General features: G+C 33.4%; 1 protein-coding gene across 1 annotated transcript; it reads left to right on the top strand.

Moving 5' to 3' along the window:
* Nucleotides 1-14,683: 14,683 nt before the first annotated feature.
* LOC129231199 (tyrosine decarboxylase-like) lies at nt 14,684-71,714 on the top strand. Its single transcript, XM_054865447.1, has 15 exons — nt 14,684-14,884; nt 25,754-25,867; nt 27,431-27,482; nt 33,889-33,959; nt 45,480-45,614; nt 48,339-48,449; nt 48,554-48,586; nt 51,088-51,249; nt 54,130-54,197; nt 54,273-54,343; nt 55,722-55,741; nt 59,176-59,274; nt 66,060-66,161; nt 68,482-68,686; nt 71,461-71,714. The coding sequence occupies exons 1-15, from the start codon at nt 14,684-14,686 to the stop codon at nt 71,712-71,714; spliced, it is 1,698 nt and encodes a 565-aa protein (XP_054721422.1).
* Nucleotides 71,715-72,089: the final 375 nt, after the last annotated feature.

The following is a 72,089-nucleotide window of genomic DNA, read 5'->3' as shown; positions in this document are numbered from 1 at the left end:
CATTACTTAAACAAAAACAAACCCAAGTTTATAAAAAGTCATATTCTCTTTATTTATGATAATATCTTTAATATTAATCCCTTAAATATTTAGAAATAGTTGAATTTAATTATATTTAAAACTTATTTATAATATATAGAATCAGTCACAGTAACATCAGTTACATTTCTCTTTTCGTTAATAAACCTTAAACAAATTGCACAAATAGCATTGACTGCTGCAGAAAGGCAAAAAAGGAGGCGATACAAATTAATAAATAACGGAGAACATGAAAATTACAAAAAGTAAAACAAAGTAGAAGATGAAAAGAACGGATGATAAAAAAATAAATAAAATAATTTTTAAAAAACCTAGTATAATTACCAAAGTTAGTATGGAATAAAATTAAAAAGAGAGATTAAGTGAAAAAGTAGAATAAGTAAAAATTCAGAAGCTGTAGCAGGTGTTAAGCAACAACCCTTTTTTTACAGTAAAGGAGGGAATCACTTCCAGCAGAACATGTTCCAAAAATTTTGACTATAACTGGAGAACGGGTTCTTGAAGAATATGACAAAAAATTGTATCACGAGAAGTTAGATGCATTGAAATTAAAACTAGGAGTATTTAGTAACTGTCAAGATTCAAGCAGTAAAACATTGGAAATACCCTGTCAATGTGGCCGAAATTTATTATTCACGTTAAAAAGGAATAAAATATTAACGCACTTCATCTAGTGTCTACATCTATGTAGTGTTTAGTAGTCTAGTAAAGGCAAGACGACTTTTTATTTTATGAAATACATCAGAAATATAATTTTTAAAACTTTATAAATGAACTTTTCTAGTAGTTTAAATACAATTTTACAATTTTAAATGCTAATTTTATTTTCAAGGAGAAATAATTAATAATTGCAGCAACTTATTGTAAATATATCATCAGTCACAAAATCTTTGTATCATTAGTCACGGGTGTTAAATAATTTTTATACTTTTAGTTTTTAAGTTATTTCAATAAAAACAAAGTGTTTTCAACAAGGCTAAAACTCTATTTTAAGGGGAAGAAATCTGTTTAGATTTTACGTTATTAGTTTGAAGAGAATTTCAAATTATGTGTAAGTCATTTTTCTCAATGTGTCTCTTCTGCGTAACATCAGTCACGTTTTTTTATTCCCCTTAATTTCATGCGAATTTTTTTTCCTCAAGTCTGAAAACAAGTGTGGGGCAGTGATGTACCATATCATGATATTTTAGATCAATTACAGAAAAAACAAAATTTAATTTCAAGACAGTGCTGAATTTATAAGTTAAAAATAGAGTCAAATTGTAACGTCAGTCACCGTGGACTACACAATCATGGGAAAATAAAAGCGTTTCATTAACGTTCAAAATTTTAATCGAAGGTAACATATCAATTTATATTTTACGATTCGACTTTTGAGTATCCTTATACAAGATAAATAATCTAAAAGCCCTTCTTTTCAATGAAAAGTTTTTCGTTCTTTGCTCTTCTGTTCGTTTCGTCTACGTAGTTACTTCATTGAGAAGAAATAGACATTTGGTGTATCCGCTCACGTCGTAGTGCTCATTCCGGAATTAGCTATTCAAATATCAGCTGATTTAAACATTTATATTTTTAATGTTGTTTATCCAGTATTCAAAAATTCAAGATAATACTGAATGGTAACAGTTTTCTGGGCAGAAATAGCAAGACATTAAATGTTTAATAGGTAAACGGAACAATAAGCAGTAGTGTTCAAACACTTTTAAATATGTAAAAAGCGCTAAGAGCTACAATATGATCAAATGCCTGTACTTACGCGATATTTCGAAGATTTATCCACGAAACTTTCAGTTTTAAACCAGTTTTCTACTTCATTCTATGTGAAAGTAAATTTCGTTGCAACTTTCTTCGTCCGCCATTGAAGTTGAAGTTGTCGCTGAACGGTGTCAGAGCGCATGCTCAAGCCAGTCGCCCTTCTATTGAGTGGTTTTTGGCACTTTTGTTAATGTCGTTCACCCACTGAGGAACCAAAAGCACCTTAACGACACTTCCTAACCTCCTTTGCACCTTGAGGCAACGTTTTTTCACCCTAGGGTGAAATTCACTACCCCTGAGGCATTTCTGGTTTTAACCTTGCAAGACGACCTTGAAAACCAGGAAGGCAAATTATTTTTTACGGCATGCTCGGTGGAACTGGAAAAACAATGAATTTAAAGCTGGTCAATAATAGATCAATAGACTAGCTTCTGCGATGGTTTGTTTACGAATTTTTGCGACTTTACTTAGTGGTAGAAAAACCGACCATTCCACATTTAAAGTACTTTGAACGCCTCCCTCCAGAAAGATTCGGTATGTTCTAAAGAAAAAATGGTGTTATTTGGAAAGCGTGTTCAAAACTTCTGCCTCAGAATGTGGGATGAATGTACACAATAAGCCACCGCTCTGGCATTAGAAATCTAAAAGGCCTAAAAAGTTCAGAAACAGTTGTGAGAGGTGTCATCTACGTATTTGCCGGTGACTTTCGTCAAATTCTTGTTGTAGTAGCCTAGATGAACATGCTTTGAACCTGGCTCAAAACTATCCTGAGTATCTGGCTTACTTTGAGGTTATAATAATTATTATTTCTTAGTTTTGGATTATTACACTACATTTTTGAAGTTTTTCTTTCGTTTTATGACAATAGATGCGACAACCCTATTAAAATACTCATAGTGTAATTAAAAGTGGAGAAAATGTGGCGCAAAGTTACTCAGAATGAATGCTCGTGTTGTTAATTGTGCATTATTAAGTGCGCCATAATTTGTTTATTAGATTTCACTCTATTTTACGCACATTCATTTGTTTTTATACAAGTAAAAGACATTATTCATTTAGTGTTTGGTTAAAATAAATATTAAAGTTCAAGATATGAAAAAAACTCTTAGATGGTTACAAAGGAGTGAAAAAAGTTTAGGAATCTGTCGGCAAAATCGTTTTTTTTTTTTGGAAAGAACTTTTTGAATCTCAGATGAAACTAAACCTTCAAAAGCAGTTATCTGTTCTCTATTTTATATGTGGGACGTTTTTTGAGAGCTTAGGGTAAAGCCAGTGGTTGAAAGTAGCACGTTACAAGTACCGACTTTACTGAAGTAGCTACATTTTTTAGTAGTTTGTAGTGTAGCGCACTACTTCAAAAAAAAAAAAGTAGAGTAGCGAGTAGTTCGATACAAAGCAAAGTAGTTTGTAGTGATTTCTAAAAACTACTTTTAAATGAAGTTCCCCCCCCCCCCCAAAAAAAAAAAAAAAAAAAAAAAACAAGATTCAAACGAATCTGACTGGTGTAAGTCTTACGCGAGTCAAACTGGCACCAATCAGATTCATAAGATCTAGTATTTTGACGCCATACGTTTTATGTGTTTGACGCCATTACTTGTCTGGCACCGAAAGTTTCACGTTTCCCCAATATTCACCTTGAATAATAGAGCTAATATTCACCTTGAATAATAGCTAAGAAAGAAAAGAATAAGCGATAACTGCCAATTTAGTACCGCGTTTGTGTTTTCTGGCAGCAGAGAATATCCCGTGGATGAACATTATAGATGTCAGTGAGATTATTGTGCCAATATCCACCTAGTATGAAAGTTACTGTAAATGTTACAGAAGACGATGATATTGAACTACCCTGACCGGCTAACAATAAATATTACAACGTTACAGAAATGTATGAGAACGGAAATTATTTTCCATTTCATGCAAACTCTGCCCGGTAAGCAAAAAGCTTTCGGTGTCAATGTCATCCACTTACACAGTCGAATCTCAACTTGCGCGAGGGATGCGTATTTTGAAATTTCGTGTCGTGGAAAAGGGTATCAAAACCACCTTTTTTTAATGAACTGATCAATTATTTTAGACATTTGAAAACAACCCTCAAACTGTTTTAACTCATTTCTTTACTTCATATTTCTGAATTTAAATAGAAAGATCTGAAATTTTACTTACTGTATTTTAAAAAAAATGCTGTGTTATTAAATAAAAATACTGTTAGGATGCACAAAATCAATGGGAAAGAATGGCATTAAATAAAACAGTAAGGTCTACACACTATGTTGCAATAATAAAAGTCAGCACTACAATAGTACAGTACAGTAGATACAGTAATTATATTCTATGCAATTTTTAGCTGTTCAAGCATATCGAAAATAGTTAAATTTCTTTAGTAGTCAGAAACTTTCTATTTCTCCTTCCATTTTCGAACTGTAGATAAACAGCCCGCTTACATGAAATTATGTTTCATCAACTTCATATTTAGGATGAAAAAGATGCGGGGCAGCTATTTGTACACTAACAAAGCAATGTCTAGACTAGTACGGTGTGGCTGTTTTCGGCCTTCAGTGATGCTAAAGGGAAAGTTCAATCACGAAACTAACATTGAGAACCCAATAAAGAAGGTGATACTCAAGCCCCTCGATCCCTTTCCGAAAATTTTCGTGTTGCGGGTGAGGAATTCGCGTTAGTTCCAAAATTTGTTACTCGAGAAAAACTCGTTTATAGCCATTTCTCGTAAATCGAATCACGTTGCAGCGTAAGTTCACTGTAGTTTAAAATTGCGCATTGAAGTAAAGTAAGCATTCTTTGTTTTGTTTCATATTTCGGATATTTATTAATATTTGATTATAAATACTAGTACCGTTAGGAATCGTTTTCCTATTTCTTATTATTTTTTCTTTTTTTACTGATTTAATGTTGATATATTTATATAATAAAATTCAAGTATTAAATATTGTAAGTTTTTGAGGTTTTATTCGGTAAAATTAAAAAATGCTTTTATTTCATTCTGTCAGTGACATAAGAAAGGAGATGGTGTCCAAGTCCGAACACGTAGCTTGAAGCTCAAAATCAATTAATCAGTTCCACCAAAATATAAGTTCCTATAAAATTAGCTCCTGTAATGAAAATTCAAAATTTTTTGTTTATAAAATGGTTTTCATCATCTGAATCCATTTTATTTATATGTATGGCTATGTAAAATTTAAATCAAATTATGACTGCATCTATTTTTATTTTCAAGTAGCCCAGTTGCACTTCTTGAATTGAATATTCATTGTCGGGGATGGATTAAAAATTCGAAGGTTGAATTCTTTCAACTTTTAAATCCTTTCTTGAAGTGAATATTCATAAAAAGCGTAAAAAATGTTTGGAATGACAAATTGGCTCAGTGAAGGAAGAAAGAATAAATAATTCTTAGTAGTATTCCATGTTCAAATGAGCCAATTTATTAATCTAAACCACATTTTGAATTTTTTTCGTTCAAACCTTAAACGATATGTATGTGTATGGCTTTTTTAAGTTTATTTTTTAAAAGTAGCGTAGTAGCGACTACATTTCAAAAGTAGTTTGTAGTTGCTATATTTTTAAAAAAGTAGTTGTAGTTGTAGTTAAGTACATTTCTAATAAAGTAGCTGTTGTTGTAGTTTGCTACAAAAAGAAAAAAAAAAAGTAGTCTTTCCGACCACTGGTTCCAGCGAAAGATCACTAAAACTAGCTACAGTATGATGTAAGTGTAGTTCCAAACAAAGCCAATCTAAGGTTCAGGGCCTAATATTTCGCTCATTTAAGATTAAATTGACTCTAATCTTTGCACATTCATCAAATGACTCGTGAAAAATAAGAAAAGTCATCAAATGTAAACATTTATATTCATGTTATGTTTGGCAGCAGTTAAAAAAAAAAAAAAATCAAATAAGCCTTAATAGGAACATGTGGCTTTAATAAGATCAACTCTGAAAAAAATGCCAAAAAGGACTATAAAACTAAAAAGATTGAAAATGTCATTATTTTGAATATAAAAACACTTTAAACCACATTTGATAAACTCAAAAGCATTACCAAAAGAATTTATATTGACGTCAATGGAAAGGAGAAAATCAATCGTCACATTCGGAGCACTGGTAAGTCATTATGATAGCAATTCGATTTTTAAATAAAGTTAATTTGATCTACTCAAGTATTCATGTATGTATGATTTTTTTTAAAAAAATCTAACAAAATTTGCGTATGTGATGAAAAACAAATTTCTATTTAACCAATGGAAATATAACTGACATTAAATTTAATGGCAAAATGCGTGGAATAATGTATCAAAGATTTAGCTCTTTCTAACTACCTGTTGATTTTAAAAAGGAAGAAAATTTTCAAATCACTCGTTTAAATCTTGACTTTTTAAAAAATATGCAGGGTGTTAACTTTATTTCATCTTTAGTGAATTAAGAAAGGCAACAAACACTACCGTTAACAATAGCCAAACATTATTTTCAAATCCAACTCAAATCCAATATATGCTTCAATATTTCCCTCTCGAATCAATCGCCAGGGCAGAACGGTAGAATAAATAATAGTGGTCATATAGAATCTGGAAGTGGGGGGAAAAAAAAGTTCCAAATAGGGTGGGCGTCGTAAATTTGCATCCGAAGAAGGAACTATGTGGGTCAGACGCATTCCTAACTGCCGGCGCGAACATTTCCCCCGAAATGGAAAGGACGCGGAAAATGGGACGAGTACGAGGACAGCATTCCTTGACTTTATAAAAGAGAGAGCCTTCAATGCTTTTGACGAACATGACAGGCGGTTCCATCCATTCTTGCCTGGCTTAATTGAAAAGGATCGTTCGCGCTGGGCCTGGAGATTTTAATTACGCGCCGAAGTTGTCCAGGCAACGCCACTGCTGACGTCATCTGGAGCTGTTAGGGCCTACGCAATTTTATTCTTTACGAAAGACCCGTTATTTTTCATTTACCACTCGATTTTTCCTTCCCTCTTTTCTTTTCTTTTAACTTGCCGCAAGTACACAAGTTTTTATTTCACCTGTCGAGTTCACCGTTTTACGCTATTGTGTTAAAAGGTTTTGTGTTTTTACCTCCTGATAATGAAAGGAATTTCTTTAATTCAACTCTCGTAATTCGGGTGAGGTTTAAAAAAGCGTATTTCCAACACTGGTTTCTATGAAGCTCCTTTCGTGTGTATGAGTACTTGTAAAAATCAAATCGTAATATTCTTATTGTTTTTAAAGCTCTGTCTGAAGTACAGTAAAACTCTAACTATCAGAATCAATTGAGACCAAACCCTATTCGGAAAATGGATGGATTTTAAGTAATTAATCTATTTTAATTAATTCCTGTAGTTGTTAAAAGAGGGGACTACTAAAAAAAGAGCCTTTAGTCAGTTCAATAAAAACTCAACACTTTTACAGGTTGAATGTCAAGAGCTGTTCGTTAGAAGCCAATAATAGAATTATACAGTCAAACCCCTCTATAGCGAACCCGGGATATAGCGATCTCCCGGTTGTAGCGAACCTTTTAATTGGTCCGAACTGAAGCCCTATGTCATTAATACAATTCCATATGCTTATAACGATCCAGAAACACGAAAAAATCGGCTATAACGATCCTAAAATGTCTGATTTTTCAAGTTCTTCTTTGCACATGCCCCAATGAAATTCATTAGCAATTGCTCTCTTAGCAAACTCCATCTTCTACAATTCTCAACCCTTTTTCTAGGAAATCTCTAGTCCAAACCACATTCCTCATTTATTGTTCCTTGCAAGAGCAGCTGCTTCTTCAGGAGGGGGGGGGGGGCGAGCCGATTTTCAAGCTCCCTCAATTTTCTCAACTGGTTTTAGTCAGAGGACGAGATTATTGGTCACTCGTGCGTTTGCTCTGATTTTTAGTTTAATTTCCACTGCGGATAATCGTGTGAACTAGGTAGAAATCATCATGGCCAGGCGAAATAAAGGCAAAGCATTTTCTGTTGAAGAAAATGTGCAATTATTTCGCAAATTAGAAAGTGGCGAAACCTAATCCTCACTTTGCAAAAAATTTTCGCTCTCAAAATCTACTGTAGCCACTATTTGGCAGAACCGTGATGCAATTGTTTCTGCCTATGAAACAAACATAAACGGCTGTAAAAAAATGCGAAAAGCAGTAAGGGAAAATGTAGACGAAGCGTTATTTAAGTGGTTCACTCTGCAGAGGAACAGAAATGTACCGATAATGGGAGCCATTCTGCAGACAAGGGCAAATGAATTTGCCGAACATTTTAATGAAAAAGAGTTTGTCTGTTCTAACGGGTGGTTGGATAGATTCAAGAAACGGCACAACATAACGAGTGGAAAAGTTGTGGGTGAAGCTGCAAGTGTGTGCTCTTCTGATGTGAAGGATTGGATGCAAAATGTGTGGCCGGACATCATTCGAGATTACGACGAAAAGGATATTTTTAACGCCGACGAAGCGGGCTTATTTTATAAGCTGACTCCAAATCAAACATTGAAGTTCAAAGGTGAAAAATGTGTCGGCGGAAAACACTCCAACACACGGATAACCACTTATTTGTGCTAACATGACTGGCTCTGAAAAACGAAAGTTGATGGTTATTGGAAAATCGAATAAACCCAGGTGCTTTAAGAACGTGAAGAAACTCTCTCTAGTTTATAAATCAAACAAAATATCTTGGGTCCATTTCTGCTGCAAAAGCAGCTGTAAATATTTTGAACAATTGTTTTGCGACTGAAAACAGTGACAAACATATTGTGAATTCTTTTGCAGTAGTTGAGAAAAAAATTGATATGTATATAAAATCCAAAAGTTTTCAACCGAAAATAACGTCTTTCTTCCATGCTACTGATAAATAAAAAAAAGTAAAATTTTAATTTGCTTATTATTGAGTAAAATATAGTTACTAGTTATTTCTAAAACTTAATTTTATTACCCTAACTACTAATTAAGTCATTGTGCAATTATGATGATTATTATTGTAAAATATTACTGAATTTTGACTATTTTTTGGAAAATCGGATGTAGCGAACCCCTGGTTATAGCGATCTCTCAAGTCGGTCCGTTGAGGGTTCGTTATAGCGGGGTTTGACTGTACTATGAAACGGTGATTCATCATCCCAATAATGTTCGCGGGTCGCCTCACTAGCTTCGTAGTCTGATCAATTTTAAAATCTGCCCTTTTTTCTGAATTCTGAAAGCAGTTCGTACGAGGGGGGACCCAAAAGAAACCAGACTAATGGTGCGATGCCAATCCTAGATGTATTATAGAGTGTTCTCCAGCTAGATGGCTTAAGTAGAGAACTTCACAAACCAGCTGTGCAAGTGGCGTCAGTTTAATTAATAACGTTTGATCGTAGGGTTGGTTTTCTCAGGTGCTGTTTCTTTCCGCCTGCGAAATCATTATGGCAGATTTGAAAGAACTAACTGTAAACTTGAAGTTTTGCTTCTCCTGCTTGAAAAGTCGGCAATGGAATAGCTTACCAAATGTTTCAACAAGCTTTCAAGACCGATGCTATGAGCCGTACACAAGTTTTCGAATGGTTTGGGCGCTTTAAACGGGGGGGGGTAGCATGAATGTTGAAGATCATGCTCGTTCTGAGTGCCCTTCAACGTCTCGAAATGATGAAAACGTTGAAAAAAATCTGCCAAAAAGTCAACGAGAGTCTTCGTTTTACGATTGACGAAACTTAAGAAGAAACAAGAGTGAATTAGAGCTAGCTAGGGCGATGGGAATTATGGTTCCTTCACCCCATGATAACGCTCTCGTACACACAACCTTCACTATTAACAGCTAATTAGCCTCTCAGGGGTGCCCAGTCGTTCTTCGACCCCCGTATTCGCCAGACCTAGCTCCCTGTGATCATTTTTTGTTCCCGAGGATGAAAAAAAATCTGAAAGTGAAGCGTTTTGATGATGTAGAGGCTGTAAAAACAGTTTCGCAACGGGCACTGGACATGGTCAAAGTTTAAGAGTTCCAGGGGAGTTTCTAATAGTGGAAAAAAAGAATTAACAAGTGTATTGCATCTAAGAGTGAACACTTTGAAGGAGACAAAAAAAATTTGTGAATAAACTAATATATAAATATTTTAGACAAAAAAACCGGTTATTTTTGGGTCCCCCCCTCGTATAATCAGCAATTCGGTTAGTTGGAGTTCTACTGTAGCTGCGATTCGGCACAACAAACTTAATTAGATACATCAATTAGTAGCATCTCAGTATTCCAGAATTCGTTGTAGCGGATGCCTAGCTAATCCAAAAAAAAAAAAAGAGAGTTAATAATTGAGGAAATGGAAAATAATTTAGCAGTCTTTTATTAATAATGTTAATCGTTCGTTATATCGTCGCCTCAGAGCAACAGTAAGACATCTAATCCTAGAAACAATACTAAGCTATCGAGCTACTGTTGCTGTGAGGCGACGATATGTGACGCACGATTTAAGTTGAATTGACTTACTTGAAAGCTTTTCCTCGAAAATGCATAGTTGTTGCCCATCGTTTTTACTACTATATCTTTTCAATTTCTAGGATCAAAGCGGTCCTATATTTCCTATAAATCCTACATTTTTATAAAACGGTAAATACCGTCCTATATTTCCTATAAATCCTATATTTGCCAAAATAACCTATATTTTTGGTACCCCAGGAACTACTTTTCAAATTTCCCAATTATGGGACACTCTCATCATCCATTAGTCGCTATTATGACGTGTGATGCATTGTTTTGACTGACCACTTGATGGGAACAATTTCCGTGTAATTGCATAAATATATGAATGAGGTAGATGTTCATGAGAATGTAATAGAAAAGCTCCATTTATACCTGTTGGGGTTTTCTGTAAAGCTGCGTATCTTCATTTGACGAAATTTCTAAAGGTTCATCTTGCTTTTATTCGTGGCCAAGCATCGGTGGATAGAAACAATTCCGTAAAGAAGAGAGTTATAACAAAAATGATATACCAAGCAAGAGTTAGGACACTATTGTTGAAAAATAAAAGACTCAGTAAAGAACTAAGCAGAAAATGTAGATCTAAATAAAGAAATGATTCATTATTACAAAACAGCACCTTCTGGAGAGTAAAAAGAAAGAAAAATTAAAAGAAATAAAAAAAAAATCATTTGAAGACATGCTGGAAGGCTTTAAGGAAAACATTTCACCGACTCTGGCCATGATAGATAAAATTAAAATTAGGACTTAAATGTTAATGCGTGACTGATATTGAGACAGGTTAATAGACGATGGAAATAAAAGGATGAAAGTTTATTCAGAAAGAGATAAACGGTTTTATTTCATTTGTTTCTGTATAAGTTTCAAATTTTGAACTGAAATCAAGGCTTTTTTCCAATACAGAAGACCGAATCGCAAACGATCTCAATTTGTTGAAACATGTCATTTATGCAATGCGAAATAACCAAATAAGCTTTAGCACTTTTTTTATTTTTTAAAAATCCCTATAATTGGAACCGGGTTTTTTAGTCCTCTGTACTTTGCGATACAAGTAACACTTTTTCAAAAGTAGGGGAGTGTGGGGCAAAGTGAAATGGTTAAGATGACTAAGTTATTTCAAAATGTACAAATCGGAAATTTGTTTTGAAAATTACTATACATAAAGAAAGAACATTGTATTTTATAATAAACCTTGCGTTGAAACAACATTTTTTATTTTTGGCAGTAAATTTGAGTCTTCAAAAAAAAAGAAAAAAAAATTGAACAAATTTCACTTTTTTTCCATGGGACAAAGTGAAAAACAAAATATTTTTCTAATGAAATATTTCCTATTTGACTACAAAACATCTTTTGATAAAAAGAATCAGTAAATAAAAGGTTGACTGAATAAATGAAAAGATAATGAAACAATAAACAAATAATTAAATTAATAAATCAATTGTCATATGAAGAAAAATAAATGAGCGAGTAAAAGAATGAATGAATAAGAAAATAAGTGAATGAATGAATAAATAAGTGAATTTCTAAATGAAGGAATGTAAATGAATTTATTAAAAAATGAAAACATAAGTTATTTATATTAAATGATTGAGTGAGTAAATGAAACGAGTTATTTCACTTTGCCCCGTATGTACTTGACCAATTGCACAATTTATTTAAAATACAAATAAGCTCAATATTAACTAAATATTTGCTGCATTGAATGTTAGGAAGTCTGAATTAATATTTCAAATGATAATAACAAGAATTTTTATAGTAACAAAAATAATTTTTGACTTACAACAAAATATTACAATATGAGTATCAGTTTTTTAAAACTGCCTGTATTACCAAATTTTTCAATCTTCGGCGGCATTTTTTTCCTGACTGGAATAGACGAAATAAGGTACTATATAGGTAAAATAATACCAGACAAGTAGAGCTAAAAGCAGAGTAAATATTTCACTATTTCACTTTTCCCCATGTTCCCCTAAGTAAAATTAATTAGCTTTCTATTTCGTCCGTTTAATCCATATTTCCACGAATCCGGATGGATGTGGATCTATTGCACGTACATTTTTTTTTTTGTTTTGTTTCTAGATCGTTGGTTTTTCTTAATGCTTACCTTTCTCATCTGATCATAAAAGTTTGAAGTAGTGTTTTCTTATTGCAAATTGGTTTTCTATTAACCCGAGATTGCTCGCGCAGGGTATGACATACCCACCTCTTCGCTTTCAATCAAATTTCTCCCCACCTTCTTTTTGGAAGTAGACGATTCCTTGAGTAGATGACCCATAGGTCATAACCTTGAAGGGGTAGAAACGGTGGGTACATTCGAAAATTAGTTTTTTTGGAATTGACTTCTACGGGTGTATAATACCCTGCGCGATTATTTCTGCTTCAGTTCTGAACTAAAGCATACACAATGCTTCCAAAAGACTTAAAATTAAAACTAGGATCTAGTGAAGACATTGCATCCCCTGCTAAAAAAGCAAAGTCAGCGTACAAAAGCTGTACTGAAAGTCTCAATATACAAGACAAAAACCAAATTTGTGTGTGTAAAATGTGACAAAAACGTTGCATGGACCATATGGCATGCATTTGCAAAAAAAATGTAGAAATTGAATGCAAGTTTTTCAAGAAAGTATTTTATAATTATACTCTTTTCTCTTGTTTGCATTTTCAACTTTTTTGAAAAAAAATTGAACTCGAAAATACTAGAAAACCTCCTCGGTTATGAGATACCTTGCGCAAGCACTCCCTTTCGTTTTGGCCGCGCGAGCAATCTCGGGTTAATTAGTTCATATTACGCTTTCGCATGCAGAAACATGCTCCATTACTTGGAAAAAACTTCAAACGTTTTTTGAAGCCAAGATCGTGAATGATGAAATTTTTCGGGCTATGAGTAATTCTAGAAAAACAATAACTCAAGAATGAGACAAAAACACAGCTCAATACACGTTAACTAACTTTTTAGGTGCTCTACAAAAATAAAAACCAAACAATGCAAAGTGGTATGATTTTTTCAACGAACCCGTTTTTTACGAGCACTTGGTAATAACGAGCGAATATTGCGAGCTCTTCACGTTTATCATAAACAATTTCGGTAGAGATGGAAATTAATGCACTGCTGATTAGTTAATTTACCGACGCAGGCATAGAGAAGGGGCGAAACCCTCGAAGTACACCTTCGAAGGCAGTGTAAGTGACAACGGGCTACTTTGTCACACAGGTACTTTGTCGCAAGTTAAATTTTCAAAAATTTGGACGGCGAAGGGAGAATTTACAACTAACCTTAGCTGCCCAAGGTTTCTGCCACGTTGCAGAGACAGTCTCAGACACGTCGTGTGCCTGTGAGCTTGACTACGAATGTTTTATTGTTATTAAGTGCTCAAAGTAACTTTTTTAGTTTGTATTTGGCATTTTGTTACTCTGCCACTATCGATTGAAGTTATACGAATATTATTTTATCTTAATCCTTAGTTACTTAGCTATATATTTATGCATTTGCGTAAAAGTTCTGTTACATTTTAGTTACTGAAACCGTTACAAAAACAAAACAAATTCACGCGGAGCACTTTTTTGCAAGTATGAATACAATGTACGAGAAACTCACGAGAAATATGGACATGGCTTCGTCTTCTACGTTTGTGAAAATTGTGCCGGAGATGAGGATGATTCAAATTTTAAGTGGCTTAGCCTGTGTTACTGGGCTACTGAGTAACATGTCACTTAATTGTATGATTGCAGCATAATAAGCAATTTTCGATTATGTAATTAATTATAAATATAACATTTTATTTGAATAATGTAAGAAACATAATTTAGAAAGATGTTAACGGTATAACTAAGTGTTTCTTTAAACTAACATGTGACAAAGTATCCATACCCTGTGACCAAGTACCCTGCAATGAGGTCCTTTGTCATACTTGAAGTGCTTAAGGAAAAGCAAATTAACTCATACTAAGACATTTACTAGAAAGCTGATTATTTTACTTAACTTGTACAAAGGTATGCACCACTTATTTACACATTTCTTTTGACTCAAATACTAACCGAAATTTGGTAAAATCATCACAAGTGAAAATTGTGATAAAGTACCCCTCTCTCCCCTGCACCAATCCGCTATAGAAGGACTGGACGAGCCGCCGTAAGCGGAGAGAGGCGGAAGGCGACAAGGGGCGAAGCCCCCAAAGTACAACGCCAAAGGCGATGTACACCAACCAGCCGCAGGCGTGTTGTACGAGCCGCCGTAAGCGACTAACTTGATGTCCTTAACGGCTAGTATAATTATAATATTGGTTTGTTTCTCTGCACCAGAAGTTGAAATCTAAAGGTACATTAGTGTGTTGTTAAGAATCTTTTTGCAATTATATTTCCTTGTTTTCTTCATAGCCCTGCCTGTCCCCGAGCGGAACAGGAAAAGGCTGAACGTCGAACCGAGTCCCCAAAACATCAGCCGAAAGGATGTGCGATGGACACTGCCGAGTTTCGGAAGAGAGGTCGAGAGATGGTCGATTATATCGCCGATTATCTCGAATCGATATCACAGCGAAGGGTCACTCCAAATGTCGAGCCAGGATATCTGAGAAATCTGATTCCTAGCGCTGCACCCAAGCAAGGGGAAGACTGGGGTGACATCATAAAAGATGTCGAAAGGTACATCATGCCTGGGGTGAGTGTCCATGCAAGTTTTGCATGGCTTTTCATCCTGATGAAAAAAATTCAGTGAAGCTTTTTCTTTCTTTTTTTCTTGGTCATCTTCACTGAAAATTGAGGTTTGAAAATAGTTTTTTTCAAATGTTCTTGCTTTTCTGAAATTGTCATAAAATGTCTCCATGCAAATAAAATTAATGCATGTGATATAAATCTATATAGTTTTGGTTATGTATTTGTATTTTTATGTGAAACTTTCAATGATGATTTATTTTGCAATACTCTCTTGGTAGATGGCTGTGTATTATTGGAGACAATTTTTTCTATTTAGCTTCATTTTGTATATGCTAGTACAGCAATAATTCCTTTTTTATGCTTAATCATTAAGTCAAAAATACTCTTGTGTGTGTAAAATATGTATATATATATTTTAATAGATGTAATACAATCAATCATATATCTACATTTATTTAAGCATGTTTTTTATACTCATTATTATTAATATTTAAACATATTTGATCTCTGGGTATGAAATTGTACATCACCTTAGATCTTCTAAGAGCATTGATATAATAGGGAAAACTAGGGTACTGTAAACGTGGGCTACTTTGACCCTAGGGTCCTTCTTTGACCCAAATTGAGAAAAATATATAACATTCTCTGTCAATCTTTAGGAAGCAATTTTTAGACATATTTTGACATAATCCGATACAGAGCATCCCCAAGCACTCAATAATTCATACCAAGCAGTTCGATAGCTCTACTCAAGAAACAACACTTGTGGTTCCACGTTCCTTGTGGTCATTTGTGTCTTCATAACTTCTCAAATCTTTTCATGTAGAAGTAGTTCTACATCAACTAAGAGTTAGTTACGTACCGATTTATGAACACTGTTTAATACTTTATGTAGTAGTATTGTCGAACTTTTCATTTCTGTTAAGGATTTTATTTAAAAATTTCACAACAGCACATCTCCTAACATCAAAATTACAACCTACTTTGGCACAACATAAAAACTTTAAAAAATTCGTCAGAGGTATTTTGAAAAGAAAAGAAAAGCCAAAAGTAAAGCTTCAAACAGGGAAAACACAAGAAAAAACCTTAAATTCTCAGCAATGAATAAAGAAAGCAATTACAGACTACATAGCCTTCATTACGGATGATGAAGAGGAACTAAAAGTTTTAGCAGGTTTAGAAAAAGTTGACCCAGTTACGTCTACTTCTTACAAATTTTGTAAAATTTGTGGGAAAGTTGACGAAATTTTGTTGTTGTAGAATGGAATGGGCTCAGGTTTCTAAGGATAGCTGTTAATGTGAGAAAAGAAGCAACAAATGTTGAGAGTATGGAATGCACCACCAAGTTTTGGAAGTGGTCTACAATTTAGGATCCTTTGTTTTTCGAATGTGTTCTGTTAATAAAATTATTCAACCTCCAGAACTAATGAAAAGATGACTGTTATCCTAAGTATCCAAACACATTAAAAAATAATAATAATAATTTTGTTTAAAACAAATATGTATGACTCAAACTTATTTCAAAAAAAGTGTTTCTTTCAAATAAATAGTTTTTCGTATGAACACATGCCTTTCGTTAACTTAATTCTACAATGATTTTAAATAGGGAAAACCACTTTGGGCAAAAGTAACCCAAACGCAAGGGTAACATTGGCCCAAATAAAAAACAATCATAAAAAGTAATAATATTTGAGAACAAAATGATCATTATTCAAAAATTAAATTAAGAGAAGTGTAGGTGTGTAAAAAGTTTCCACAGCTTGGAAATACGAATAGTTACAAAATTATTGAGCGAAAAGTTCCAAAATGTGGACCAAAGTAGTCCGTGTTTACGGTACTTTCCTTTCGTTTTTTATTAATAAGGAGCTTGCGTTAACTTAAACGATTATATTTTCTGCGAATAATTTCAAATACAGTGAAGCACTGTTTATACGTTTCTGAAGGGACTGCATGAAAAAATCGTACAAATGAAAAAACGTATAATAGGCATAGGTTAATGTGTATTAGACTCTGCAGGGACCAAATTAAAAAACGTATATTTGATTTAAAAAACGTATAAAAGAGAAACGTATTAACGGTGCTTCACTGTATCTTTAAAAATATCCTTTTTATAGCGAAACAGGAAAAAGAAAAACATTTTATTTTCTTGTCATGCTTACTAGTTTTGACGTTGCTTCAGCAGAAAAGATCAAGATTCGTGGTAAAATTAAAATTGTCGTTATCAAAAATCTTTTTACAAAACCCTTTTGATTTGTTGATATTGAATGTTTTTAAATATTATGTTTTAAACTTCGATTATGTCGTTTTCTCTTATATGTAACAAGTATTGATTATAGTCATATAGAGAAGCATTTTATGTTTTATATGAGACTATGATAGATCTCATATTTTTTGGTGAATTTGTGGCAGTAGTTTTCTGAGTAAAGGGTGATTTTGAAAAGGAATGAGCCACTGATTGCTTGCTATGCATATATAAATTAAAACAAAAAAATTTCTTTATGGTATTTTAGTTTCTTATCATTCAAATTGATTCTGGACAAATGATAAAATAAGGAACCATATGTAAATGAAATATGTATTTTTTGAAAGTACAGTGAAAGTACTTAGTACAGTATGTTCCTAATTTTGAGAAGTAAAGTTCAAGTGCTAAAGGTAAGATACATGGCTTATTGCTGAATTTCTATTAGCAATAATCCCTTTCCTGGTGCTCCTTTGATTGATATCATAAAAATATCAGTAATATTATAAAGGTGAGTTTTGCCTACTATTTTTTAGCTTTTTTTACGTAGTCAAAGAAAACAGCAGAGTCTCCTCTTTGGTTTGTATGGTTTTTAAATGGACTCTGGTTGTAAGTTGTTATTAATTGCAGTATTGTGAATTAGTGTTTGAATATCGTTCTTTCTATATCCATATATTTATAAGAATAAAAAACAATACATCTGAGAACATTTTGCCTTTTATATATATATATATATATATATATATATATATATATGAAGGGCATCAAGAATGTAATATGCCACATGATGTGAATTTTCAGTAGGCCAATTTCCAACTTTTGTAGTTTTTTATATTTAAATATTTAAATATTTGTAGAATTTTTCAAAGATATTATACATTCTATGTTCCGCAAAACTAACACCAGATATGTTTTTCTCCGAATGACATAATCCATTGTCACGTATATTTCAGGTTTAATTATGAGAAACAAAAATTTTGATCGAAAAGTCACTCCTTGTGGCTTGTCACATTTCTGCCCCGAGCTCTTCATATGTTTAAGGTTGTTCGTATGAGAGTTTCAACTTCTTAAGGTTAAATGATGAATAACTAGTTAATATTTTAAAATTTAATCATTTGTTTTTCCAGAAAATATTTATTCGCGTATTAGTATCACATAGTGAAAACTTGGTTTGACTTGAAAGCATCATAAATCATATAAATAAAGTAAAAAAGTACAAAACATACACACACACATACAAATATTATATATATTTATATTAAAGATAGTAGGGGATTCTTAAAGTTTTAGAGAATGATCCATAATCGCTAATCTCCATCATTTTTCTTCCTCTGTATTTGACAAGGTGCCATAGTGCCAAATACAGATGGATTCGTTCATTTGAAAAAAGTAACGAGTAAACACGAACGAGAAAAAGTAACATCTGCGAGAGTTACTCCCGTAAATTGGGAAAGTTTCATACCATCAATAACCCTTTTGATGAAAATCAGCTAAAATTAGCTAATGGTGAATTAGCTGAAAATGTTTTGGTTCAAGTTTAATCAAAAAATATTTCATTTAGGTTTAGGCGTATAAAGCAATTATGCTTCGTTTTGTAAGATATTACTCGATGGCTAAATGGTAAAATATCGCTTTTTCCTTTTTATACACCGTAGATTGATTCCTGCTTGGCACAAGTTTAAATAAATACATTTTATCTCATAAAAAGGAAACAAATAAATAAAACTTAAGTGGTGTCAGAAAATTATCAAAATTGATTTTAAAAAAAGGTTACCGAACACCGTTCTCAAAAACAGCGTTTCTCAACCTTTTTTGACCCCCGGACTGGCAAAAACTTTTGAAGTAGTCCGCGAACCGGTGAGGTTTTTTTTTCTTTTTTACCTTTAAAAAAATGATAAAAACATTCCACTTGCTCACCATTTAAATTTTAATAAAAAAAATTCGGAACGGAAAGGACGTTCCTTTTTTTCGTTTCTTACAAAATGAAAAAAAAAAAAAAAACTCTCATGCCATTCAAAGCACGTCAAAAAGGGTTTTGGACCGGTGAAGTTTTTTTTAGAAAAAATAAATGAATAAATAAATAAAACTTTACGTGGTGTTAAGGAACTGCCACAAAAAACACGTGTTTAGATAAGTAATCTTTGCAACAACTAGGGGGCGCTGCCCCCTGCTCGCTGCCGCTCATAAACCCCCGAAGATTGCTTCGCATTCTTCTTTGGTTCGCGGAGATTAAAAGCGCCTATTAAGAAGAATCATATTCAAAAATTTAAATTCACGTTAGTTATCTGAAAGATATAATTGGCTTGAAAGAATAAAAGCATTTATATAATTTTTTAAATATTTTTTTGATACTCAATAGTATTAGAATTCACTAATATTTAAATTTCATAATTTCGCTTATTTAGTCACTCCCCTTACTAACTGTGGAGAAATTATTTTATAAATTAGTTCATATCAATATAATCGGAGGGAGAGTTGAATATAGAATTTAAGGAGATGCACTTCTTTCCTAATCCCCCCCCCCTCCTTGCAATGGTCGTGAAAGTAAGATCACAGCATGCTACTATGTTTTAAGGTGACGAACTATAAAATTATAAATACTAATTTCAGTGAAAAAATAGTCTTCTTTTTCTGCATTAAATGAATAGAAAACTGTAAGGATTTTTTTCCTCGCACCATTCTTACGAATGAGCTTTTGCTGCAGCATGCGGGTATTTATTTCTTTAGTATTAATTTAACAAAGTTAAGTCAAAAATCGGGAAAATATCGAGATTTTTGATTTTTTTTCGGGAAGAAAAAATTTCGGAAATTTTATCCCACGACATTGGTTTATTCCCCAAATTAGAACCTCGTTTTTGTACAAAATTGCTCGGCTAACACGATAATATACTCGTATACGGTAATTATTTCCATTTAAGAGCGTAAAATTCTGAACAAAGTAATTGTTTGATATGTGTTTGACATGATGGGAAAATATCCGTAGTGACCCGAAATTCGGCATGTTTTGAAATCCAAAATAATTGTTGGTCTCGTTGATACCCGATTTCGGGACCTATGCTCTTACTTACTTTTAATTACGCAATAAAAAGTCTCCTTTTTTCTGAAAAACATCGGCCATACACCGGCATTTAGATGTTTTTCATGGCCGATGGGCCGATGTTTTCACCAAGTTTGCATCGGATGCCAATGCCGATGGCTAAAGTTTTGAACCATCGGTGCCGATACATCGGCGCGACTGATGCATCTGTCGAGTTCTACTCTCAAATAGGTGAGTTTCAAAAATTACGGAACGCGTGGTTGTAGAGTTTGTTTCCATCAACCCCATGTTTCTTTTTATAGCTACAAATAATTGGTTAGGATGTACCCTAACTGGCCCTACATCATTTGGTTCGTGCAATTGGGAAAATGAATAATTGTCCCCCTCCCCTTTTTTTACCGTAAAACAGACACTTTTGCTATTAAGAATGCTCAAGTATGGCATTACCGAGCAGCTTTGAGATAGTTAAGAGAAGAAATATCATCATGAGGTCGACATTTTTTTTCCATTTGAAGTAGATGGTCTTCAATTAAATAGCTGCCCATCTGAGGTTTATCTTTCCTGATTTAAGCGAGTAAAATGATCTTCTTTGATACAAAATATTTTACATTGTCTATGTAGACCATGTTATTATACACTTTCCAGAATTATTTACTTTCCAGTTCAACAAAGCAAATAATTTTTACCCAAATGAAGCATCATCACCATAATTGGCTTGATAGCCCGTTGTGGGTCTTGGCCTTCTTTAGTAGATCCCGCCAGGCAGGGCCGCGCCGTCCCTATGTGCAAGGTCGTGCGGCGCACAACGGCGCCAGAGCCAAAAAGGCACTGAGCGCTACCGATCCAAATGCTCCAAATGAATTGGAAAAAAAACCTCAAACCAAAGAAATTAAAATTGAATTCTTCATTACATCTAAAGGTGGCGGTGAAATTATACTGTTCATTGAAACAATTAATCGGTCTCGCTGAGAATCTAAAAGGAAAAATTATTGCCTTGTTGTATCTCAACATGTTGTTCAAAAGCGCAAACGTTCGCACTGAAAATACTTGATGCTAACTAATGCACACATTAGCATTTTTCTTTCTAATGTGGAGCTCCGCATGTTATTTCGGTATGTGTATAGTACACAAGGTTGAGCATACGAGACTCAAGAAGTTTGCTATGCCCCATTTTGCTTCTTGCGGTGAATATCTTGTGTTAAAATTTGTGCAATTGTAATCTTTTTTGTAATTTTGAATTCATGGTAATTCCACTGCTTCGTGTTATCGTATTTTATATATATATATATATATAAAAAAAGAAAATATACGGTAAGAACATTTGCCTATTATTTAGATGTGTGTAATATTTATATATTATATTGTAGACAATAATTTAGGTTAACTTTTAGTCTAGAAAAGTGACGACTTGAACATAATTACACAATTTTCCTCCCCCTTCTTTTATTTAATTATTCGTGTATTAAATTTAAAAAAACAAAACTTTGGAGAGACTCTGTATTTGTTTTAGATATTAAATTCAATGCTTTTTGTAACGGTACCGTGTTTTAGAATTTTTGATTTTACCGGAAATGTGGTGACTTCAGTTTCAGATTTTAAGGGGGAATATCCTCTACTTCAATTTAGAAATTTATTCACTACTCTGTTGTCATTTTTGACAGGCACAAAACGTTGAATAATAATTTATCAATTTGAGATTATAGAGATATTTAGAGCGGCATTAACTTTAATATTTAAAATATTTTCTTTTTCCAAAAACGCATTAGCATATCAATGGCAGAGTTCGTCAAACCGGGCCTAGCCCGAAAAAACCTGCCCTTTTTTTTTTTTTCAGGCAGGCATACTTGAAAAAATCCACTATCTGCGTAAAGTGAGTTTCACAATTTTCTACATTTTGAAACATTTACTTCAGAAACAAACTAAACATTGATCAATACGAAGCCCAGAAATAGACATCTTGCTTTTTCTGGACAATATATCAAATATTAGAAATTTAAGTCGCATAACAGCCGCTTCCCATTTTTTAAAAAAAAAATTTGAAGTACTTATTAGACTAAGAAAGCAATAATTATTTCAATAAAATTCCAAGATTATTATTTTTTTTTAATTGTGGGGCAAAATGCTTTGGACTAACTGATACTGGCTATCTCTTTTTTTAATAGCAGCTCAATGCGAGGTTTCCAAGAGAAAAAGTTAATGTTCAAAAGTCAATTTCGATCGCCAATCCCTTATATCTGCTCTCTCTCGAAATAATTTTGAGATATGAAATAAAAACGTACAATGTGGTCCAAAATTAAAAATTTACAAGTTGTTTTTCTTTTGATAAATTATGTGCCAAACGTATTTTTTCCCATATTACATTTGTCTACAAAACCTCACCCCACGTGTTAACTATATTTTGTTCGAATATTTTATATCAAAAAAGATCATTTTACTCGCTTGAATCAGGAAAGATAGCTGCCTCATATGGGCAGCTATTTGATCGAAGATCATCTACTTCTTCAAATGGAAGAAAAAATGTCGACCTCGTGAAGATATTTCTTCTCTTAACTATCTCAAAGCTGCTCGGTAATGCCATATTTGAGCATTCTTAATAGCAAAAGTGTACTGCTTTACGGTAAAAAAGGGAGAGGGACAATTATTCCTTTTCCCACTTGCACTGCTCTACAACCACGCGTTCTGTAAAGGCGCTCAAAAGACATTTACACGACGCCGCCGATCAGGCTGGGCGTTGGCCTGCCGCCAGGCTGTCCTCCTCTTTACCGTTGACCCTCAGTTTTTGAATTTAACGATATCAAAATCAGTATCCACACAGTCCACCCATCTCTCTTCTTGGTTCTGAATTGCATCTTCGCCGCCAATTTCCACTGTTATTAATACCACCAAAAATAGTTCGTAGCACTTTCCTTTTTAAGATTGTCAACATTACCCAAATGAAGCATTTAGGTGATATTTTAAAAAATGCATCAAGTAAATTATTTTATTTTTAACTATATATTTTTATAGTTTAAATTCAGTATTTTTGAACTTAACGCGATGAAAGTCGTCATGAAAGTTTGTGACGTCATGAAAGTTTCATGACGTGAGTGACGTCATGAAAATTTCGTCACTCACATGAATAAGCATTGCGTGCATATTGAGGTTCTAATTTTATTCTTTTTGTCAATAATTAGTAGTAATTCCTACTATGGTAACAAAAACAGTGACAACAATCCTATCGAAACAAAAAAGCACTTACATATCAGAAATCACTCTAAGATTCAAGAAGAAGAAAAGAAGAAAGAAAGATAAAGGAAATGAATGAAACATTTTAAATTAAAAGAGAATGTTTAAGACGTTCTTATAACAACAAAGATGAATGTTTGAAAGATTCAAGCTTCCAAACAAATCACTCTAGGATAAAAGTTAGAGATGATAAGTTTTTATTTATATTACTGGCATTTGAATGATCACTGGTATACGTTAGGATTGAGAAACTGAAATATTTTATTGGAGGAACAATCATTGTTATGAACAAGCAAGCAAGATTTTAAAATAAATTTTAAGCCTACGTATAATTTTTTTTCTACTGATAAAAGTCATTTAAGTGCATGTAAGTTTATTAATTGCTTTTTCAAAATCCTTATTCAGCCGTTCCATGGAAAACGATAATTTCGTCCAGCACGTGACGCTTCATATATTTCATTTGAAATAATAATTTAAAAGGGAAATGTGTTAAAAATTGTATTGCTTAACAAGTTACAAACGAATGTGTGATTCCTTAAGTGGAAGATTTCGTCATTACTTTTTTAAGTAATTTTTTAAATAAAATATATCAACCGTCACTTTGCGGGAAAAAATGACTATTTTTTGTGGCCCGTGACGCGTGAATTAAAATTTAAACAACAAAATTGTGCAAAAAAATTTGTAACTATGTCAGGAATTTCTTGTATCTAATGTAAAAACTAAAAAAAAAATTGCTTACCCTTGTTTAATTAAGATATTAAGATATCACAAAATGGTAATAAAATTTAAGCGTCTTTTTGTCCCGCACGTGACGGTGGAATGACCCTATTGTTCAAGTTATACAAATACAAATACAAATGTGACGACCAGCAACAGGCTCTTGGCCCAGCTAGGCTGGTCCTAGTCAATTTATTTGTCTCAATGAAGATCAATGGCCCTCTTAAAGCTGTCCACCCCCTTGCTCATTACCACCTCTTCCGGTAAGCTGCTCCAAGTGCCAACACAAACCTACTAAAGTAGTAGTTTTTCCTTATTTCCAGTTGAACCACTACGAGAATACTTAAAATACACCGCCAGCTCAGTTATTCCATCCGAGGACTGCAGTTTCGTGCTTTTTAGCACTCATCAGCCCGGAATAGGAATCACATGAGCTGGAGGTGAAAAACCTCTTAATGGAGCCAAGAGAGCCAAACAAACTGGTAGCTAATGCAGAATTAGCAAACCAGATGAGCGACCGCAGCAATGGTGCGGTTCAACTCAAAGATTGATGGCAAAGCTAAGGTATTTTGTAGTAAGTTACCCTTTTAAGTATTTCTGCCTTAGTCCTGGCTTTAGGGCGGTAACTTACTACAAAATACACTACGAAGAATGCTAAAAGTGGAAAAGGATAAGGATTCATTTGACATTGATCCCAGAAAATATTTAACCTGTCTATTTTGGACGATTTGCTTCCCTGAAAAACTTCATCTGTACTGACGTTTCCCTAGCATTCGGATACGAAGAAACATAATTATCTTCAGAGCAACTTGGTGTGCCCTAAACATGTGTCACATTCGCTCTTCAAATGAACTTCTACGACGAAAGATTAAACCCCAGAACCTTTCAATTCCAAATGGCTAAACACAACGTTCTCATGGGGGAGTATGAGGACTTCGATGTTTGCATCAGTTAATTTCTAAGAATTATCATCATCTTCCCTTTATCATGTTTTCCCTTCTCAAGCCATAAGTGGCAATAAGCATTCGCGATAGTTTTCCATATTTCATGAGAACTGATAATAGGGTTTAAAAAACGTGGCGTTTAGTGATACAGTAATCTGCTTGTTTCTAAGATTGAAAAGAGAACCATTTTGAAAGAAAATATTTGGAGTTATGTAATAACTATCCTGACTTTTATGAATTCTTTCTAAAATCACTTAAAACTCCATATTAATAAAACTTGACGTCATCTGAAAGAAGAGTGAGTTTTTCAGTGTAAATTTTATGTATGCTTTAGCTTTTAGTGAAAAGTAAAGGAATCTAAAGGGAAAAAAATCTCGGAAAATTGACCCTCAGTAAATATGTTGAAAATCGAAAGAAATCAGCAAAAGTGTCATAAAATTGACAAATGGTGGCTGGAAAACAGCAACCCGGTTCGTTCACTGCAAGTATAAGTTCCCGTAAAATAAGGTTGAGATGTTCGATTGTTGAAATGTGGCAACAATTCATAAAAGTTTTGTTATATCTACTGCGGATGTATAACTCATGTGTTCATCACTATCCTCGTAAATAATAAGCATTTTATTTATCATATTATGTCCTACTTTTGAATTCAGAAATTTTACAAGACATGTAAACAGATGAAATAATTAAATTTTCATTTTCTTTTTTCAGGTAACACATTGGCAGCATCCCAGATTCCACGCCTACTTTCCAGCTGGCAATGCATATCCTTCAATACTTGCAGACATGCTGTCAGATGCAATTGGTTGCGTAGGTTTCTCATGGGTATGATATTCTTTCAGAAAGTGCAATTTTGTGTTTACGAGAAAAGGTCACCCACATGTGTAATTCATGATTTTAAAAGAAACTGCATGTTGTTTACAGTTGTAAACATATGCAATTATTTAAAACAATACGAACATTCTATATCATTGTTACAACATAATTTTTTTTAGTCACATATATTTTTTGTAAAGAACTTGTTTTAGAAAATTTTTCGATAATATTAGTATTGACTAACTGTATCTCTCATGTTTCTCCAAATAAAACCATTTTTTGAAGCAAAGTTTGAAATAACAATAATTTCTACTTCAAAAGAGTATTACCATTAAACATGGTTATAAAGCTTTAAAAAAAAAAAAAAAAAAAAAAAAAAAAAACAGTCCTTCAATTTATCAAGTTGATTATTTTCGGAAGTTAACAACTTTTTTCATAAAAATGCTGTTTTTTGCATTGAAATTTATGGAACATTACTAACTTTGATATTACAGCGTTTTAATGGAGTTTTCTTCATTTCTTAAGTTCTTTTTTTGGTTGACGATTACTAGTTCCTAGGTTTCTCTCGTACACTACGTTTAAAGATTACATGATGTTTCATTTTCTAAAATACTGCAATGTTTATAGACAAAAACTTAATAAAGAATTTTTTTGAGGTATAAAATCAGGTCGATGTTTTTTGCAAATTGCACTTAAATCTTAAAAAACTCCATTTTATCTTTTTTATTCAGCAATATGTAATTTAACGTACTTTAAGCAAGTTGAGCAACAAATTAAAGTAACTTTTTATCGTAAAATAAGAAATAACAAAGTCAAAAAGTACAAATTGCAGATTACTGCAGACACGTGTTTCGGCGTTACAAGGAACGCATTTTTCAATGAAAAAGAAATGAGCTTATGGATGAGAAGACGTCGATGTCGAAGCCCATTTCTTTTGCATTGAAAAAGTCTTTCCTTGTAACACCGAAACACGTGTCTTCAGTAATCTGCAGTTTGTCGTTGTTATTTCTAATTTTACTTTTTAGCACAAAGGTGTTTATTTATCTTATTTATCTTAACGTTTTATCGTTTTTAACCAACAACATGTTCATTTACTTATTTTAAGTATGTTATATAATTAGAAATTAAGCAAGGCAATTTTTATAGTTTTCATTCAACGTCCGACTTTTTTTTTTCCTGTTTTACGAATGTAAACGTTAGTGTTAAGTGTTAAGAATTTAAAAATATGTCTATATTTTTTATTCAACAACACGTAATTCAACTAATTCTGAGCAACGTAATGGAAGGGGGAAAAAATTCCCGTGATGCTGTTATGTTTCAAATCATAACAAAATGTTAAATTTATCTGCAAAAAAAATTGTATTTAGAGTTTTAAATATTTTTAATTTGAGTGCAAATTTTTTTTAGTTTTTATGTTTATGCGAAATTGTAAAGGAATTAAAGTTGAAATTTTATTATTCTATGCTTGAAGTCATTAAAACTTTTGCAATAATATCATTTATAATTTTTTAATAACTGACTGTGCTTATAATATTTTATCCTATGAGGAGCATACCTTTTATTATTTTCCAGGCTGCAAGTCCAGCATGTACAGAATTAGAAACAATTATGCTAGATTGGTTAGGTAAGTAGTTTTTAGTGGCGTAGCGTGAGTCAAGGAGCAGAAACCGCTGTGATGTAATTCAAGCAAAGCATTAATAACATAATGTAATGTATAATGTAATGTAATAATTACTCATTCATAGATATGCAGCTTTGGCTGTAAAAAAATTTTAGTAATTCAAAGTGTTAAGTATTATTTTTTTCATCACATTAAAGTGAGATGCATGCAACGAATATAATCTCAAACAAATATTCACAACGAAAATACTCTGAAAATTTTTAAAGGACGCAAAAAGAAAAAAAAAAAAAAAAAAAATTGAAACCCAGCAGACTTCTCCCATTCTAAAATTATGCAACGAATTTGTGCGGCAGTGTATGAGCAGAAATGTCAGTTATGCATGACGAGTTGCGCAAAGCTGTTTATTCCGATTTAGATTTGCGGAAGGTGTAAGTAATTACTGTTGTTTCTCTCTTTCTGTATATCTATATATATAGGTATACTCCAGCTGACATTTTACAGTAAAAGTTTAGTCTACTATTCATTTTAAAAGCTAGCAACAGATTGAGGAAACAAAAAAGGTTTTTGATCATCTTTCATTGTAAACAGCTGGGAATAAATATAAATTACAGAAATAAGTTAACGAGCTATGTAGAATTTATTTTTATATTTTCGTGAATGTATCTCTTATACCCATGGAGATAGAAGCATTTCTTTCAAAAATACAATTTATTTTAAAGGGTTTCGGCTTTTAACGAGTAGAGGTTTCCATCAAACGTTACTAAACTTTTGGAATATTTAGAGGCATATAAGAGAAATGTAATAATTAAATTTGAAGTTAAAATATTGAAAATTTGACGAAATATGAACGTGTAAAACAATTAGTTTTCACTGTGCATGCGCGAAAGCTAGCAATATATACCCTTCATAATCCAAAGCCCAGATGCCAGATCCAAGCCCCAGCTGCAACTTATAAAAAATTCCACCTTGATATCTTTAAAATTTGAAAAGTTATTAGCGATCTAATGAGCCGAATTGCAATAATTCTTGAATAGACGACGAATGGTAAGGGGTTGTTAGCAAACCGGCAACTTTTTCCTGTTATCGGGCAGAAAGATTTATAATAAAAACGGATTATTTGCGAACGATCCCTCACGACTCGTCGTCTATCCAAGAATTATTGAAATTTAGTTTATTAGATCGCTGAAAACATTTTAAATTTTAAAGATATCGAAGTGGAATTTTTTAATGAGTTGCAGTTTTTATCTGGACTTTGAATTATGAAGGTTATAAATTGCTATCTTTCGCATATGCGTAAAGAAAAATTAATTGCTTTAAACGTTCATATTTCATTAAATTTTTAATCTTTAAGTTTCAAATTCCATTATTATGTTTCTCTTGTATGCTGTTAAATTTTCTGAAAGTTTAATAACGGTAGACGGAAAACTTTGCGTAATAGGAGCCGAAAACCCTCAAATTAAATATGTATTGTTGAAAGAAGTGTTTATATCTTCGTGAGTATAACAAATACTTTCACGAAATTATGAAAATAAATTCTGAATAGTTAGTTAACTTATTTCTAAAATTTAATGCCTATTCTCAGCTATTTACAATGTAGGATGATCAAAAACCTATTTTTGTTTCCCCAATTTGTTGCTGATCCCCTAAATAAATAGTAGATCCAATTTTCATTGGAAAACGACAACTGGAGTATACTTTTTATGTGAAAAGAAATGCAGGATAATGAAAAAATGCAATTGGTATCTCATTTCTCGAGAAATCCGTCCTCGAGTGGTCCAATACTCGTTGTCATGGGTGTTGGGTTTAACCTGCAAGACCTCTATTTTTGCAACCGTTAGTCCTAGATGTATACTTTCAATTGCAAAAATGTTCAAAATCACACGCGGAGTTAAGATATTGAAAGTTTGAAGCGAAAATAAAAATAAGTCAAAAAATACAAAATTTAATTTTTTATACGGGCCCTAGGTCCCCTAACTTTCCCTAGGGAAATAATCTCCATTGAAAAATATTGCTAATACAAAAAACTTGACATTTGTGCTACCAAACCTCAAGGAGATATTAGAGCTCAAAGTTTATAGGGCCATACTTTAGATAAGATTGGAACTTATCGCCTTTTGAGAAGAATGACAGGATGTCTTAGTAAAAAAACAATGTATTTTTTCATTGCTATTCCGAAGTAAATGCAAATGTTAGGCCATGATGCGCAAAAGCACATTACAAAACCTCAAAAAATTTGAAAAAACACTCTATGCACACATATAGTTTTCAACTCTTGTTAACTGCTATATTTCCCCCAAAAGGTGTTATTGACGGCGAGTGAAAAGTGGTGTAAGTCACAAAATGCTGCGTTTCATATCTCGCAGAATATTGGTCGTACTGATGTCAAACTTTTTCAGTTGGAATTATTTTTCAATGGAGATCATTTCCCTAAGCATAAGTTAGGGGATCTAAGACCCGTATAAAAAGTTACACTTTTTTTGTCTCATTTTTATTTTCGCTTCAAACATTCAACATCTTAGCTCTGCATCTGATTCTGTAAATTTTTACAATTAGAAGTATGTATCTAGGACTAACGGTTGCGAAAATAGAGTTCTTGTAGGTTAAAACGGAACACCATGTATATATAGGGGAGACCGGGGATAGTTGGCGAACTTTTTAAAGTTTATTTTTTTAAAGATTGTAAATCAAGTAGAAAATGTTCTTTTTTTTTTAATTTTTTTTTATTGCTTGGATAATGTGTATGGTATCAGCAATAAAGTCGTATTTTTGTTTTGACATTACTATGCGTTGTCTATTTTTTACATAATTTTTTGTGAACCTTCGCAGAGTTCGCACACTTGCCCCGTCACGGGGTAAATTGGCGAGCCGTATGGGGTAAGTTAGCGAATTGAGAAAAATTCATAATAGACACAGAAAATTTTACATAAAACCTCATTAATGCTTTAAATAAGCAAGAAAAACTTACCAATGAATGAAAAAAAAGCGAAATTAGTATTATAATTGCTTTAAAATTAGGTATGTTACACCATATGAAAGGTTTAACTGATTTTAGAAGTAAATGCTGAAAAATGTAAACATTACTTGGAATGAATTATTATATTTGCCTCCGTTCTTCTTTTTCAATGTTTCTTTTGGGTTTACATTTCGTTTTTCTTGGATTCAGAGATTTCTTGCATGTTTTGGGGACTTTTTGTGATGATTTGCGTTTTTCTGCAAAGATTCTTTCTTCCTCGAGCCTTTTTGACTGGAGTATTAAAGAGTATTGCTGTACACTTCTTTCGTTTCCATCCTATTTTGACCTGACCCTCTCCAGCTTTAGGATAAAGTCATATATGATCTGGAGTAATGTTCAGAGACATATGTGGGTTTAGCTGAGACAAAGCGCTATCTTCAGTAAGAAACTCTAAATCTGAATTATTGAATGAAGTAGCAATTGAATCTGCTCTAGGACAGGTACATTCAGTTTTAGTACTTTCTTCCAACAAGGTTGCTGCTGGGTCAAACAGATTCACTCATAGATCCAGGAGATAGGGAGTCTGGCCGATCAGTGATATAACTTGGCATGAAGTCACAGTCCTGAAAAATGTTTGAATTGCAGGGAAACACACCAGTTCTTTTGAAACCACTAATAATATTTATGGGGCTTGCTTCTTATGGAAAAGCAACTGTTACCACCGTTGCACAATGCTGCGCTGTTACGATCGAAGTGGACAAAAGTTGTGCTTGACAATATTTTCCCAAAGATATTAATGAAAAAATGGATCTTATTCACCTTCTATGATGCCTTACCTACTAAATGGAATATAAAAAGTTAATAAAAATTGTCGATGTGTCCTCAACACAAAAGACGAACCAACTAAATTAAACTTGCTTCACTGATAGAGAAATGTGATCTGCCAGTTGTTCAAACATGATTTCTATCTTTTGTTTTTATGATATCGGATTAAAAGCTCCAATTCCATTTCACTAAGATCACTGTGAAAGCATTAATAAAATAAAACCATTTGAAAAAAAAGTTGCATTTTCCACTTTTGTCCATAGGCTGCCGCACTGTGCGTTGGTACGTCGTAAATCGTCCATTAGCTTTCCTGAAATATTCACCATCCAAGAATCACAGGCGGAACTAACATAATTTTTTCAATTGGCCATGTAGATTCTTATTAAGAGGCAGCAACTTATGGATACAATGTGGCGGGAAAGTGTGTAGTGTTATTATTATTTTTAGTAGTGTAGTAGTTTCCTTACTTTAATCAAGCCCTTCTATTGACGTGGGAGTCGTAAATGTCTAGTAAGAGAATCAGAAGTTTTTCTTTAAACATCTAGTGTTTTTAGCAAAATCTTTTAAGAAACCTGGAAACATATCAGCTGTCATCTACCCACTAGGAAATGCACTTAACATGCAGCATTACATCTGGTGCGGTTTTTCCGTCGTTGTTTTCGCTCTTGTATTTTCTCACTTCCGGAAAGAAGAGCACGTATGTTGGCAGTTGTATAAGCATTTCTATAAGAAATGATAAGCTCAAGAATAGTGTAATTAATGCAATTTTTTCATTAAATTTACAGTTCACAGAATGTGAATTTTAATTGTTAAATGTTTTGACTCTAAAAACTTAACTTGGGGCAAGTATGCAAATTCGCACAGTTACCCTCAATCTTCCCAAAAAAGTTCGCCTACTAGCACCAACTCGCCGTAATGAAATCCAGTTATACTTGCTTAAAAATGGCTGCATAAAATAATCCGAATAAGACGTCATTAGTTGCGTAGAAACATGGGCTATTCAATATTAATGAGTTTTTGTAAATTACTCTACTATTATATGTTTTGAAAGAAAATAACTAGGGATGAAAAAAATTACTTAACACTGCGAAAAAACAACTTTCTCTCGTGCAACCCGTTTGGTTTGGCAGATTTCACTGAAAATACACTGACAGTAGCAAAGCATCTATGTGGTTACGTGACAGTTCACTCAGAGCTGTCAAACCAAAAATAAGAAATTTATTTAACATTCGCACACTTACCCCTTCGCATACTAGCCGCGGTCTCCCTTACACTATATGACCAAATGTATTGGGACACTTTCAAAAAGTCACATTTTTAATTTCTCGAGAAATAAAAAACCAATTGCTCTGTAACTTTTGCCACGTAAAAAGTACGTTCTAGCTGTCATTTTCTAATAAAAGTTATATCACCCATGCGTTTAGGGGACCAGCAACGAATTGAGGAAAACAAAAGTTTTTTTTGATCATCTATCATTGTAAATAGTTGAGAGTAAGCTGTAAATTTTAGAAGTTATTTATCTTACTATGCTTACTTTATTTACGTACTTTCGAGAAAATATCACCGATATTCATGAATATATATAAGCATTTCTTTCAGAACTACGAATTTTATATTGAAGGCTTATAACACGCAAAGTTTTCCATCAAATCTTACTAAACTTTCAGAAAATCTGATAGCATACAAGAGAAGTATAATACTAAAACTTGAAATTAAAATGATGAAAATTTCATGAAATATGAACGTTTAAAGCAATTAATTTTTCTCTGCGCGTGCGCCAAAGATAGCAATTTATAAATTTCGTAATCTAAACCTTAACTAGATTCTCCAACTCATATTGAAATTCCAGTTCAATATCTTAAAATTTCAGAATGTTATCAGCGATATCATAAGCCGAATTTGAATAGGTCTTGGAAGGCGACGATTGATTAGGGGTCGTTCGCAAGTTCCGAACGTTTGCTTGCAATCGCTCAGTGTGATTCATGATACAAACGGATTGTTTGCGAACGCTCCCTCACGATTTGTCGTCTGCCCAAGAACTATTCAAATTACGCTTATTAGATCACTGATATCTTTCTGAATTTTTAAGATATTGAACTGAAATTTTATTATGAGCTGGAAAATGTAGTTGGGGCTCAGATTATAAAAGTTATAAATTGCTATCTTATTATACTTCGCTTATATGCTGTCCGCTTTTCTGAAAGTTTGGTATGTTTTTATGTTAAACTTCGCATGTTATGAGTCAAGAGCTTCAAATAAAGTTCGTATTTCTGAAAGAAATGCTTATATCTTCATGAATATCAGTAATATTGTCTCGAAAGTAAGTAAAATAATTGAACATAGTAAGGTCACTAATTTCTTATATTTACAGCCGATTTTCAGCTATTTACAACGAATGATGATCAAAAAACATGTTTGTTTCCCTCAATTTGTTGCTGGTCCCCTAAATGCATGTGTGATATAACTTTCAATGGAAAATGACAGCTGAAACGTATCTTTTATGTGACAAAAGTTACAAAACAATTGGTCTAATATTTCTTGAGAAATCCTTTAAAATGTGAATTTCTGAAAGTGTCCTAATACTTTTGGTCAAATAGTGTATATATGTATATATGGATTTTTTTCTTTTAGGGAAAATGATTGGACTTCCGGAAGATTTCCTGTGTCTTTCAGATAAAAGTAAAGGAGGAGGTGTAATACAGGTACCAGTTATATTTTTGGAGAAAAGTTGTCTCAATAAGTTTTTGAAAAATGTTAAAAAATTATAAGTTCCAAATCTTTTTTAGCATCAAAAGTACTTAAAAGGTGGAAGAAAATGTTTTCAAAAACATTAACCATTGCTGATTATTTTAATCTCGATATTTTGAGCTCACACAGTCAGGAAAACTAAATTGCTGTTAATAGAAAATTCCGAAAAACGAATTTTCTGTTCCTGGTTATTCTAGGTGAATAAATAAAGATAAACGAGAGCAAATGTGTTTAAAAAATATTTCCAAATGCGTCCCACATTGATTTAATTTTTCTTTGTTGTAAACATTTTCCTGAAACTAAATTCACAAATCTGAATAGAGCACAATGTAGTTTTTACGTTTGAGTATCAGAACGCATTTATGAACTTGGAACAGCATTAGAATAAGATTTCATGTGTTTTTTTTTTTTAAATTCGTTATATTCTTTTTTACATTTTTCATTGCATTTCCCGAATTTATTTATAACAAGCTCTAATAGAAACAATAATCGCCTGCTACCCTACGTTTTCGTTAAATTTGTGTTCAGTAGTGTCGAAACTAGTTTTCTGACCTCTATTATTTCGAAAAAAAATTGACATTTCGCAAGGAGCCTCAAATACCTAGTTACCTATTAATCAGAAAAGTTCAAAGAGACGCTTTAAGTTAAGGGAGTCTACAGAAATTTTGCAAGATTTTGGATACCTGATCATTATAAAGCCGTTTCTGTGTCTTTCTGTTTGAAAAACTTAGTTTTTCATCTTTCTAATATTGAGATGTAACTGCAAACCAAATTTTCATTGTATTCTTACTAGCATTGACTATAGTTTCGTTCATTCATTTTAAGAGTGAATATGATTAAGTGTTTTAAATATGAAGTAGTTCATATTGCCACTCGGACAAGTGTTACCCGTTGTCGTCTTATTGTTAGTTAGAGTTCAATGTAAAACACTGTCATCACAACAACAAAATAGAATAATATATTAGTATTAAAGAGGAATTTTAAATTCCCAACAAAATTAGAAAACATTTTATTATACTTAAATGAAATGTTTCTTTTGTCATTTTATTTAATTTGAAAAAGCCTATCAAAAGAAGCATTGGTAAAATCCCCACTGTAGCCGGTTTTCACAGTAGACAGAGTGTCCGTGCGAAAGAAAAATTTTAGTGTTCAAAGCCTCTTGTCTCGGATAGTTCACGATGAACAAGGCGAAGCCTAATTAATGTTCATGCGTAATATTTTAAATGTATCAATTTACCAATTCTTTTGCTACGTTGATGTCATTTTTTTTTCTTTATAGATTAGTAAAAGAAAAGTGCATTCAGTAATAACTGGGTGAGATGTTGTGACAATATTTTTAGGCTAAATTTATTGGATTATGACGATTTCTTCCTCTTTCTTCTTTCAAAAGATAATTAAATACATAAATGAAAAAGCTTATTTTTCGGACTGTTTTTTTAAATACACCGCAACTAACAAGTTATAGGTAAATGGTTAGTTATGGACATGCTTAAGATTTTTTTTTAATTTTAATTTTGCTAAAAAAGTTGTAATTCTAGTTTGTTTAAAAAAACTAATTTTTATGGTATTAGAAATTACGAATTGCACTTTTATAAAAGTGATATTTTAATTATTTTTCAATTATGCTTTATATATATTTTGTGAACAAAATGGGAATAAACAAGTTTGACCAGTTGTGGTCCCACTCGTTTAGTCATGGTTACACTAAAAACTATAGTTAAGGCAGAAGCGTCGTAATGCTGTAATTAGGGTCTGCGTAGTTTTAACAATGCTGCCACATCAGATTTGTCAAAATTATCATGCTCGCTGAGTTCAGTTATTTTTGGGGAAATATACGCAAACAAAAAAAAGTATTCAACACTATTAAAGACTTATTCTTCTTAAAATATACTTAAATAAAAATTACTTTGATTTACTTATTAGAGCAACCTTAAGAAAAAAAAAAGATACTGACAAATCACTTTTGAAAGGTATGTTTGAACTACAACATAAATAAATAAATAAATAGAGATATTCTACAGCTGCATTTTTTTGTTAACCGTTTGGCGAAATTTAGCTTATGTTCTATCATCAATCCTAAATAATAGTCTGAGTAAGAATGGCCAATAAAACGTAACTAAGGTCATATATGCTCATAACTCAAATGTGTACTTTTAATTGACTAGTTATGGGCACATCAACTTGCAAGGATATTAAATACCTTTATTAATGGCAGAATTGCCTATATGATTATTGTGCGCACTAATAAAACTGCAATCTGTTTAAAAAAAAAACAGCAATATCAGGTCCTTATGAAAGAATCTTTTAAAAACTTTAAATATCAAGAAAATTCACTTTTAGTAACTGAAAAGCAATAATCACACTTTATATAAAAACTTATGTTTGAAAAAATGTGTTAGGGGTGCTCTTGAAAGGTGTCATTTTGAGAATCTATAGATGGTGATCCTAGAATAACGATTAAAAACTTGATATTGACAAACCTGCCCATGGCTGGTTGGGTGCCCACAACTAGTGCTTTATCCTATGTAAAACCTTACTAATTCAGTGTCTTCCAAAAGTCACTTACGAAATTCTTTCGCAAAAAGCTTTGCATACAATTGAAACCGGTCAGTTACAAACCATCAAAATATTGAAGAACAAAACATTTTTCAAGAACTTCGGGGGACATTTTGAACAGAGTGTATGTACATATTCTACCATGCTAGGATTGGTAGTGCTCCGAAAAATGAATGGTTGTGGTGGGAAAATTTGACCCTGAAAGCTGTGCATATCTTCACCACTGTTTTGAATTAGTTTCAAGCAAGAGATAGAATGTCACGCATATTATTTAAAGTTAAGAGTTACTTGCCTTGTAAAGATAATAGTGAAGAAAAGACTTCTAGAGCAATTTTCTGAATTTTTTTTAAATAAAAATGTAATATAAAATGTAATAATTTCAAGTTTTCATGTCATCTTCTTGTACATAGATCGAAGCTTCTTACCTTGCAGCAGACCCTATAATGACTGCATGATTTTTTTTTTTTTTTTTTTTTTTGAGAATTAGAAATTTAAATGTTATTCTAAATATCTTCTCTCAGCTGATCTTTTTTCTATAGCTCAGAAAAATTATCATGCTAATCCAATCATTTAATTTCAAATAAGATGATTTTTACAAAATATAAGGCTGATATTTCGATCAATAACCACCTACGCGATCGATCCATACACTAAGTATGAACATTATTTAATTTTATTTTTAACACTTGCTGAATATTTGCTATCCAATTGCTTTAAATAGACATTCCATATAGCCACAAGAATATCTCCGTTGGAAGATAGCCTTCCTACGATCGATGATGTGACTGCTATTCCAAGAATTTCTAATCGAAGTTTATTAAATTCCTCTCAAGAGCGACGGCAATTGTGATGCGCAAATAACGTATTAAACTTCCATCTCATAAGGGGAATGAAGCTTTTTCAAATCCAATTTATTTCTTATGCGTTGCTGCGTGCAACATGTGGATAAGGTTGTGCCACCTGTTAACCGATAACACTTGCAATTATGTGGCTCATTTGTTTTATTCGTGCTTGAAACAAAATGATTGTATTTTTCAAATTAAATAAAAGACCAGAAAACAAAAAGCTCTTCTGGCAGTTTTAAGCGGGATTTTGGCTGGAATTGCGCATTTTTGTGTTACATAATATTCAATAAATATGCTGGTCTTTAGCGCAGCTTAATATGGGATTCAACTGCTACTTGAAAAATAGTGTTTTAAAATTTATTTATTTTAAAATAGTATTCTCTCTCTCTCTCTCTCTCTCTCTCAAATATATATATATATATATATATATATATATATATATATATATATATATATATATATATATATATATGCAATTGACTAAATTAGTAGGCTGGAAGACAATTATTTTTCATTTGAAAATTATCATATATATAATAGCCAAAACCACCGATCGTGTGACGCGCTGACGTCATCCGCAATGATACTCGCGCCAATGCACGCGGGATGTGGGAGAACATTATTTCATTGTTTTAGCACCTAAAATTCGGTAATTTAGCTCAAAAGGGTAGCTGTCTCATGACTTTTCTTCAAACTAAAAAGCTGTAAATTAGTAAAACAAAATTTGTTATGATTCATATAAAATTTATCTTGCTGTGACGAGTATTTCCTAAGAAATTTCAAATATAATTGAACGTATATATTTTAAAATTATTTCTGGTTTTAACAAAAAAAAAAACAGCAGATTGAATCAGTTGTATATTATGCACGAGACAAAAAGTGGTTGCTACAATACATCTGATAACTCAGCGCGGAACTAGATCCAGTAACTTTCCTGTTACTTGAACAGAAACGGTTTAGATAAAGTTTAGCCTTGGATTATTTATTACAATCGTGATGATACACTTTAACAAAATTTTTTTGGCACCGCTGAGGAGCTGACAACTGCTCGTTGTTGATGATAATTTCGAAAAGCTAATCCTTAGAAATATCAAACAACTGATGAACTGCTTGATTCATGGTTTTGTGAATAGAATGGTTATTTAACATTGAATTCTGCATATATTTTTCACGGTGATTTCATTCATATTTTACTTTTCCTGCATGAAATAGATTACAGTTTACAATATTGTCTAACAACCAACAAATATTATGCCTCAAAAGACGACGAATAACGAAAGAAAAGAAATTAAGATGATTAGTGAGGCAAAGCCTGGAGTCGATCGACCGAATTCGTGCCAAAAAAGCAGCCGCTGATAGAAAATAATTCGAAAACGAAATCTTTACAAATTTAAAGCGTTTGATGAGACGCTTCTTTCATAGTTTTATAAATGGATTCGTATTCCCTATTAAGTCATAACAACGTAATTTTGTCAAAAAAAAAAAAAAAAAAACTTTTATTTTTATAACCAGTGTTATAAGAGCGCGTGTCCCAACCTTCATATGCAGTAAAAAAGAAAAAAAAGTTTTCACGCTCTGCTGAAAAGTAGTGAAAATGTGACATACGTTAGTCTGGCTTTGAAGTACATAGTATATTTATTGGAACATGTCAAATTTAAGGGCCAATCCCTCTGATGAAAAGGCAATTTGCCCCCGCTACACCGTGACGGGTTATTTTTTAGTGTACTAATATTAAGTTAAACAAAAACCTTTGCACATAAAATGCAAAATAAGAAATAACAACGTCAAATAGCACAAATTGCATATAACTGCGGACACGTGTTTTGGCGTTATAAGGAACGCATTTTTCAATGCCAAAAAAAAAAAACATATGGATGAAAAGACACCCGACAAAAGCCAACAACCAGATAAACAAACAGCTTAAAAGGTAAAAATAACGGATTACCCAAACACCAATGATAAAACTATACACCAATGAAGAACTAACAGGAATGCAAACAATGAGCAAGAGCTTTCTCAGAGGTGCGAAATCAAAGAAGGAAAGAATTCGATTGGATGAAGATTAAGTCACAAAGCTAAAACAAAAAAGGCAATGTCAATAACTGTGAATCGCAAGAAAAGAAAAAGTTGAATGAAGGAATAAAACACCAGGAAATAAAACAAACCAAAAACAAAAATTTTTGGAAAAAGAAAAATGAAGATAAATAGAAAAGGGGGAAATGTTAGCTGCATCACAAGAACAAAGCAAGATAGATAAAAATAAATGGAAAAAATAAAAATAGAAATATGCAAAATAGAAAAATAATGGATGAAAAAAGTGACAATATTTTAAAGATGGAAGCCGGACTGTAAAAATACGAACTGCTTTAAGATCATTACCTGCGTTAGAACTGTTTCTCAAAATATAGAAAGATTCCCAAAAGTTAAGATCTGACGAATTGGGGCATTTTTGGATATTTTGATAAGAATTAAAATCGAAAGTGTGATTCGAATCCCGACAATGTTGGGCAGTACTAGACCTGACTTATGTCAAGTATAACACTTATTTTCTTTTCATCCGTGAGCTTATTTCTTTTGCATTAAAAAAGGCGTTCCTTGCAAAGCCGAAACACGTGTCTGCAGTACTCTGCAACTTGTGCTATTTGACGTTGCTATTTTTTATTTTACATATTAATATTAGTTCGAATGAGGCAGTGAGAAGCAAAGGGATGTAAGTGTCCAAGTGGAAAATTTGAAGATATCTAGTGCAAATGGTAAGAGACCCTCTCCTCTGTTTTGGGGCAAGAGATAGTACTAGCAGCCAGGGAACTTTTCAACGAAAGTGTAGCTAGAACTTTAATCGCGTTTTGCTCAAAACTTGAAAACGCTCTCATCCCTTAGCTTCTCACTGTCTCAAATGATTATGAAAGAAAAGTGAATGATATAGTATGTTTTAGGTAGCACTTTGTTAAGGGATGTTACAGAGCCCGCCTAACTAAAAGTGAGGCCTAAGGCCCACAATAATTTTGAGGCCCCCCGAAGGCTATTATTTTAAAAATGTGTGTATTTTTTGTATAGTTATAATGCTATGCATAATTCTTTAAGTAATTTGGGGCCCCATAGGAAGAGGGGGCCCCAGGCCCAGGCCTAGTAGGCCTGTGTGGTAATCAGGCCCTGGGGATGTAAAATGGCAATGAGCTACCTGCACTTTTATAGCCATTATTGCTGTTTCTAGCTATTTTTGCCAAATTTATGGTAGTCTTGCTGAATGGGTTATTCTGCTTGCATCGACAAAGGTAAGCGGGCAGAGTACTTTTTTTTCATTAAAAAAATTAAGCTGTAAAAATAATATTTATACGAAAAAAAGCGAATTCTTTCTTTTTTATTTAGAAGATACCAATTGTTTATTAAATATATAGATTTTCAGTATGAGTTAACAAAGAAATCGTAAAAATTAAAAAATAAACAAATAAAATTAACTAAAAGTTTTCATTTTAAACGACACCGTTTTCAATCTTTCCAGCGACGAATAGGTAACGGTGTCTTCAAGTCTCACGTCATTTTTCCTCTGTTATTAGCTCTGGCGAAGTGGAGTATTAAGTGGTTACTACAGAGCCCACTGATCAACAAGCCGGTTAATAACAGATACTTAAATTTCACGAGATAAAAATTCACCTGAAACGGGAAAAGAAGCGGGTCATAGCAGGTAGAATGCGGGCCTACTTCTTACCAAAAGTAAAGCGGAATATTTCAGAGATGGTATTCATCAAAAGCAGTTTGTCATGTAAACAGATGCTGTCGAAAACACCATATCCCAGCAATGGGTCGGTACATAGATTTAATGATAAACGCACCAATAGATTGCAGAAGGTTTCGAGTTAAAGATAAAAGTCTTGAAAAATTGGTAAAACATATTTATTCTGGCATCTTTGCAACAGCGCAATTGACGAATAAGATCGTCCACACTCTAGTTAATAAAATCATCTTAAAAATATTATTATTTTTATTTGGGTTTAGCATCTTGGTCGCCTAATTGTTTGAATTATTTTCTGAAATAATTTTGTCTAAGAAAGTATAAAAATACAATAAATTGTCCTTGAAAAAGGAAATATTCCTCAATTATTTACTAACAAAACCTAATTAAGGTACTACATGCCTATCGTGTTTTGTTTCACACTTGATGGAATTTAAGCTCATAAAACGAGTAAAATTGTTTTCTTGTAAAGTCGATAAATGAAATAAACGAGAAATATTGGTTGAAGCTTTCTTTATCAGCATTTATTGACGTTCATGAGAGTTTATAATTTTCATAAAGTTCTCACTTGCACTCCGTTCAACATTTTGCAAGTGTTTGAACAGTTATTCTATAATAGCTTATTATTAAACATAGACAACGGTTTTGACGAAACTTTTACATGCAAGCTAAAAAACAATTTCTTACAATTCTATCCTGCTAATTTATAAAATAACAGATATGAGAGCAATCAGAACGACAGGAAATTGTCTGCATGAAAGCTGTGTATATATATATATATATATATATATATATATATATATATATATATATATATATATATATATATATATATATATATATATATATATATATATATATATATATATATATATATATATATATAGGGAGTTGGAAACCGCTTTCGATATTTGTCTTATTTTTAGCGGTATTCAGAAGGCTCTGAAGCATGTTTCTCTAAGACGTAAATCAGTATTAGAGTGGACATCTGACAGTTTTTTATAATGAGCAATTTGTACTGCAATGTTTAATGTATTATTAGGTAAAACGTAACAAGGAGAATCAGTACTTCGTTATAAGTATTTCAAACGTAGAGAAACATTGTTTTATCGTTATTCGTCCAGAGCCACCACGAGAGTGATGGACATTTTGTAAAAGGGCACACAATGGGTGTGACCATCATCGCCCTCAGCACAAAATGTCTTTAACTGACTTAACCACGGACAGATGGTGCCACCCCTCTTCCCAACCTTTTTATTTGGTCACAAGTCTGATGGAGAGGGAAACAAAAACTTCGTTAGTAACTCTCATGAAAGCTTTAAAGTTGAGGTTGACGAGAGTGAATTCAATGCCATTACCTTGTTCAAAATTTTCTACAAGCGCAAAGGTTGTGGAAATGTTTTAATTGAATACAAAAATATGGCGGGAAACTGTAGACTGCTTTAGTCAGTAAAAAAATTCCGAAACGTCACTGATTATTTCCGTGGAATGTTTCAGAATTTCATCTATTTCCCCGTAAAATCAAGTAACATTGCAAGAAAAAAAAAAAAAAAGAATTGCTACAAGTTGCACGAATGCAGACTTTTCACTTTGCGAAAAATATTTTTAGTTACCGGTTTAAAGACTGACTGAGCGTGTTAAATAAGCTTTAGTTCAATTACGGCCCGTCCAGGTTGACTAGGCTCCCAATGAGAGCGAATAAGTCTCTGGACAGCTGCAGTCTTAGCAAGGCAAGAATTGCAGGCAAGGAAAATGCTTGGTCCTTACTTGAAATTCTGCCTTAGCTTTGGCCATGGTTGCATTGATGCTTCTGGAGCTTTCTTAGTAACTCAAGACGATTCTTATCAATTACATTAAATCTACTGAATTTTCTTTGAAGGTTCGAGACTGACTTCAACCTGGGAGATTTCCAAATTTTTCAGAAAGATATGATAATTTCAGGAAGGTTACTGACTTTTAAAGAAAAACGTTTCTGGCTTTTGCAAGATATGTTACTGGCAAGAATTGGGCTTATTAGCTGCCCATTATTTTCCAGGGACGTTTCTGAATCGTTTTTACAGTGTAACGAATAACAATAAGGGTGCATGAAGGAAATGGAAAAATTATTTTGCGCTAAAAATAATTAACTGATTTTTTTTTATTTTACACTCATGTTTGTGAAAATTGCAACACCAAAAGGAATTATCAAATGAACTGAAATTCGGAGGAAAAGTATAGCAGGATAAGATATGCAAATGATTAGAATTACAGATACGTCGCGCATGCAATGACCGAGAAACGTCCTCTGAACTGCGGCGTAGACTGTGTATATAAAGGGCTGTAAAGGTTTTTAGAAATCAGTGTATGATTGCCTGCCGATGATAGATTTTTCTTTAGTGTTCAATATGCCTCGTCCAACATACAGAGCGTCATACGAACGAGTAACGGAGTTCGAATGGGGCTGCATGATCGGCATGCGTGAGGGGGAAGTTACGTATAGAGAAATCAGTGCCCGCACGGGTTGTAATGCCTCCACTGTGATGCGTATTTGTAAAAGATGGACAGAGGACAAAGGAATTAGCCGAGGGGCTCGCATTAGCCCACGCAACCGAACGACACCACGAGATTATCGACATCTCACCCGCCCAGCTGCGATGGATCGTAAAGCGTCCTCTCGTACGCTAACACAACGTTGGAGTATGGCTACCAGTGTCACACTCGCTGCATCTACAGTTCGTCGAAGTCTGCTGCGCCGGGACCTGCATGCAAGGATTCCCTTATACAGCAATTCCTTCATCCTCAACCATCGTTGCTTCCGGCTTCAATGGGCCCACCAACACGCCCGTGGCGTGCGGACTAGCAATAGGTAATCTTCTCGAACAAGTCCAGATTTAACCTGCACTAAAACGATGGACGTGTACGTGTCAGACGTTACACATGGGAACGTCACCTCCCAGAGTGTGCAATCCGACGTCATACCGGTGTAATGCCAGGCGTCATGGTCTGGAACGCGATTGAATATCAATGGCAGTCCCATCTACTCCGAATTACGGATAACCTCAATAGCGAGCACTACTTCAGGGACGCTGTGACGCTGGAGGAACTACCCTTTCTTCAAGGCATTTCTGTTGCAGTGTTTCAGCAGGACAATGCACATCCACATGTACACGTGTTCTTCAGAGCACGACAGGTTATGCTACTTCTTTGGAAAGCCCGTTCTTTGGATATGACGTATATCGAGCATGTTTCGGATTGCGTTGGTCGGATCCGCGCCCATGTGTCTCGTCCAGCACAGTGGATACGGATGCACTTTGGCTTCATATTGAAGCCATATGGGATGCTATTCCCAATCGTGATATTCAGCACCTCTATTATTCGACGCCAAAACGTGTACAGGCTCCTATAGCTACGCACGGTAGCTATATTCGATATTAATTTATGCCTGTTATTTTCATTTCATTGATCTGTAGTTTTGATCGTTTATTTTTAGCACTATGAGTAATGTATGCAATAAATTTTATTCATTTCCAATGAGTGCTTCATGTTGTTGTTATTTTCACGAACATGAGTGTATTTTCCAACAGAACAGCTTATGTTCAATCACTCAACACAATTTCTTCAATGAAATTTATTTCAACAAAAAAAAAACTTTTTAAATCATAAATAAACTGAATGAAAAATGATTTTCTGGGACCTTATGCATAAAAACGTAGCAGTAAAAATGAAGTATAACAGCTGTTAACATTTCGTCAAACAATTTGATAAGCGTGACGAAGTGAAGATGCCCCGCTTTCGGTTGCTATATTTTTGAAGGGCATTACTCAGCGTCAGAGTCATAAATGCAAAAAGGTTTTGAGCGCTTCTGAATTTTATCCTGTTTTATGGTTAAGTTCAATGTTTTGCTCTTGTGTGCTCCGAAATTCTCAATTTTATTGCTGAACTTTGTATATTATGCTGCCATAAGAAAATAGAAGATGTCAGTATAATCAATAATCATGTGATTGAAAATATTGATAGTATATCATGTCACATGTGTCTTGATCAAAAATATCATACGGACTTTTTTTACAGATCGTTTCTTTTAAGTGTACTTTTACTACTTTTATTTATTTATTTTTTTCATTTGTACCTACATTTTCCCAGATCTCGTTGGTATTCTTTAAACTCATAAGGCGTTCAGACTATACTAGGGCCAAAGCTTACTAAGCAGTGTACATAACGGTGTACCATAAAGCAGCCAAGTTACCTTTGCTCCAACGATAGTGTTTTCCTACTGTTAATTTGATTAAGTTCTTGCTTGACGTATGTTACATAAATTTGCCGCTTTATTTAACTGAATTCTAAAAGAACAATTTTTCCAGGGTTCTGCCAGTGACTGCATTTTAGTTAATCTCTTAGCTGCACGCCATCAAGCAATTAAAGCATTAAAACAAGAGAAACCCTTTGTTGAAGAAGGAACATTGCTTTCATCGCTCATGGCATACTGCTCCAAAGAAGTAAGATATTTGGCGGGAAAAGAATCATATGGATATTATGCAGTTGTACTGAATACGTAAAAATATAATAAACAACATTTTTACGTACATAAGTTAACATCTTTATGTTTGTGCAATACGAAAATCCTTGTAACCTGGAAACACAAGTATACAGTTTTTTACAAATTTTGTGCTTTTTTATATTTCTACACTACTGGCCATTAAAATTGCTTCACCAAGAAGGTGACGTGCTACACTCTTGAAATTTATACGACATGGTTGAAATACTGTGATATGCAAAGGACTAGATTTTCAGCTCATTCGTGTAAGATTTGCGATGGGGGCTGCAACTACAATGCGTTTAATTAAATACTGGGTTGTTTGGAGTGTAATTTCGTTTTCCCGACAGTACTTTTAACCTAGGCCATTCAAATGGTCATAAATAGTTCAATTTGAAAAATTTAATCTTTAAACGATAACTGGTACTGTTATTCACTGTTTTTCAACAATTATTTTCTTCATTGCGTCTTTATTAGCTGCAACTGGCCTTCCAGAACGAAATGTCTTTTCAACATCAAAATTGCCGAATCAAAATTTTACAAACAAGCTTTGGTACAGATGTACTGTCAATACATCTTCTGCTTGTATATCTCGGCTGTTTTTTTTTAATTATTATTAATATTTAAACAGAAATTTTACCTTTTCAAAAGCAAAAAGTAAAATACGCTGAAAATTCTGCTCTCACTCTTCATATTTGAAAAATCACCAACCAAAAAAAGTACTGCGTAGATTCAAATGGACTTTTTTACAAGTAAGCATTGCTATATATGCTTGGAGAATATTTAACAAATATGCGTCGTAAGTGTGAAGTTTGGTGGGAAAAATTACACAGAAGTTCTGTCGAAAAGAAAACGAATTTACTTTAACATATTAATTAATTAATAACCTAACAAACTAAGTAGCAGGTTTCTCACACAAACTACTTTTAAGCATTGTTTTCGAGAAGAAAAGTTGTTCAAATACCTCGTGTATGAAGAACAATTACTCACCAGTACATTTTTGACTTTAATAGGCTGAATCGTAGTCCACTGGGATTGCGGTTTACTGCATCTCAGTATTGCTGTGTCTTCGGACGAGATATTATGAGTGTCTGCCAAATATGGAATCGCTAGGTTCTGGAGGGTCCTAAAAACAATGCGGTCCTCACAAGCAAACAAACGGTAAAGTGGCCTAATTCAAGCAGAAGCATGGATGAAAGTTGCTGTCTTGACAACCCTTCATTGGTTGTTGCCATGACTACCTTTCATCAACCGGCAGTAAAACTGCAATACAATAAACCTCTACTACAGTGGACTACTTTCTTCAACCTCTATCGAAGTCAAAGATGTACTGGTAAACACTTTTCCTTCATACACAAGGTATTACAACGACTTTTCAACTCGAAAACAGCACTCAACTGCAATTTCTGTGTGAGAAACCTCCTACTCAGTTTATTTAATTAAACGCATTGAAGCTGACCTCTATTTTACATGAATGCGTTGAAAATCTAATAATGCATATCACAGCATCTTTTTCCTGTCGTGTATATTTCAACTGCGTAATACGTCGCCTTCTTGGTTTAGCAGTTTTGTTGGACAGTGGTGTGCTCTTCAGCTGAGAAGTATTAATTAATTTATTATTGCCATGCGATTTGAAGTATCTAAAACATTGCATAAATTGTTCGGAAAACTTATTAGAAAAGCGTGTTTTGACGTGTTAGAATTTGATTGATTGCTGGCAATACTATTTTGTTGTACAGTTGCACTCACTGGCCAATGAATTAGAAACCTTTGAGAGAAACGTGTTGCCTTATTAGCACTATGCAAGGGTCTGGATGGAGTGGCATGGAAGAGGTGTCCTGGTGTTCCTCGAGGGTAAACAAACAGTCATGCGATACCTAGATATACTGGCAGATCAAGTGCACCCTGCAATGTTTCACTTATATCCTGATGGAAACGGACGATAATGCAACTATACATCGAGCCAGAAGTGTTGAAAATTGGTTCGCTGAACATCAGTCTGACTTCAAACACCTGCCCTGACCTCCGCACAGCCCGGATCTTAACCCTATAGAAAATGTTTGGGATATGGTGGAAAGACGCATCTGACAGATCTCTCCTCTTCCATCTAATTTACAAGATCTAAAAAGCAGCACAGCCAGTGCATGGTATTCTTCGGACGTAAATACTCTAGAAGATTGTAGACACGAGGCCCAAAGGGAGCAGTTATCTGTGCAGTTAAACCAGATTAGTTATTCATGCGAAAGGTGGTCCAATAAAATAGTGATCTTGGGACTCTAATTCATTGATCAGCGAGTGTATTTAAAAACCAGATAAATAAGTTCGTTTTAACGGAAGTTATAACTTAAACCTAAACTTTTTATTCAATGAAAAATCATAAATATACAGACCAAAAACTATAAAAAGATGTCTACATTACTTTCTTATATATTTTTCGGAAGGAAGAGTTGTTTGAAGAAGAAAAAGAAAAAAAAAACTAAAAATGTTGGTTCCTATTGGACACTTAACTTGAGGATAAAGGATTGCTATGTCTGCTCTTAAGTGCGCTGTGAAAAAAAAAATAAAGAAATTACGGCATTAAATGAAATTACTGATGCAAGGCAAATGAATGCTTTCACAATTAAAGAGGTTTTTTTTTAGCCAAGTCTAAATATTACATGATTTAAATTCTTTGGTTGAATTTTAGGCTCATTCAAGTGTTGAAAAAGCTGCTATGATAGGGTTTGTAAAGCTACGAATCCTAGACACTGATGAAAAGTTTCAACTGCGAGGAGCAACCTTAGCAAAAGCAATGGAGGTAAATCAACTAATGTCTTTCAGCAGTCCTTTTTCTAGTATGTTTTTTTTCTTATATAGTGGAATATGCGTTGAAATGTTTCATTTTCTTTAATTTTGTTATAGGAAGATAGAAATATGGGATTAATACCATTTTTCGTAAGTTTCAAATTTTTTCAACATCTTACTTTTCCTACCGTCGAATGAGGTGATATTAGTGCCAGCATGGTGAGAGATAGTGCCATATAACATGTACTAATTCCAAAACAACGAAGTTACATTGAGTTACGCGAAAGATAAAGCAGGGTACAGCACATTTCAAACCTTTCCTTGGTTATAAAAACAGCACCCAATCTCTTATATTTATGTCACTATCTTTCTGGCACAGTCTAACCCCTGCTGTTACAAAGTCACCCGATTCGACGGTATCAATTCATTTCTAACTATATTTCAAGCTTTGTTAACACCATCGTGACACTAAGAAGATACCAGAATTTAAAATAAAGGAATTATTATTATTTATTAACTTCAAGTCGACGGTCAAGTAAAAGTCATTAAACCCACTCAGTTAGATTGACGAACTCCTGCTGTCAACTTGAGTTTCTAGTTGCTGTTGATTTATGATCATACCCCAATTGGACAATTTACAAAATGCAATAATACGTCTACTGTAGGGGAGGGGTTGATGATCTGAAAACAATTTTTACCGTTTTTCATAATAGTGCAAGCGTTTAGTTTGAAGCGTTAGTAGCAAAACTAGCTAAATCTTTAAATTTTTGAAAGTGTTTTACAGTAATTTAATATTTTTTTGTCGAGACTGTCCAACTATAAACCGATTTTGAACGAATTATCTCAGTCAGATCAAAAACCACTGCCAAAAACCCATTTTACTTCAAAATTAGCTCAATCCATATGTTTTATCATATAGTCACAGTAAAACTGTATGGGTAATAAGAGAAACAATCCTTATCCGTACTATTATTATAAATGCGAAAGTGAGTTTTTTTTGTATGTAATTCCTTAACGCCTTAACTACTCTACCAAATATCAGGAAAATTTGTTTACACATTGTCAGGGGGTGTAGAATAGAACATAGGCTACCGTTTATCTAGAAAAAAGTATTCTGAGATTTTTATTCCAATTTTTATGGAAAATCATTAATTTGCGAGTATCTCTTCGAAAAAAAGTCACTTTGTTTGATTTTGCAGTATTTTAAAGCCCTTAAAAAGCTGTACCCGAAGTTTGAGGGATAACTAAAACACCCCATAATTCTTCATTTTAAGTTGATTTCAGAATTTGAAACGAAGCTAATCTTCATTTTTAAAGTATCGTCTGCGGTTTCTGGTCACGGAATTGAAATTTGCAATTCCAGCGCTCGAATACGCTATACCTTGCGGTGATTTACAAAATTTAAGAAAAAGGTAAAACAATGCGTTCCACGTGTGTCTGTTGGTAAACATAGGCAGTTTGTTATGAGTATTTAGTAACGCAATCGATTACAACTAGCCAGTTGATGCAACCAACAGTAAAATAAGTTCGAAACCTGCACCAACAAAATAAGGATGCTTAAATGGAATTATGACTTTTCTTGCTATATAATATCGCAAAATTATTTCTATTCCGTACTTATTCTCTTTTATTTATTTATTTATTTATTTTTGTTTCATTGCAATATTCTGAATAATATAGTATTCATTCACATTTCAAAATTTCGACATGCTTAGTGAAAGGGAAGTCAGATTAGCTATTTTGTAGATTTTCTGAAGCAGACAGGAAAAAAGCTCTTGTTTTAGTAATAGACAAAACCTACAGTGAAAGCATTCCACCCTTGTGAAATGCTACATCTCAAGATGATACTTTAGGTCAATTAACTAATACAGAATCATCAAAGTCCTTTTATGTCAGTCCCAAACAAATACGTGGTAGATGTCACTACTGTTTATCGAGACGACATGAATCTTCCCTTGCCAAAGGCAATAGCTCATACCAAAAGCAAACAACAATCGATCATATTTTTCCAGGTGAGTTTAGATTCTTTCATTGTTTGCCAATTCAAATAATAGGTGTAACAGTGAGACAAAATTGCATTTCAATTTTATTTTTTATCGTTTGTGTGAATTCTAAGTTTTTTTTAGATCCAATTTTATAATACCTGTTACAATAACAAATATTGTACTATTTGAAAGAAATTGATTTTTATGATTTTAATAGTAAAAAATGCCATTGAATTTTCGTGTCTCACTGTACCCACTCTTCCCCTAACCGGTGTTGATTATAGTCAATTGTAGTTGACGAATTCAGCGTATTTCTGAAAATGGTTTTTTGCTTGAAAACGAAACAGAAAAAACATTAACAATGAGTAGATAAAGTATAGTTTGCTTTCGTTTACTTGCTGCGACTGTGCAGACTGTTTTTCTTTTACATGTGTAAGTGAAGAATGGTGATTTAAGATATAAACTTTCGTGTCTAGTTCTATATGTTTATGTAGTTTATCTAAGAAGACAATTAAGTTTGCAGCCGTGTTTATAAATATCATCCTTGTTTAGTGAGTTTTATCAGTTTGATTTCTTTGTGACAAACACTGAATATTCGAATATTTCTACATGTTAGATGACATACCATTTCTTCGTGTTAGATGACATGCCATTTCTTTGTGACAGGTTGCTGCGACGCTTGGGACGACATCTTGTTGTTCGTTTGATCCAGTTCACGAAATCGGGCCAGTATGTGAAAAGTACGGAGTTTGGTTGCATGTTGATGCAGCTTACGCGGGTAGTGCCTTAATTTGTCCCGAATTTCAACATTTATTAAAGGGCATTGAAGTAAGTATGCTGATTAATAAAGCTAAAATTGCATTTTTGGTGTAGAAGCAAAATTTTTGCTGATCAGCAATTGAAGAGTCAAGGGATGGTTAACACATTTCAGATTTGAAAAAAAGAAAATAAAAACGCCTATTTATTTTTCAATTTTTACATCTGTGATAAAAACTAATTACGTTTTCACATTTTTGGCAACAACATTTAAAAACCAGGTGTTTATGCATCACATAAAAAGCATAGCAAGATTTCTTCAAGAGGCAGTAAAGACACTAAGGATTGAAAAGTAACTTCGAAGCAAAGTAAATTAGTGTCCACATATTATAGTCACACTCTGGTAAAAATACCTCTGATAGGATGAGGCTCAAACGGTTCAATTGGTAAAATAGGGAGTTTGAGTTACCGATGTGTGTGTGTGACGATTGTTGGCGTTGTCCCAACCTAAGAATTTCTCTTTTTTCAACCTAAACAAAAATGAGCTCGTCCAAGGCCAAACCGTAGGAAGGTTTTCATTGGAAAACTTTAGAAGCACCTACCAGTGATGAATTTTGATGTGGTGGTAAACAATGCGGACGGTGCACCCCCTGAATTACTGATATCATTAATAACTTATTATAAGTACATTTAATCTCATTTTTACCCTTAATTATATTTTTTAATATAACTTGAATAAATATAAATAATACGGACCGTTTTTTTACTGAAGAACTAAAATGCGGCTCATATACAACATGCGCTGCTTCCACAAGATTTTATTTTATTTATTGATTCATTGTTTTAAATTGTACAACGAGAACACAGTTTTGGACATGGGGATCATGTAAGTGAGGCCGATACTCTGGTTTGACGCCGAGAACTAAGTGGGAAAAAAATCCAGAATTTTTTTTTTGTTTTTGATAATCTTTTTGATAATTTTTTTGAGGGGGGAGGTACCGCCATGAATCTTCCGCCTTGCTACAAAGGTTTATGCTTTTGAATCTTTCACCTCTCTAGCCCCATAGAATAATATTAACGCAGAATATACGTTCACCTTCACATTTAAAAAAAAAATGACTGAAAGTATCGAAAATTGGGGGTCGCACTCCCTAGAAGGGGCAGACGATGGGGGAGGGGGGAGACGGTAGTCATAGTCGGATTCAAGGGATGTTTTTACATGATAATGAGAATTTTCTAGAATAGGGTTTGCGAGCTTTTTTTTTTTTTTTTTTTTGCCGCGCAGTACTATGTTTGAAATAGAATTAGTAAAATATAATAGCGCGTATTTAGTGTTAATGCAAAAGAAATAATCAATACTAATAATATAAAGCTGAAGAGTTTGTTCGTTTGTTTGAACACGCTAATCTCAATAATAGTTCGAATTGAAAAATTATTTCTGTGTCGAATAGTGCATTTATTGAGGAAGGCTATAGGCTATTTTTTTTTTAATCAGATTGACCGAAATGTTTGTATTTGCATATTAAATGAATTTCTAATAGATTGCGGGGTAAGTTAACTCTTCGAGAGGGCGCTTGTCGACAGTATCGATAGCTGCGAGGAACTTTGCTGGTTGCCGCGCGGCTCAGCCGCTACGCTAATGTGGGGCTGTTGTGGTCAGCTTACTGATTTTTGAATGCTTTTTTTTTCGATATTCATGTACATAATTTGATTTTGTAGCATTTTTCTATTGGGTTTCGTTCTCCTTATTTCTCCAACGTTTGTTTTTGTTCTTATAGTTGAATAGCTACTTAGAGGTAAATTGATATTAAGTATATAATTTGATTTGTCGTATTATTCAATTGTAATTGTTCTTTATAATGTTTTTATTATAGTATTGTTTGTTTGGTGAAACATTAAAATTACAGGAAAAACAGCATCACTTGCTAAAGGGCGGGGTTACGGTAGCGTGGTTACTGGGCGCGTTAAATGATGTAATCAAAATAATTGTTAAATACATTTGAAGAATTATTTTGAGTTTTAAATCTATTGTTTATCTTTATGTGAATATTTTTAAATTTCAAAGAGACTTTTTCATATTTTTTGAAATGGTGTGTACGCATTTTACTTGAGGAAAAATGATCATTTCACATCAAGAGGAGAGATGGGGGCGTAGATTTTCTTTTTCAACGGGTTTCCTTTAAAATTTTGGCACGGGCATCGCCGTGCGGGTACTGCTAGTGAATGAATAAAATAGTGAATTAATGAGAAAATAAATGAATTATTGAATAAATAAGGGAATTATTAAATGACGGAATGTAAATGAAATGATTAATAAATGAATACGTAAGTGATTTAATAAAGGATTGAATGGATAAATGAAACGAACGATTTCACCTTGCCTCCGCATGCACTTGACTAACTGTTCAAAGCATTTAAAATACAAATAAGCTTAATATTAGACAAATAAATGATGCACCGAATATTAGTAGGTCTCAATGAATAATCAAAAAATTAATAACAAGAAGTTTATCATTTAATAATGACAAAAATAAGTTTTGACTTAGAGCAAAATATTACAATATGAGTATCAATTTTTGAAAATTGCTTATATTGTCATATTCTTTCATTTTCAGAGGTATTTTTTTCTTGACTGGAATAGACTACATGCGTTACTACATAGTTAAAATATTACTAGGTAGGTGGCGCTAAAGGCAGATTAAATAGTTCACCGTTTCACATTGCCTCGAAATTTCACTTTGCCCCAAATTCCCCTACAAATATTTACTTTTTAGCAGAAAGATATTAGTCGATTTTTTTTTCTTAAGTTTAAATCTCATAATTTTTCCTCGGATTTTTTTTAAGTGTTTTTCTTTACAATTTAATAATTTAAGCTATAAATTGTTCATTATGAGTGCAGAAAAATGTGTCAGTTCTTAAATTCTAAGGCTAAAATTTGTCTTTTTCCCGTAGTATGCGATGTCATTTAATATGAATCCTAATAAATGGATGTTGGTGAATTTTGACTGTTCAACAATGTGGTAGGTAAAGGCTTTTACACATCAAGCGCTATGCTTTGATTCACTAAACCACTAATTATATTTTTCTATTTCTAGGGTCAAAGACCGTTTCAAATTAACACAAGCACTAGTTGTTGATCCATTATATTTACAACACAGTTTTTCAGGTAATTTTTAAATGTCTTCTTGAGTACTCTCTAAACCTTGCTTTAATTACTGAATAGACATTGAATTTTGTTATTGCTAGTTTTTATTAAATAGTGTTAGAACTATTTTACTCCATTTGTGTAGAGTAATTGGAAACACACTGTTGTAAAAATTATAAACTCAACTGTTTTTTTCCTTCTTTTTTTTTTTAATCGTAACTTAGCTTATTGTAATTTGTTCTAATTAAAGTAACTCTGAGTACTTGAAAAATTTGTCCTGCTTTTGGCATAACTCATTAGTTATATAATCAAATTAACATCGCAAAAAATGTGCAGCTTTAATATTTTATCTTTATGTCAAACCTGGACGAATATTCAAACTGAAAGGATTAGCCATAATGTTGTAAGGATTAACCGTCCTTTATGAAAGACGAAAAGCATAAGACTACCAGTTAATGCTAGACGATTATCGTTTGCCTTACGCACCTGAAAATATTGGAGTAAACTGGTATACTATAGTTAGAAAACAATACAAAGCTATGGTACATCAAACTGAAATGGCTAACTGAAATGGATAGTTTATTATAACATGTTTTTTATTCCGATTCTCAATGAAGCTCATTTATGGGAAGAGAGATCCCAAAATTTAGAGTTACCCAAAACACACGCAGACAAGTTTTCATTTTTAATTCATATTTTATTATTGGTAATTAATGTTGAAATATATGGGGCTGCTAATGATCCCTAATGAAAACTTAGGTTTTTTTTTTATCTCTTTTTAAACGAAATAAGATGGTCATTATTCATGTTGTTCTGAAACAGAACATATTTGCACAAAAACGAGACGTTCTAGGAAATTTAAGAATAAGTGGAGCAGTTACCAATTATGTACGAGTGCAAGTCTTATTTTTGCCCAAACATATTTTAGGTTCGAGTGTGAAATTTTGTATCTCACAGTCATAAAAGTTTATTCCTGTTTTTGAAAACACATTTCGACTTCAGTTTATATCTGAGCACCGTGTAGAAGATTAACTCTGTAAAAAAATTTTTTAAGTGCGAGAAAAAGAAATGAACGATAGTCGCTAAATGTTTGTATCACAGCGTTTAAAGCCAAAGCACTACTTAACTGCTTTAAGCGCAAAGTGCTTACAACTCGTACCTTACATCCTCTGACTTTCATTTATTCATTAACCTGAAAGAGTGTAGATCTAAGATAAAGCTTTCATAGCGATAGCTGAGATGAAAACAGAAGATGAGAAACGGTTTCAATCACTGGTGAAATATTAATGCATGGTTATAAGCGATTATATATTTACTTTTTAAACATGATTTATATATGTATGGCTAATGTGTATGCATATATAATCTAAAAGGTTGATTGCTGTTATATTTCTTACAGATAAATCAATTGATTATCGAGTGAGTATAGTTCCATTATATTGTTTAATAAATTCACTGTTCATTTTTTTAAGCTTCTGAAGTTTAATAATGTTTTCATAATTCCTAACTTGGTAGTAACTTATATCTTTGATTTAGTTAAAATTTTATTTTAAACTAGTGGCACCCGCACGGCTTCGCCCGTAATAGAAAAATTAAAGGTCTTTTGGTTCGCTTGTATATTTACAAATAATGTATGGTGAATTTTCTCGTCAATTGGCTTGTACCGACGTTACGGTTCCACGCTATGATAATTTCGTATCTCGCCAATTGGCTTGTGCCCATGTTACTGTTCCACGTTATGATGATTTCGTAATTTATGATAGTTTTTTTCTTAAAATTGGAATAAAAAAAGAACCACATCGAATTTTCGAAAAATCGCTTCGAGGTGCACACCCCCATGCTACATACTAACTTTGTGCCAAATTTCATGAAAATCGGCCGAACGGTTTAGGCGCTATGCGCGTCACAGACATCCTACAGATATCCTACAGACATCCAGACATCCAGACATCCTCCGGACAGAGAGACTTTCTGCTTTATTATTAGTAAAGAAGATGATAATTTCGTATCTCACCAATTGGCTTGTGCCCATGTTACGGTTCCACGTTATGATGATTTCGTAATTTATGATAGTTTTTTTTCTTAAAATTGGAATAAAAAAAGAACCACATCGAATTTTCGAAAAATCGCTTCGAGGTGCACACCCCCATGCTACATACTAACTTTGTGCCAAATTTCATGAAAATCGGCCGAACGGTTTAGGCGCTATGCGCGTCACAGACATCCTACAGATATCCTACAGACATCCTACAGACATCCTACAGACATCCAGACATCTGGACATCCTCCGGACAGAGAGACTTTCTGCTTTATTATTAGTAAAGAAGTGTTGATTTTTTTTAAACACTCTAACCTTGAAATGTTTACCCAGTTTTATTTGACTTGTTTTTTTCCCTTTCACTTGCAGGTGATCCTTCAAAATCCTAACAATATCATGTCCCAGAAGCATAACACAAGAATTGTGTGACCTAGAAAGCTTTTTTCTTTTTCTTTTTCTTTTTTTTTTTTTAATAATTAGAATTAATTTTCCCGATGTTATTCTATTCTTATTAAAACAATAACTTTTTTTTCCCTACAAACATTTTTGAGCAACCAGAAAGCAACTCTCCTGGCTTATCTCAATCTGTTTCTCGAAATTCCAGTCATATTAGGGGTTACACCTCAGAATGCGATATAGGAAGCCGTAAATTCGTATATACCTTTATTTTGACATTCCAAATGCTGTTTCAAAAGTTTCATAAAATCTCGTGTCCGCGTCTTTAGATATTCAAGGTCAAAGGTCACAAAAATCAATTTTTTGCAAATATCTCGTTTCCTATAGGTTAAATGTTATAAACATATATTTTAAATATTGTAGAGCATAAAATTTTCTACAATTTTTGTATGAAACTTTTTTTTGTACCATTAACCGATTTTGAGATCGAATCCGAAGAGCGCGCAGCACTTACGCATTGTCAGCATAATTCAAGGTCAACCGTTAGTTCCCATAAACAATCCGCCGTTTAAAGTCTGTATATCTTCAAAATTTTTATAATTATGGATGATTTACATTTTTTATTACTTATTACATCATATTTATTATTTTTCATTAATCAAATACATATTTGTTTATGAAATTCAAATATATATTTGTTATATATTTCATTATGAACTAAGCCCGTATCCAACACCTTTATTTGACAATGTTGGAATCTTAAAAACAACGAAACCGAAATTATATGATAGTAAGACACCTGTCATCGCGTCGTTTGATGCAAGGAGGATACATTTTCGATTATTTTAGATAAATACCTAAGATATTTGCAATCACATTGTGGTTCAAGAATTGTTGTTGTATTTGACGGTTACTGGGACTATAATAAAAACATAAAAGCAATGGAACAGCTAAGAAGATCTGCTGCTCTTTAAAATTCATATGAAGTTTCTTTCGACGAAAAAATGATCGTACCAACTAATCAAGAGAATTTTTTAAGACAAAAACTATTATATGCTTATTTAGAAATTAGAAGCTGTTGATATCACTACAAAACAGGCCAGAATGATAATGAATCAGAAATTTTTAATTTACCAGAAGACGACGATGAAGAAGAAGAAAGTTAAAACTCATATTCGTCTTATTAATAAAGTTTTTGTAAACCCTCCCCGTTCCCCTATTAGTTATTTCAATTGTAATATTTTTTTAGACAGTATTTTAAAAATATATATAATAAACATTTACATCCTTAAAATTTTTCCTATTTAAAGTGTAATTAGTATATGTCAGAATATTATTAAAATGTAATGAGAATATTTCACTCAACAATTTTTTAATTACACGAATAGGTAAGTGATATTAAACAAATATATATTTGATTAATGAAAAATGATAAATATAATGTAATAAGTAATAAAAAATGTAAATCATCCATAATTATAAAATTTTTTAAGATATACAGACTTCAAACGGCGTATTGTTTATGGGAACTAACGGTTGACCTTGAATTATGCTGAAAATACGTAAGCGCTGCGCGCTCTTCGGACTCTTATCTCAAAATCGGTTAATGGTACAAAAAAATGTTTTGTACAAAAATTGTAGAGAATTGTATGCTCTACAATATTTAAAATATATGTTTATAACATTAAACCTATAGGAAACGAGATATTTGCAAAAAACTGATTTTTGTAACCTTTGACCTTGAATATCTAAAGACGCGGACACGAGATTTATGAGACTTTTGATACATCATTTAGAATTTCAAAATAAAATTATATACGAATTCACAGCTTCTTATCTCGCATTCCGAGGTTAAACTTTTTTTTTTTTTTTTTTTGGCTAAAATGACTGGACAATAGATCATTTTGATAATATGATTTGCCGGCTGTTCTTATTAAAATTTTGAAGTTAAAAACTGGGGTATGTTTGACTGTCACTCTCCTGAACAACATTTCTGTCTTACATAAAAGAAAAATTTTAATTCTGCTTGTAGTGTGTAATTGAATTAAGAGGTTAGAATAGAAAAATAATTTTTTTTTACCTTAATTATAATTCTGGACCTATATAACAGGCCTTGTCTAAGGATAATGTCACTCTCCTGAAGTCTCTGTCTCTTTGTCACCCTCGCTTATCACTCAGGTGTAAAAGACCTGAATGTTTAAAAAAAACTATTTTTTGACGAAATAACAATACTTTATTAGTTGAATGAAAAAAACAGTAGAGAAAGGGTCTGAATTCTGGATTAAATTTTACAGTTATTTACATATTTTCGAAATAAATAAGAATTTCTTTAATTTTTCGACTGATGTTTGTGTACTGATGTTGATCAAATGTATTTATTTTTCCTAAGAATGTCTCTCATACTTTTTTTTTATTTAAGCATTGGGGTATTCCTCTTAGTCGGCGTTTTCGTTCCTTAAAGTTATGGTTTGTCATCAGAAAGTACGGTATTGAAGGTCTTCAAAAGTACATTCGTGAAGTAAGTCTGGCAACATTCGTCTATAATTTTATCTGCAGACATTATGCGATTGAAATACTTTTAATTTTTGTAAATTGTTCCACTTGAAAATTGAAAATAAAACAAGCGTTCAAAAATAAACGTGCCTATTTTCTCGAATGTGTACTTCAATTATCTAGCAATCTTTAATCGGCTCCCTCAGTTCGATTAGACTTCATATTATTTCTAATCTACCTATTCTTGATTAAATAATTATCAGAATTTTTTTTTAAAGGCTAAAAGTTAACATAAAAATATTAGTCGTTATATTTTAGTAAAAACCAAATGATACCAGCTCAGGGTTTGTAAATGATGAGAATCATTTTCATAAATAACACCTCAAGATCCGAATTCAGCGTACCACACTTTACTAAAGGGTGTTCCAAAATTAACACAAGATTTGACTTCGCCACCATTTTTGCAGTAATTTGTTGACAACACTGAAAAGAGAACAATTTTACAACTGAGAGTTTAGGATAAGTAAAAAGAAAGCATTAGACGATTATAATGGTGTTAAATCGTACGATCTAGGGGGCAAATTCTGATCACCGAAACGAGAATGTACGCGACCAGAAAATGTCTCATTCAGTAAATAAATTGTTTCATTCGCTGTATGGCATGTGGCTCTGTCTTGTTGAAAGCACATATTGGCCACATCAATAGTATCCCAAATCGGCAGAAAGAACTGTTATCACATTGCGATATAGAGCACCAGTTACAGTTACTGCGTGACCTGCCTCAACTTTCATCATTTTTGAAATTAATAATTTAATAATATTACACACGTTTTTGTGTCATTTTACGCTCTATTTCTACTAACCCTAAGCTCTCAGCTGTCAAATTGTTCTTTTTTCAGGGTTGCCAACAATTTACTGCAAAACTGACGGCAAATTCAAATCTTGCGTTAACTTTGGGACAACCTTTAAGAGTGGCTCTGTGTTTGTCCTTACCATTGTGAGTTATTGGGTGGTCATCATTTGTCGTTAATGAATTCATTATAAGTGCTGTTCATGACAATTCTTTCCATATGTTGCTGGTTAGATTCTGTAAGTTGAATGTTGCTCATCACATTGTCCTGTGATGACGTGAATTCAAAACATTTTCAGCGAAGGAAAGGGTTTCTATCCGAAATGTGATAACAGTAATGTTATCACATTTTTTGGTGGTATTGTACTTTTTTGGAGGTATATATTTCGAGTTTTTAAAAGTATTGTTCTTTTTTGGAGATATTGTCATTCCTTGGAGTACTTGAACCTGTTGAAGGTACTGCATACATTTATACTGTAATATTTTGGAGTGATAAAAGATGAGAGCATCTGTATGATAGTTATCTGTATGTAGTTATGAAGTGTCCTTACATAAGAACACTTGCTCCCGTTTTGTGATAATACCCTGTGTTATAAAATCCCAGCTGTTCGTGACAATGTTCAGACTCATTTGTTGTACTTTGCAGTACTCTTAAAATGCAATTTTAAAACCAGATAATAAGTGGAGACTCAAAAAAAATGATGTCACTGGACTGTGGATTTTTTTTTTTTCTTTGCTGGATCTCCGTATTTGTCACCACTAGTGAGAGTATGGGATCTCCTAAGTCCACCAGTTTATCAGCATAATATTTTTTTTTCAAACTAACTTGATTATATTCATGTTCTGATTAAATTTCTCGCAGCATCATAAGAAACCTGTCTGTCCTAACACGAACTAGATCGTATTGTGCCTTCAAGATTGAGAAGTTGAGGTGTTGCGTTGACGTACCAGACCCTGGGTCTCATTGTGAATTTTGCTGAAATATTCTATGACAAAAGAGTCGACGCACCAAGAAAGAAGTTGTAAGAATGAAACGAAATTTTACGCACGTGAGAGCAACACTGATATAAGAAAGCGATTACAAAATTAAAGCAAAACGATCTTTAATTGCATGAAAAATCTCAAATGAAAGGAAGTTTTAGTGCTCTGTTGGATCACAACTAGCATGTATGCACGACGCGGTACTGGCGAGGATTGAGGATTAAAAGTATCGTACGATGTCCTACGTCATCTCGTTCCTCATTAACTGTAAAGACGCCACTAATCCGATCAAGCTCGTAGGCAGTTCAACTTATCATCAGGGCCGATCCTAGCAGGTGTGCAGAGTGTGCACCGCACAAGGGCGGCCGTAGACCGCATCATATAGTTCTTTTAATCAACCGAAATTCCTCGAGAATTTCTCAAAAGATAACTTATAATAAGTCAAATAAATGTGCTGAATTTTAAATGTTTAATTATCAAAGTAAGTGCCGATTTTCCGACAGCATAGCATAGTTTAAGAAAAATAGATTGTTAAGGAACATTGTGTTGGTTCATTGTCCATTAATATCTACTCTTTACACACATGCTTCATTTGGTTGCAAAATTTATGACAGAACCGGTCAGGCATGGATACAGGGGAGGGGAGATGAGGGAAATGGCCCCCTCCTGAAGCATGAAAAGGTGCCTTCTAAAAGGAGCACTCAGGGCCCTGGGCGGCCACTAGTGTTTACCCCCCAAGCTTTTATAGACCTAAACAATGAAGACATATTTTATGTTATATTTTAAAAATTCTATACTGATTAGATACTCTCGCAAGCATTTCGAACAACAAATTATGTCTTCAACAATCGCGGATGCGTGGAGAGACAGTGGAAAATTGCGACTCCCCTGAGAGTCAAACCAATATGAATGACAAACTAAAATTTTGTAATTTTCCCCCTTTACAGCATTTTTTCGAATTAAAATCACGAATGAACTGCCCCGGGTAGTAAGTTTAAACGTAGCTCCAAAACGAAGATCCAAAAGGATGCCATGACCTCTTTGACGAGACTAAAGAAGGCTTAAAATGGCGTTTTTGGGACTTCGGAAAATTTTGCTGTTTGAACCACCGATCTTAAGGACCCAATTAAATCTGATTCATCCCTTCCAATTTAACTTAATCAAACATCGCCTGAAAATGTTGACTTTAAAATCCAAAATGTGTTTTCAGAGGACAGCCCTTCTTAATGTCATCAAAAATTGCTTAAGGACCTTTTTCGTATTTCTTTTTCGAAATTTTTGCGATGGAGGGCCCCGAAATCCATATGCAACTTTTCACGCCGGTACGGCATATACCCATCAATCGTCGAAGTGAGATGGACAAAAGTCTATAGTTGTGTTTTTCAGATATTAATATCGAAAACTATCCGAAAGATCCGCCGAAGCTTCCCAGTTTTGTTAACGTCACCAAAGATAGCATAAAATTGCACTTTGAGAAATATCCGCTTGCGAGCTCCAAAACCCTTCCTTCCCAAAAATAGCCTAAAATGGATTTTAGTTCCGAAAAATATTTTGGTTCGGAATATTTTCACGTTTCTCCTATCGTTTTCAAATGTAGCCAAAAATGGATTTTTGAAGCAATAGTACCGAGAAATTGCAGGAGGAAAGCAGCCAGATCCCCTGCCGTCACCAAAGACAGCCTAAATTTGCGTTTTAAACTTCAATTTCGAAACCTTTCAATGGGAGATGATTGAATCTCCCTCCCTCTAGCAACGACAACAAAGATAACACAAATCTGCTTGTAAACTTCAGTTTCAGAAAAATTTCGGGAAGAGCGCCGATCTTTCCTACGCTACGGTCACAAATAAAGCTTCAAATTGATTTCAATTTTGAAAGAATTTTAGAAAAGAACTCCAACATTACTTTTCCCCTGAAGTCTCGAAAAAGTTCCTAAAATAGCGATATTTGACGTCAATTTTGAAAATTTCTTCCATGCACCTTGAATATACCCGACTATTTTCTCCTTGCAACCAAACACAACCAAAGATTACTAAAACTATTTTTCGTATGCCAATTTCGGTAATTTTCTGGGAGCAATCCCCCCTCCTCCGTTCTTTCTCTGATGTCACCGAAGACAGACTATGAAATGCGTTTTTACGACTAATTGAATTTGGTAATCATTACTTTCTTCAAAAACATAAATTGTACCTAAGGAATTTCTTACTGCAGTAGACCCTCGTTTTACGCGAGTTTATTTTACGCGGTTTCGATTATACACGGTTTAGGATCTGACACCTTTATTTTATTTTACGCGGATGAGTTTCGGTTTTACGCGGATGAGGAAATGCAAACAGATAAAATTTTCCCCTCTTCCAAAATCCAAACTCCTAAATATTGTAGATTACACGTAATAAACTGCATTTTGGCGTGCTAATAATCGAGCTTGGGCCACTGGAGACATTTTGTGCGATTGGTTCCACAGAGCTCTTTCCAGAAGTAAAGTTATTAAACTCACACAGTTCAGAACTCACTGGAAGAAGAGCTTTTAGGAGGGACAAAGGCGGTCAAAACTAACGAGGATACCGACATCGATGACACACAACCAAAAACCTTCACATTGAAAATTTTGAGCCATTCCTAGACAATAGAAATGAACTGCCTGATTTGTTAGGGAAGGAAAAATTCTATCATGGAAATGACGCAAGTGGTCATGGATGCGTTAATGCTCACATTACAGAGAAAAGTTCGTAATGACTATCATAGTCAGCTCCTCTTTATAAACAGAAAACTAAATTATGTTTTCTTTATGCATGTTGTGCAAAAAAGTCGATATAAGTAAACATTAAACTTATTAGACAATTAGTCATCACTAGAATGAAGTATTTTGTCATCTACGGTACCAAACCCCTATTTTAACACTAGTATTAGGTCTCAATTTACGCGGTTTCTATTTACGCGGCATTTTCGTGGAACGTAACCCCCGTGTAAAACGAGGGCCTACTGTATAAAACTTTTCTTCCTTTTTATAAGTTCATCATTCTTGTTTTTTTTTTTTTAATTAGAACTCAATATTGAAATTTGAAGAAATACTTATATGGACGTCAAAGATTAGTCAAAATATGCAAATTACTCTTGAGGGGCGGCGCATTAGGTCTATGCACACGGGCGGCCGACACCCTAGGATCGGCCCTGCTTATCATCCAAACTGATTCCAGATATGCTCGATTTGTGGCAAATCATGGGAACGAGAAGGCCAGAGAAGAGGATAATGTGGATAGTATCCTCGCTGTGTGTGACTGAACATTGTCCTGCTGAAAAATGACTCCTGGGAGCCCTGCCATGAGTGCCAACACATGTGGCTGAAGCATGACACTAACGTACTGTTAAGCTGTCACGGTGTTGTGGATAAAAATTAGGATTGACCCTATTTCGTATACGATAGCACCGCATAACAAGAACCTCAGCTGTGGGTGCGGTGTGCCTCTGAAAAGCAAAGGCTTCTTTAAGGGATTCCCGAGTTCGCCGGGATTGGATTGCAACCGAATGGTTCCAGATTGTCTTAAACGATGAATCTAGATTGAGTTTGGGCATTAATAACATTTCAGTACGCTTGTGGAGAATCCGTTGTGAACTCCCAAATAGTGCCTTTGCTATTCAGCGGCACACCGCATATACAGCTCGAGTGATGTTATGGGATGGTATTGTATACGAAACTTGGTCACCCCTAATATTGATCCACAGCACCATGACAGAATAACGCTACATTAGTATTATGCTTTAGTCACATGTGTTAACACTCATGGCGGGTCTTCCGGGGGATTTTTTTTTTACAGAACAATGCTCGGTTACACACAGCAAGGGTGTCATGAGTCTTCCACTTCCACATCACCACCTTCTCTGGCCTCCGCGATGACATGATTTGTCTCAAATCGAGCATATCTGAGATAACTTGAGACGGTTAATTGGACAGTTTATGTGTTTGATAGAATTCGTTGCACGTTTACACTGGTATGCTTCCATGCTCGACTGTATCACCTCGTGCAATCACGCTAGAGGTGGTTCAACAGGTGTATTAAGATCTCTATTCATTTGGGGTAGACATCCATTTATTCTATTCATTTGGGATTTTTCCAGTAATAAATGATCACTTGGTTTTCGTTTTGTAATCACATTCTTATATCCGTGTTGTCCTCACGTATGTAAAATTATGCTTCATTCTGAAAACTTTTTCTTGGTGCGTCGACTTCTTTGTTATAGAGTGCATGTGATTTTTTTTTCTCTCTTTTTAATTTTTTTTGTGACTTATATAGGGCCATTCCTAGGAAAACGGGCATTTTGTCCCGCAGGTAAAGCTTCACATATTTCATTAAAACTAATATTTTAAAATATTAATGAATTTTTTTTTTGCTTAACCAATTACAAACCTATGTGGGATTTCTTAAGCGAAAAACTTCGTCATACCCATTAAAATTATTACTTTTTATTGAAATATCTGTTACGTTACGTGCATGACAAAGGGTTGACTTTTTCGTAGAATGGCATTATAACATATGTGGGTTCATATTACAGCGTTAAGAACCCATATGAAAAACTTGAAGCGCTCTTGACTTTTGTTTCTTGGTATGCAGATTTTCATTAAAAAAAGAGTTAGCTTATGAATAGAACAACTTTTTATTTAAAATGTGTTGTGCACTATAAGCAATCGTGTATAGCCCTGAAACTATATCATTAAAACAAACATGATATTCGAAATTAAAATAATTTTACAAGTACAGAAACTCGTGCGTGTACTTAATGCACTTGATATTTTTAAGTTGCAATGAATTCTCTATTAATTTGCAGGGGAAAAAGTTGCATAGGTCTTCAACACATTTTCATAAATTTCTGAAATGTCATTTGGCATTTTATTAAATGAGACTTGATTGAATAAAGTGTTTCGTTTGTTAGAGAATTATATAGAGTGTTCTAAATTTTTAATTGTTTTTTTTTTCTTTTATTAGCACGTAAGACTTGCTAAGAAATTTGAAAGCTTAGTTCGCAAAGATGAGAGATTTGTGGTCGCGAATCAAGTACATTTTGGACTTGTATGCTTTCGACTTAAGGTAAGACACAGAATTGCTTCATTATAACTCGATATTGCCTCTTCTGGCTATATTTGTATACAACATTTTCATTAAATATACTGATTTTATTTAATATGTTAAACGATCATTTCTATAAAGTATACTTTGTTCAATATGGAATGTTAACTCCAAGCAGTGATGATTAGCTGTTACTTTTTAACTCGGTTGGTAGAATGTTGGTAGTATCCATACATTTTACTGGCAAGTATTTACGTACATCATGATTAAGTAATAAGAAGCATACAAATTTTAACTGTGAAACATTTATAAAAAACTAATAAAACGATTTATTTATTCATTGACCGGTGACCTGAAAAACATTTTAAGTCCTTGATTTTAATTTTTTTCAAGACCCTGAAACTCCTGTAGTTTTGGGATAATGTACAAAAACATTTGGAAATTTCTTGAATTTCATTTTTTGCAAGACCCTGGAACTCCTGGAAATTTTGGGATAATGTACAAAAACCTTTGGAAATTTCTTAAATTTCATTTTCACACGAAAAAAGCACCTGAAGTATGGCAGACATGTCAACTTTTCCGCTTTTACGCCACTTCTCCTGAAGCAACCAGATTTTTCACGGATTCCTTTCTCTTTTTCATTATTCATCCGGATACAACTTAAATTTATCTGCATTTTAGCTGTTTTTTATACATTTCGAGATCCGTTCGCCCCCACTTTTGTAAAACTGGCCGACTTTTGTTGTATGTGGCATGGACATCAATAGTTTGGTATTCGATGTTATTTTCTGTGCATCTTATAGTTTATATTTTTCAGTAGCGATAAACTTGCTAGCTTTTACCGTGCCCAAGCAAACATTTCAATTCAATTGCATCCAAGTTCACGCCACTCTTACAATTCAATACTATCTTTTTGTGTGATTATGTAAAATTTTTGAACGTTTTAGAAAAAAAAATGATTGACAACGTAGTTAAACTTTAGATCAAATAAGGAAATTAGTGAATTCGAATGCTTTGATAAAATTACGCTATGTCAGAATTTATTATAAGCTACTCAAATTTTGTATTATTAGTCTATTTTATTGTTTATTAATTTGTTTTTTATAGTAGAATCGAATTAACTTTCTCTCTCTTTTCTTTTTGCTTATTCTTTTTTTTCCCCGAAACACTTCCTAGATTAAAAAAATGATTTGTTACTTGGCAAGGTTATGTGAAATCAATACTTTTAAGGTCATAAAACATTTGATAGTTTCAAAAAAAAAAAAGCTGGCTAATGCAGTGTATTCAGTGGCCCAGCCAGGGTGGTGACTTTGGAGACAAAACCCTCCCTAGGATCGATAAAATAAGTACCAAGCGGGCCTAGGAACAAAATACTCTGGGTTCCGCGTTCGGCTGACCTCCTAACCAGCCTTTGCAACTCAAAGTGTCCGCAGAAATAGAGATGGGCGCAGTAGGCCTTGTCTTCATTGGCTGTTGCGTTACTCTGTATAATTTTAACAACATAACACTCGCTAAAGTAATGTTGGTCCTTTAAAGTTTACCGTTGCATAATCACCATGACTAATGGAAGGTCTTCAAAAAAGAATCATCTTGTCCGCTGCGATAATCTTTGATGACCTCTATCTGTCCGACTCAGTGACGTAGGTAAGGGAGTGGTCTTCGGATCCTGACCAATAAGAAGAGATGAAATGGAGGGAATGAAAACTTTCATTCGTAAAGCAAAGACCCCGAGCCACGTGATAGACCACATGACTTGGGCTCTTTAACCTCAGCTTTTGCTAAGTCAATGATTGGGTATGCTCCCTCTATTTACTAGTTCCTGCTCTAAGGTACTGACCTTTCTCTTAAAGATCAAAACAAATTTCCTATAGTGAATATTCAAGGTATTCGTTAGTGTTCCAAAACTTGAATTCCTCTTAACGAAATTTTGAATGTATGTACATGTCTATGTAAAATTAAAATTACTGTGGATTGCTTTTACATTTAAGTTCCCACACATATTCGTGTACACTTTTTTTTTTTTGCTGGGAACCCTTGAGGAATTTCTTGCTATGTCGCTGGCTCAATTAAGCAAAGAGATTCTTTTAAACGGGCCAGAGCTATCTTGCAAACCCACTTGCATTTGGATTTGATTGATTGAGCAAAGAAGTAATTGGCATTAATATTTGAGCAATGATGTAATGTTGAATTTTCTGTTTTCTTCCCTTTTGCTTTTTTGTTTTCACGCATATAAAAATGTGCGCAAAAAAAACAGCAGATTTTTATATTTTGCTGTTTTCGTGTTTTTTCTTTTTTTCTTTTTTTGCTGAGCTTATAACGGATTTGTTGTTTTATGTTTTAGGGTTCAAACAGTCTGAATCAAAAACTTCTGTCCTCAATCAATGCTTCAGGAAAGTTACACATGGTACCAGCTTCTTTGAGCGGAAATTACGTCATTAGATTCTGTGTTTGTGCACAACATGCTACAGATGCAGATATAGTTCATGCATGGGATGTTATTACAATGTTCACTGAAGAGTTGTTAGAAATCGTTAAAGTGGATGTTAGTAAAGAAGAAATTGTTGTAAGATTTTTGAGTTTTCCTATTAGTTCCATTTAATATTTTAGGTTTAAAATGCACTTCGTCGAATGTGTGATTTTTCTAAAATGTTACTCATGTACGTAACTAGTTTTGAAGCTCAACACCTTAATTGAGATGTTAATGTTATAATGTCATCACTTTCCGTGCAAGGCTCTGTTCACATTATTTTCTAAATCCATTGAGCTCACGCTTATGAACAAAATTATGCATGAACCTTTCATTAAAAAAAAAAAAAAAACGTATCTTATGACATCTTAGATAAGGGAAAAGCACTGGTATTCGACCTATTACGAGCTCGATTGCTGAGTTTTGATGAACTAAAATTTCAGAAATCAAAACATCTACAAACATATCGTAAGACTTTCGACTGCACATTTCTGGTACTATTTCTCTTAATTGTTTCAAAAATCGCAATATTGTTAATTTGAAAATCTAGCTATTTTCAAAATGAGCTCATGCTCCGGTAATCGGTTAGGTGTGAACCCAGTGGTCGGCCGTTTCGTTTTCATTTATTTCATGAGATAAAAAAGTGGCTAAATTTTAACAAAATTTAATGCCAACTTAAAACACTTTATTATACTTGCAAAATTAATTATTTTATCATTAAAAAGTAGTTTTATATTCTTGAGGTTTTCATTGCTTTTAATCTTTAAGTTCAAAGTGAAAAACCAAGAAATTGAGTTCTTGGCCAGAAGAAGTAACAAGAATCAGGGAGAATATTTAAAATATCCAGCCAAAAGGAAATATCCGCCTCTTGAACACTTAGCAAAGCATACAAATTTAGCATTATGAGTGATAGAAACAATAAACAGAGGTTTTCCAAGCGTTTGATTAATATGAGCTGACGTCCATTACAGAAATAATACTCCTCATTTACTTATAGTAGAATGTTTACTAATTTCTGAACGTAAAAAATAGGGATAAAATCATTTGTTGCTTAATGTAAAAGAATTTGTTAAAAGAATCAACCATTAAACCCGCCATGTTCAGCTTTGATACGAAAAAGACCGGTACTGGAGTTCAATTGATACATTGGCTGACTAAATTTACGAAGTTCGTTTTAGAAACTCCTAAGTTAAAATCAACATCAGACGCAATAAAAGGTCGAACTGATTCTTTCTGAGAATACATTAAGGCACTAAATTTAAACTTTTTCTTTCGAAATGAAATTTTTACTTAACAGTTCTAAATTATCTGTATATTTCAATAATTTAATTACTGTGTGATGAGCATGAGGAAAGCACGTATTGAGACCGTGGTTAACTACAAGATAAATCAAGTAAAAAAAACAGTACTGTATCAGTAAGTAAAGTAGTAAGCCTACCAGGGCTGACTAATGGAAATGCAAAAAGTATGAACGCACAATGGTAGGCCCTCTCCTGTTTAGCATAGCTTAGTCTAAAAAGGGACTTATTTTTTCATTAAAACATTAGATTATACGTCCCATAAAATTAAAGCCTTACAAATCTACAGTAAAGTGAAAAACAAACGAATGGGGCTCATTTAAGAATGGTATTCCCTGATACTTGAAAAATAAACTGAACTAACTGAAAAATAAACTGAATCGTAGTAAAAGGACGAGAATACTGCTTAATATAGAAGTACTCATTATTAATTTTAAAAAAGGTCCCGGGTCATTCCATTCTATGTGTTAACGACCATGGATGGGTATAGATTTAAAAAAAGAAAAAATACCACTAACACTTGCGGTGGTGCATCCTCCAAGTATCAATTTGCAAAACAGTTTGTCCATTATTGGCCGAGATATTGTAGGCAGTTGTAAAATGGTGATTTTTACCAAATTTTAGCCATCTTGGATGTGGCACAACTGTTAAAAAGGTTCCAATAACAGGGAATTGGAACCAAATAATGGTTCCAAATCAACAATTTTGGAACGAATTTAAAGCTATTTATAATAGAAACATAAATAAAGGATAAGAATAAAGTTAAATATCCGTTTTGTTATATTTTTACAAGAAAAATTGAAAAAAAAAAGTATAAAAGTTTCAGAAAATTAATGTTTCAAAAACATTTTTTTTAAACCCAGGATATCAAGGTTTAAAACTTCTAGTTGCTTGAATATGCTAGTGAAAAACTTCCTAAACATAAAGGCGTGATCCCTTATTTATAAGCTTAATCTTAAGCATTTAAAAGCATTTACTTTACTCAAAACATACATTTATAACATTATATTGTATCATCTATGACCAGCTCGAAATGATGCAAATTTTCATATGATTTCTTGTCCCAGGTTTTCGTTTCTTTTTCCTTCAAGAGAGAACAGTTTTTTAATGTTTCGTTCTATAGCATTAAGTCAGCCTTGCAGCTTTGCAAGGAAGACTGCAACTGTTCGCCGAAAGCCTTTTCCTTACTTTGACGCATCACTTACAGTACACGTGATTAAGGATCTGTAGTTCTTAGTCATTAGGGTTTTAATTTTAATTAGCTTTATGATTGTAGCGAAGCTCTTTAGAGTTTTATGCTGCGCTCTTAGTGTTTTTTCGTAAATAGTCTTTTGTGTCCGATTGGTATAAGATCATTTTTAAAACCGATCCTGAATAATACTTCTAACAATTAAGGAATGAAACTCGCACTTGGATTTTTTTTCTTTTTTTTTCAGCTGTTAACTTACGGGTCAGTTTTCTTATCATTAATTTCGAGCCCTGCTTCTAGTACTACACGAGTTTTCTAAAGTTATATTATTATTATTTTGATAGGAAGAGGAAGAAGAAGAAGAAGAGGAAGAAGAAGAGGAGGAAGAAGAAGAAGAGAAGGAAATCAAAGAGCACGTGGAGGAATCCGTGGACGAAGTTTTCTTACTGGAGCGTAAACGAAAGCATAGTTTGAAATACAAGCGAAGCTTTTTCGTTCGCATGGTTTCTGATCCAAAGTTGTACAATCCCAAGATTGTTCGCGCACTTTCTTCAACTGGTAGTCGTAGACATACCAGTGACCCAGTCGATAGTGAAACAGGAGTAATTACACCTGTTTAAAGTTGCATAAGATTACAAATTATTAAATGCCATAGCCGGCTTCAGATGTGATGCAAGTTTAAAGATTGACATTATTGGACCTGAATCACAGCCTTTGGTGATCGCTAACATATCGAAAAGTAGCAGTGTTCCTCTTAAGTGTGTTATGCAAGTTCATTTGCATATATACCTTTTGTAGCATTATTACACTTCATATGAAGATTTATTTAATTTTATCGGTATTGCGTTTTCAACTTTTTATAGTTACGTAAGATTAATTTATAAGTCATATGTGCATAATAGCGTGCTTTTTAGATCACGGGATTCCACTGTTACCTTTGTACATATTTTGATCTAATTGTGAAGATATGTGTGTCTCTATCTGTCTCAAAAAAC

The sequence above is a fragment of the Uloborus diversus genome, chromosome 10 (assembly GCF_026930045.1).
Source record: "Uloborus diversus isolate 005 chromosome 10, Udiv.v.3.1, whole genome shotgun sequence".
Classification (NCBI taxonomy): Eukaryota; Metazoa; Arthropoda; class Arachnida; order Araneae; family Uloboridae; genus Uloborus; species Uloborus diversus.
This window is presented reverse-complemented; position numbering and strand designations above follow the sequence as displayed.

Coding starts and splice junctions, on each gene's coding strand:
- LOC129231199 (XM_054865447.1), top strand. CDS start 14,684: ATGGACACTGCCGAGTTTCGGAAGAGAGGTCGAGAGATGGTCGATTAT. Junction 51,250..54,129: donor ATTTATTAAAGGGCATTGAA/GTAAGTATGCTG, acceptor TTTTTCCCGTAG/TATGCGATGTCATTTAATAT. Junction 66,162..68,481: donor TTGTATGCTTTCGACTTAAG/GTAAGACACAGA, acceptor TTTATGTTTTAG/GGTTCAAACAGTCTGAATCA.